The following is a 60,948-nucleotide window of genomic DNA, read 5'->3' on the forward strand; positions in this document are numbered from 1 at the left end:
ATCTTTTAAGCTTATAAATAAGGAGAAACCCATAAATTCTTATAAGTTCCCGAACACTAAAATGGAAAAAAAAGGACTTATTCAATTTCATAAGTTATAAGGAGAGAAAAATAAGGAATCCCAAACACCCCCTATGTGTTAAGTCTTTTGCCTACTCTAAAACAACCTATCCACTAGCAAGTGTTAAAATATGTAGATGATATGAACAGTTAAGAGACTTTGAGTTAACAAGTGTGGAGTGTACTGATGTGGTGATGGGGCTAGTATGTGATGCGTAATTATCTTTGGATGTCTGAGAGTCATGTAAACACCATCAGATCAAAATTATTTGTGGTTCCTAGATATTTTGATCGGATGAAACTCGGATTTGAGAGCAAGAATCAAGTGTGGATTTTGTGTGTGTTATGATGAACTAGCAATTGTATCGTATGCTCAAACTACGTTATATTAGGGTTTGAGACAGGGACAATGATAACTGCTTTGTAGTTATCACAACAGTTAAGATGTTTTAAATTCAAAACAACTGAAAATACGCTCCTGTTGGTTGCATTAAAATTTGTAACGAAAATTAATTAAATTAATTTTCTAATACAATTTTAATGAAGCAACATATGTCTTATAAATATAAGGTATTATAAATATAAGGTATAATAATCAAGGTAACTATGTTCGCACGACAATGTTTATGTATCGTAGATAAACACAAACGATAAGAATTTGGAGATATGTTTCTAGTGTAGGTAGGTTTTGCTGAACTTACCTAGCTGTGACATAGAGGTTCTCTGTGAAACTAAATGAATATTGATAAGCACTCTCACGGTGAGCTGGTTATGACTTATGAGTTACGTATTATGAAGTGCATGTTATTGTTAATGATAGTGTGTTCCTCATGTGATAAGTAAAAGCGACATAAAGTCTCAAAAGTAAGAGGTGTGTTTTACTTTTCAGTTGAGCAACCATTACATTTATTCATATGGAAATGTTTGACACGTTTAGGACTAAAGTATTTAGATGAAAGAAGTACACTCTTGTTTGATTTGACGACTTCTCAAGTTCACATGGCTGTGTTCTTGATAACAGTTAACAAATGGTGAACCATAAGATGAGAGATCATAAAGTCTATCGAGAATGATGAACTTTACCATGTAACAGGTTAAGCAACTAACAATTGATAACATAACAAAACAATTCAAGAAAAAAGATCGTACTATATATATACAATTTGTTAACTGTTATAAACCATGTGAACTTATGTTATCACTTCTACAGATAGACTATAGGTTTGTATAATGTCATCATGTAATTGAATTGTTATAAAACATTGTAGATTATTATGGAGTCACCAAGATGTCATTCTACTCTCAAGAATTTTCGTTGATTATGTCATATCACTGACTAGCTAGTTAACTCATCTTGTAGTGTGACAAGCTTGGTGCCACATACCTTGTAGCTAATCCACTTTTTCATAGGCACACCAAACATTTAAAGATTATTTACACTTTATTTGAGACATGATTGATGCTCTAACACATGTGTTCTAGCTACATTCCCACTAGTCTTCAGATTACTAGCATGATGACCAAAGATTATCCTTCACACGATGCTTCATTACTAGAAAACAAGTCATTTTCTCACAAAAATTTTCTACGACAAGTAGTTCCAACAGATTTCCAATAAAAACTTGCTACAATATTATCTAATAAACATTATGTTAACTCTAAATAGTTTTTGTAGGAAAGTTGTAGGAAGTTTACAACCACATGTTTTGTAGCAATTTTATAAGAAAATTTGTTGGAAAACGGTTGAAAACGATTTTCAAGCATGTGTTTTTCTAACGTAACTTTTTTTGTTGGAAATCTATTAGAAACTGGATTTTCCAACAAATTTCCTACAAATTCAATTGTAGAAAAACATGTCTTTTTCTAGTAGTGAGCTTCACGTTGAACACCACGTCCAACTTATGTGGACGTATTAACCGCTTAGTAGCATTGTCGATTATTATTGTTGCAATTCATCATATATCAGTCAATAAGTTGGTGGTTTAGTTGTATGATGATTGCCTCGCACACATAAAAATGATGTGGGTTTAAGTTCTTGCAAATGCAAGTTTAGATGGTATTTAAGTGTAAAAGATTGTTGTTTTAAAAAATACACATATACCAAATATTGTTAAGTTATTTGGTGTGTTGTTTACATGTCTATCTTGTATTCTTGTAACCCCTTGTCAAATACTGAGGCAAATTTCATTATTTAATCCAGTCCCTAAAACAAAATGGAAATGTGATTAAACAAGAATAACACATGATCTTTTAACATGAGCATCTCTATGGACAAGAACAAAATCATGATCCCTTAGGCTCCATAATGTTCATTACAAGATCAACACATTGAGTTTTTCACATTTTCAATAAAACTAAATGCACAAAAATTATCATGCATGTGAAATAAACAATCAAGATATATTTATATAGAATCAAACTAAGTTATTTGGTTTTCATTTAAAAACCCTTAACAATTTCTTTAAAAATAAGTTTTGTCTCGATATTAACAAAATATATTGAAATTTCATTAAAAAAATTTAAAAGGCCTCCGAAAGTTCATTTCGTTTTAGGCCTCCATAATGATTGCCCACCCATTTTTTACCCGCTTCATGTGTGCCTCTCGTAACAAAATTTTCTGGATCCGCATCTGACTGCAACAAAAAGTTGTGAAGAGTTGTTGCCCCTTGCAATGCTTCTTTCCTAGTGACCAGTTCCAAAGGTACCGAATCATCATCAACTTCATCATCAACCAGATTTTGAATGGTATCCGCCATTATTTCTTCAATGCTTTGAACCTCGTAGCATTCATTATTTTCACCCAGATAATCCAACAACTCATTCACATCCATTATGTGCCGATAATGCATTCCCGTAATCAAGTTCTTAAGCTCACGAATGTCTCCTCCAGAATTTACATCGTTTAAATCATTTGAGCCGGTTGGAATAGCCAAACAAATTTACAATGTCGAAAGCAATTTGCATGGACTCTTGTTTCACACTTCTCCAAGCCGAGACGGCCAAATTAAAGGTCGATGCATTAGTTTGAGAGTTGCTCACGAATATAATCCAACTCTTTAAATTAATAATTTATTATTTATCCATATAATACTATCTCGCTAAATTAATAAAATATAACAATTCCAACATTATTAATTTATAGAGGTTTATTATCTGCTTTATCGAGTTTGATTATACGGGTAGTACACAATCTAACAAAATTTGTAGAAAATATTCAACAATTGTTAAATCAAATTTCATAAAAGGATCGGAAGTATGCATCGATGATCTAAACCAAATCCAATATTTGAAAAATAGGATAATATGAAGTGATTTAGGTTTTGAAGGAATAACCTATCACTAACACAAATACATGCTTTATCATCCAAAATAAATTGTATCAGTCCACTTTAAGGCATAAAAAGTATATATAATTATGTTTCACCGGTATCACGTGACATCGATACCTACGACATATCTATGTCCCTCTATATGTTACCATATTACCGGCATCCAAAACACGCCTTAACTTCTTTAAATATAAATAATTCTATATAATTGAAATGCAACTTTAAAAGTTTGATTCTTTAGAATTTTCTATTGATTTGTTATCTTGTTCCTTTATCTAATGTTCTGTAGAAAAGTTAAGGATTTTATGATACAAACTAGGGATTTTATAAAGATTTATTTCTTTACATTTACTTTTGCCGTCAAATTCATTTGCTTGTTTTGTGTCACTATCATGTAGGGATATTGTACAGGTACTAGTACCGGAAATACTAATATTGAATTTCTGAAAAAGTTGGCACCGATACGTACACGATACCAAAATATCAATACTGGTTTCTGGAAAAAGTGGGCATCAAATACAATACACGGTACTGGTTCAGTAAGGCGATATAGGTACGTGTACTGGTAATCATAACAAAATGTTCGTCTTTATATGGTATCGGTACCGTACCAATACCGAAATTTTGAAAAATACATATTTGTTTCATTTATTGTTTATTTTTTTCATGTTCGAGCTACGTTTATTTTGTGACACTAATAACTGAAATGAATAAATATTGTCATTTTAATAGTGTTATCGTGCGATAAACAATTAACGTTACGTCCCGATGTATAATCCACAATCTGTTCAACATAATGCAGCTTTTAGGGTTAACTCAACTTTCACCTATTGAAGAAACGTGGATCTACTCGCTGGTAGCAGATCTATTTTCCTCGGGTGTGATTATACTATTTCACCGATGGTTCTTCTGGATCAGTGTTCTTCCACCTACAAAATGAACAGCGCCGTTACTTACCCCTCAGAAAGGGACAGAGGGGTCCTCTTTGGGGTAACCCTCCGGCGTGAGAATAAGTATGGTGTAGGAGAAGATAATAATGTGAGAGTAAGGGAATTTGGAGAGTATTGCCTAAAATGCTGAATACTTTCTGTTACTCTGTATGATTGTGTGATTGAATATGCTTCAATGTGAATCAATGTCTGGTCCGTAACTGTGTACGTTATGATGTATTTATAGTGCTAGGGTTTCCACTGATTGAGCTGAGACCAAATTAGGGTTTTGTTGGCCTCCTCCAATCGATTTGCGCCACGTGTCCCTGGAGACACCTGGTGCTTTTTCATTGGTTATGATCACGTGGTAACCCATGAGTCATGCTGAGCTGTCCACCTTTCATTTAGCAGCTGTCAACATCAGCATATCCTTATTCCTTAAAAAGATGCCTTCTGGAAGGTTGTCTGACGTGCACAATCAAGGTTGCCCTAATCCTGATTTGGATAAGGACGAGGTTGATTATGTGCACGTGTGATATGCGCCCCTCCTGAGGATGCGCGAGGTCTTCTCTTTATTCTCACGCGCAGATATTTCATGCGCAGATGTGATATGCACGAGCATGTGATATGCGCCGCGCGCTGGTGCGCCGCGCGCATATGTGATGCGCGAGCATATGTGTGCCTGGGCAGATGTGATATGCACGAGCATGTGATATGCGCCGCGCGCATATGTGTGCCTGGGCATATGATGCCTGAGCATGTTTTGTATGCGCCATGCGCATAGGTTTTGGCTTTGTGCCTTCATAATGTGTTTATCTTGTGGGTTGACCCGCCTTGCTCGGTGTTGAGGCGGGTACATACCTCTTCACCTATAAATACAAGAATTTGCATCCATCTTCACTAGGGTGGGTGCCACCCCCCCCCCCCCCCCTTCTCTAAACTTATATTATCTCTCTTGTGCTTTACACACTTGTTTGCACAGAGTAATTACCATGATGATAGTCGTTTATGTGCTAGAAACGCCTCTCCCCATAAACCACCACCACAATGTATATTTCTCTCATGTGTTTCTATATTTGACGATCTGAGTAATTACCATGATGATAGTCGTTTATGTGCTAGAAACGCCTCTCCCCATAAACCACCACCACAATGTATATTTCTCTCATGTGTTTCTATATTTGACGATCTGGAGAAGATGGGATGTGGTTGTATGCATCTTCATATCTAAAGAACATTGACCCAGATCCGACCCGGATAGATTGAAAGGATGTGTACTTGTTGTGCGCGAGCTTCCGCGCACTTGATAGCACAAAGTGCGCACTCATACACGAAGAGACTCCCAGCCTCGTCGAGCGTAAATCCTACACACCCGCCATGGCTGCGTTTGACGCACGTGGAACACACAATCAAAAACTCGCCCCCTGCCCTCCACATATTTAGCAACGGCTAGGCTCTGCCAAGTAAACAAAAAACAAGTCTCTCTGCTGCACATACAAGAACTAGTCAGACCGAACCCAAACCGAACGAACCAATAAAATAAAGATTCTTACGTTTTGAGCCCTCCTTTGTCGTGTCGTCTCCCTCACGGTCAGCACACCGTTAACCGCCCGAAACAACTCGCTCCTATATAAAACAAAAAAGAACACGCCTGTTATATATAATAAAATACAAAATTGTCTCAAAAGTTTCTCTAACTTTCCGACTGCATTAAGGACAACACCATGGTAAAACGCAAGAGCATATAGCCATGCGTCGGAGTGAGCCGAAATCTCACTATGCCAACCGAGTCTTTCCTTAGTTGCAAAGCACATCCCAGCAATCAGGTGGGGCAAAATCTTAGTGGGACGACAAACATTCCAAGTGCGATCCAGGAGTCCATAAAGACATAGATTATCTCTGACTTCCTTTGTAAATTAAAATGAATCTACAACTGCTAGTCTCTAACACAACGTTTAGCAAACAAATAACTAATACTATTTTAGATTCTAGTAACCAAGAACTTCTTCAAATTTGGGTAAATAATTATTAGGGTTAGTAATGTAATAATAATAATAATTAACAGGGTTATAGTGGAGAGATAAATGAACTACGTACCTGTCGTTAAAGCACGAATCAGTCCTTTCCGGCAGCCATCATAATCTGCGAAGATCTCAGCAGGTGTTGTGGGCTATTAGCGGCGTTTTCCATTAGCAATCCCCTCTTTCTTTCTTTCTTAATTTTCTTTCTTTTCTTGCAACTGGTTCCTCCGAAGAAAAAATATAAAGAGTTTGAAAAAATTGCAGGTTTGTGTGTGTGTTGTGGAGAAGATGATCGTTGAGCGGGAAAATAGGAGGGTGGGTCTTTAGTGGTTTGATTTGACTTTATTTAATGAGAATCCGTCCTTTGGTTTTCTTCTCACTCAATTGAAGTCATATTATTTTGAACCCAACGTCATATCAATGAAAACATTTTCTTATCCTCAAACATATAATATAAATAAAAACTAATAATAATTTGTGACTCGGTTAAACCGACCGAACATGTTTGTCGGTTCAATCACAAACCGACCCACCCCATTTTGACCTATCGAGGGTTTTTCGGTAGTATCATGTGATTTTATTATACCCACCCTTAAGAGCTCTCGGATCCCAACCAACGTTTTGACTAGTAAGCATTTCTATACATGCTTCTTCTGGAATGGACTTAGGCTAGCTCCCAACTACTTAGGAGCCCACGTAACGTTTATCCTCACAAAAAAATTTAAAAAAAATAGCGTGTTTGTATAGTTCTTGGTGGTATGTAACTTTATAACTACCTTCAAAAATAAACTAGCATGCATGACCATAAATTATCAATGTTATTTGCTTTCTAGAATCATTTAATTGTTTCATAATCGTTAGTTATTGTATGTAAGACTTGGTTTCTGTTTGTTTTAGCTTTAAATAATTGTGTTCATAATCTAGTAAATGTCTAAAAAGTTTACTTATGTTATCACTTCTATAGAGACTATAGATTTGTATAGTGTCATCATGTAACTGAATTGTTATAAAACATTGCAGATTATTACGGCATCATCAAGATTCATTCTACTCTGGAGAATCTTCGTTGATTATGTAATATCACTCTGACTAGTCAACCCATCTTGTAGTGTGACAAGCTTGGTGCCACGTACCTTGTAGCTAATCCACTTTTTCATAGGCACACCAAACATTTAGAGATTATTTACACTTTATTTGAGACATGATTGATGCTCAAATTATGTGTTCTAGCTACATTCCCACTAGTCTTCAAATTACTAGCATGATGACTAGAGATTATCCTTCACACGATGCTACGTTGAACACCACGTCCAACTTATGTGGACGTATTAACCACTTAGTAGCATTGTCGATTATTATTGTTGCAATTCATCATATATCAGTCAATAACTTGATGATTTAGTGGTATGATGATTGTCCCGTGCAAAATTAAGTGACGTGGGTTCAAATTCTTGCAAATGCAAGGTTAGATGGTATTTAAGTGTAAAGATTGTTGTTTTAAAAAAATTCCATATATCAAATATTGTTGTTATTTGGTGTGTTGTTTACCTATCTATATTGTATTCTTGTAACCCCTTTTTAAATATTGAGGCACATTTCATTAGTCAAAAACATGCAAGTTTAGTTTTTAAATTCAAATTTAGTTTTAAGTGTAATGTATTAACATATAAAATTTGATTTGTAGAAGTTTTTGGAGATTTATATCATAATGCTACACATTAGACCATGTTTAGTCAAAATGTCTACCCTTGGACATTTGCATCATGTGGCATCCCTGTTAGTAATGAAGAGTTTTATAAAAAGTGATGTAATAGCAAAATACCACAGCTCTCTTGCAATAATTACATATATTCTCCTTTCTCTCCTCTCCAAACTCACAATTTTATTAAAACTCGAGCAGAACTCGCGTTTTGTACAAAACGCGCTTCGAGAACGCCAAAGGAAAAAAGTCGGGGGAACAGTGTACGGATGGTCTTAAATAAACACAAATAAATGACACCAAATAGAACATTGATAATTGAACTTTGTTACCTTTTACTATTTTTGGATTATATTATCGGGTCATGTTTGTTTATCACTTAATTATTCATTTACATGTGTTAAGAGAAAAAAATAAAATATTGTTTTAGTTTTAGTATTATATTTTCAATTTTTTTATAGATGCATAAACACAAATAACCCAACTTGAACTTGAATTATCCGAATCCAAAAAATCGTTAGGGATTTGGGTTTGGTTTCGGGTTTAGATTTAAAACTTTGAAACCCGAATCACGAATAAACCTGAAACCCGAAAACCTCTATAGTATTTAAAATTTAATTTATTTCTATTAGTGTATTGTACGCTATTACCAAGATTTCAACCAGCTAATCTATTTGAATCAATTAATGGGACATCGATTATTTTCTAGATGCATCTTTTTTTTGAACGGCAAACGAAAATATTACTATATAACAACTAAATTACAACGCAACTAGCAAGTTGCTAGTATCACCAATTACAACAAAAATCCACCCAAGTACACTCCTCACGAACCAAAGCTACCCGCACCCCCCAACTATATTAAAAGTTAAAACTACACCAATTTTCCCATGTTAATGTCACATCTAGATACATCTTAATATGAAAAAATATGTTAGTAATAAGATATGCAAAGAATTTACTCCTTTTGCTCATGAAAATTGCGTGATTAACACTAGCTTCACACGTGGGTGATCTACGTGTCAGTGGACCTGGCAGAAAAATCACACGTAGATTGAAAGACATTGGGCCCATGCGGACACGTAGGAAATCTTTTTAAAAATGTTTGGTACGAGAGTGTGTAGACTTGTGATATTCACAACCCTTTGAAAGTAACTACACATTCCCATTTCCCACCCACATTAATATTTCTTTAGTTAAAAAATTAATTTCCTGTTGACTTTTATATCAACTAATTTTATAGTACAATTTTACTCCAGTATTTTCTCCATTAAACTTTTTTAAATAAGTAAAAAATTAATATAAAAACACCAAAACTTCGAATATTAATCATGCACACAAACTAAATATATATGACTAAAACATAACTTTAATTTCAAAAAAACAAAAAATTAACCATTTTAACCAGCAAACACGAGTCTGTTAACTCGTAATTGCATGTAGTTTTTGAATCGTACAAACAAAATATTTGATTTTCAATTCATTAATACAAAAGTCTTGATTCTATTTTTTTTATAAATGTAATTATGTCAAAAAAAAATATATCAAGAAAGTGGAATATTAATTTAATTAATTCCATAATTTAAAAACTAAAAGCTTTCCTTTATCCCTCCTATAAAAACACTAGTCCATCACACTCCATAACATAGTATTCAACAAAGTGAGTGAGTGTCAGTATACAATAATATAATAATAATATTATTATTAATGGCCACTAAGAACGACACCGGCGAGAAACAACCACCCACCGAGTGCACGGTGGAGGAGGTGGCATTGGTGGTGCCGGAAACCGACGACACGTCACTACCGGTGTTGACATTCCGAGCATGGACACTGGGTGTGGGCTCATGCATAATATTAATATTCCTCAACACTTTCTTCACATACCGAACCCAGCCCTTAACCATATCGGCTATTCTCATGCAAATTACTGTTTTGCCCATCGGGAAGTTTATGGCGTCCACGTTGCCGACCAAGGAGTATAAGTTGTTGGGTCGGAGTTTCAATTTGAACCCGGGTCCGTTTAATATGAAAGAGCATGTTATTATCACGGTTTTGCTAATTGTGGCGTGTCGTACGGTGGCGGTGACGCGTACTCGATTGGAGCCATTGTGGTTATGAAAACTTTTTATAGACAGAGTTTGAGCTTTCTTTGTGCTTTGATTATTGTGTTAACTACTCAGGTTAGTGTTAGTTAAATTAAATTGGGTGGTGTTTAACATATTAATATCATTACTATATATAATGCATCAAAGAGGGTCAAATTAAGACGTCATCTTTAAATAATTTACAAGAATTAACGCATTATGTACAAGACTAATTAAGGACAAAAATGTAATTGTAACATAAAAATCTCACGTGCATTTTCAATTCTTCAAAATACTTACAAGTTTCATCTTATAATTTTGTTCCTTTGTCTTTTATTTATATATTATTTTATTTTCACTTTTAACCCAATTACCCCCACGATTTTAAAACGATCATAACTTTTTCGTACGTTAATATTTTTTAAAATAAATGGCATCATAAAAACGAGCATTTTATTATCTTTAATTTGAGTATGATATTGCTATAGTTTTCGAAGTAAAAAAAAATATGCAAAAGTGTTTGCGGTTTGCTTTTGATGGTTTTAAATTAAACCATGAGCCAACTTTACCAATTTTTTGTTGTCGTCGAAAACCGAAACTAAACTGTTTCTAATTAAACCCAACTAAACAGAACCATTACCAACGATTAGGTTCCGATATAGTTTGTACTTCGAATAAAAAATTTGAGTTTAAAATTTAAAATAAGAATTATAAATCTGCATATACATTCACTTCAAACTAAACATCAACTAATACGTTATTAAGAGAATCATACTATGAACAAAGATAACTTTGGTGACATAAATAATAAACTTTATTAGAATAAATAGAATGCGAAATCATAACAAGAACAAAGATTATAAAAAAACCATACTGAAAATTTGGTTAAATTAAAGTTGTGATAGACGAGTTTGCTAATATTAAATAAAACTTCGGTTAACTATATTTTAACTATGTCTAATATATATTATATCTAATGCTAAATAAGTAAATAATTAACATTTTAATATGTATGGTCAGCTCCGGTTTCAACCGTGAACAGTTTTAAACAAAATAACGAACACCCAAAAATTTGTTATATGATTATAAAAGTATGTGTTTCCGGTTTCCCGCTGCATCGCGCTCTCACTCTTCTAGTTATTATTAATATAGTGTTAATTTGTTTGTGTATGGCAGGTATTGGGGTATGGATGGGCTGGGATGTTGAGAAGGTACTTGGTGGATCCGGTGGAGATGTGGTGGCCTTCAAACCTTGCTCAAGTTTCTCTCTTTAGGTTTGTCTGCATGGTCTCTCTTTTCGGTTTTGGGCGGGTATACGGGTCGGGTTGGTGGGTCGAACCCGGACATGGCACGAACCGAAAATCACGTCATACTCATACACGACGATGTGTTCACGGGTTGACACGGATTAAACCCGAAGAAATTTATTTCATTTTTGTTTGCATGTTGATGCTTTAAAGTTGCGCATGACGATGTATTCATGGTTGGCACGAACACAAACCATTTAGAAAAACGTGTCAAACATGTTTAGACAAAACCTAAACTCATAAATTTATTGTTAGATTTATATCATATAAGGCTGTGTGTAGTGGGCGACAATGGGCGATTTTGGCTTGGAAACCCCCCCCCCCCCCGACGACAAATGGGGCGGGGGGGGGGGTAAGTTTTTATCGTTGTTTGTGTGTTTGTTATTATTATTATTATATTGTGTGTGTGTACACCCTTAAAACAAAACCTATACTTTGCTGACTGGGCGCCACAAAACGTCTCATTTTGTAACCTCTTCAGCCCCTTCACTACACCCTAAGAAAGTCACTTTCGTGTTCTTCATATATTTATTACTTATTTCATGTGTCATATATTCGTTTTCGTCATCAAATAAAGGGAATTTTGAACTCATCAAAAAGTTATAAAGCAAAGTTTTATAATTTGTGTATGTTACTTATGAGATAATGCAATCTTCTTTTAAACGGAGGTTTTTAAAGGCTCGATGGCAAATGTTTTCACTTTAATTTTTTAAATTCTAAGTTGGTTGTTATCTTAGATAGTGGGTGTAATATTTAAACTAACATGGCTAACTTATTTTGATTTCAGAGCATTACATGAAAAGGAAACAAAAGCACAAGGCATGACAAGAATGCGGTTCTTCATAATATTCCTGCTTATAAGTTTCGCATATTATGCACTTCCGGGCTATCTTTTCCCAATCTTGACATTCTTCTCATGGGTTTGTTGGGCTTGGCCCAACAGCATAACCGCCCAGCAAATCGGGTCGGGCTACCAAGGTCTAGGCCTAGGTGCATTCACTCTCGATTGGGCCGGGATTTCAGCCTACCACGGTAGCCCATTAGTCACACCTTGGACTACTCTTGTCAATGTTGGAGTCGGCTTTATCATGTTCATTTACATAATTGTCCCCCTTTGTTACTGGAAATACAACACTTTCGACGCCCAAAAATTCCCGATTTTCTCAAAAAAACTGTTCACCCACTCCGGTCACGTGTATGACACCACCCGAATCTTGACCCCTCAGTTTGACTTGAATGAAGCCGCTTATGAAAGTTACAGCAAACTCTATTTAAGTCCCATATTTGCACTTTCCATTGGATCAGGGTTAGCAAGGTTCACCGCAACCCTAACCCATGTCGCCTTATTTCATGGCGGGTAATTATTCTACTTTCTTTTACCACTAAAGGTTATTTGTTTAAAAGTACCGTTTACAAAACTTACTGAAAAATAATATCTTATTTTCTTTACTGGATTTTATCATGTAGGGATATATGGAAGCAAAGTAAGTCTGCGGTGAAGAACATGAAAATCGACATTCATGCCAAACTCATGAAGAGTTATGAACAAGTGCCACAATGGTGGTATCTCTTGTTATTGATCGGGAGCATCGTGTTGTCTTTGATTATGTGTTTTGTATATAAGGAATTTGTGCAACTTCCATGGTGGGGTTTTCTCTTTGCTTTCGCACTCGCGTTTATTGTTACACTCCCCATTGGTGTCATTCAAGCTACTACCAACCAGGTACCATTAAACGTTTAAATAAGTAACGCGTTTAGCCTAAGTAGGCGAGCTTGGGGCTTTATCAAAGTTTTATAATGTTGGGGATTTTAATCAAGTTTTTTTAACAAGGGTGGAGGGTTTATACAAAAATTTGAAGGTTTAAAAATAATGGGTTGTTTTATAATGCAGCAACCGGGATATGACATCATAGCCCAGTTCATATTCGGTTACGTTTTACCCGGAAAGCCCATAGCTAGCTTGCTTTTCAAGATCTACGGGCGAATCAGCACCGTTCATGCTCTTGATTTCTTATCCGACCTGAAACTCAGGGCACTACATGAAGATCCCACCTCGGTGCATGTTCACAGCACAGGTTTGTTTGTTTTGTTAATGTTAAACCATTTATAACAAATTCATTTTGGTCAATACACTAATGTACATGTGTATACATTGTCAGCTTGTTGGAACTCTAGTTGCTGGGACGGTTAACCTCGCGGTGTCATGGTGGATGTTGGAGAATATTGAAAACATGTGTGACATCGACGGGCTTCACCCCGAGAGCCCGTGGACATGCCCCAAATACAAGGTCACATTTGGCCCGGGCGGTTTGTACCGAAACCTCGTATGGTTGTTTCTAATCGGTGCAATTTTACCGGTTCCAGTATGGATACTGAGCAAGAAGTTCCCAGAAAAGAAATGGATCCTGTTGATTAACATACCCGTTATATCGTACGGTTCCGCCGGAATGCCGCCTGCAACGCCGACTAATATTGCCAGCTGGCTTGTCACCGGGATGATATTTAACTACTTTGTGTTTAACTACAGGAAACAATGGTGGCAGAAGTATAATTATGTCTTGGTGGCTGCACTTGATGTAGGGACCGCGTTTATGGGGGTGCTACTGTTTTTAGCTCTGCAAAACGAGGGTGTCGACTTGAAGTGGTGGGGGGCAAAACCCGATCACTGTCCTTTGGCTACATGTCCCATGGCCCCCGGGATTAATGTCACAGGCTGCCCCATTTTCTAGACCCGCTATCGAGTATACTAAAAGAAGACAGAATTTGTTTAATTTGAGTTTATTTGTGTTTTTTTGATTTCTTAATGAATGCATATTATTATGTTTGAACAATTGAATCTTATTATTATTATTTTACAAATAAGCAACATGAATGATTACATTACCAAAAATCTTTGCAAGAACAGACACCATTTTTGAAGCAATGAAACCGGTTCCTATCTCTTACAACTATCTCTCTATCAACAATCTCCGAAATCATCTTCAAAGCAACATGACAATCTTCACAAACACGAAGATTCTTAACGATCCTAATCGGTGTCCCATCCCGAGTATTAATCAAACCGAACACAACCGCCAACTTCTCACTATGTCTTAACACAAACTTAATCTTTTCATTCTCTTCAATATCAAGAACAATAACAGAAGTATTAGGCACATAACCTCTTACCCTCATTTGTTCTAACAACTTTTCCCACCTTTCTTTTATCGCTTCGGTTTGCGGGTGCGACTCGTCTCCTGCCACAAACTCGTGGACCACATCGTCTATGGAAATCGAACTCGACCCAGGTGTCTTCTTCACCCCTTTCTCTCTCATCAACTTTCTCACTCTGGTAACGTCTTCCCACCGTTTAGCTTCCGCGTAAATGTTGGATAACACGATATAATATCCATCGTTAAGCGGATCCAATTCAAGAAGGTGTTTAATCGCTTCTTCTGCTAGTTCTACATTCTTGTAAACCCCACACCCGCCAAGAAGCGCTCCCCACACGACGCCGTTTGGTCTAATATGCATCGTATTTATAAACTCACGGGCTTTGTTTAGTAGCCCGGCCCGACTTAAAAGATCAACCATACAACCGTAATGCTCGATTTGTGGAACAATGTTGTAATCTTTACTCATGCTAGTGAAATATTGGTAACCGGTGCGCACCATACCCATGTGGCTACACGCGTGTAAGAGCCCAATAAACGTTACCGCGTTCGGTTTAATCCGTGAATCAATCATTTTGGAATATAATGCCAATGCTTCTTCTCCTTTTCCATTAACGGCTAACCCTTGGATCATAACCGACCACGATACAACCGTTCGATGCTCCATGTTTTCGAAAACATTACACGCGGATTCCACACATCCGCATTTGATGTACATGTGCAACAGCGTGTTACACACATGAACGTTTCGTTTAAACCCGCTTCGGTCTGAAAACTCATGAATCCTTTTCCCTAAATCAAGCGCACAAAGATCCGCACACGCTGCAAGAACCGCCACCACGGTAACCTCGTTTGGACACACGTTTTCCTCCTCCATTTTATTAAAAACATCAATCGCCTCTTTCGGTTTTCCATTCTGAACAAAGCCCATGATCATAGCGGTCCACGACCTCACATTTCGTCCCGGCATTTTACCAAACAGCCCGTACGCCTCGTCCACATTCCCCCTTTTGATCAAATCCTTAATCATTATGTTCCACGTGACAACGTCTCGGTCAGGCATTTTATCAAACAGTTGGCGTGCATCGTCAAACTCACCCGAAACAACATATAAATGCACCAATCCGTTTTGCAAAAACAAATTGGATTGAAACCCAAGTTTCTCAACAACCCCATGAATCATCCGCCCACCTAAACAAAGCTTTGTACACGCTTTAATTATAAAAGTAATGGTGAACTCGTCTAAACAAACATTATCTTCGTGTAAACGAGTAAATAAACGAACAGCGTTGTAAGGTGAATCACTCTCGGCGAATTGTTTTAAACATGAATTCCATATAACGGTTTCGTGGGTGTGGGAGAGGTTAATGATTGTTCTAGCGTAGTGGAAGCTTGGAGTGAGTGCACAAACAGATGCGACTTGTGGGAGACTGAGGATAGAGATGGGTGTGTTGGTTTTGATGATTTGGGCGTGAACTTGTTTCAGCTCCAATGGTGATTTGAATGTGTACGCGAGGTGGGTGTCGGGTACGGGTACGGGTAATGAAGTGGTGGAAAGTGGGTATAGAGACATTTGACAAAATTGGAGATTGTCCAAGTGAGTTGTTTTGAGTATATCATGCCTTCAAAATCTATATTATATGTAGAGATGGGATTTCTTTATTTATGAATAGGTCAATATGGGTTATGTTTTTATGCATCCATGTGAACTCGCTTATATTCATGTTATAAAAACTAGGATTATATGAACTCATTGATATCCAATAGGTTTTTAGTTTTTACTCATTGTAACATTAAATTAAAACTTTATTTTACAAAATATTTTATAACAAAAAATAAATAAACGGGTCATGGGTTTGATAAAACCCAGATAACTTTAAACTTGAGTTATAACATCTTATATATATGTGAAACTCTTTCATCATCAAACAAAAAATATATTATTAACTTATTTATAATAAATGAAATTAAAATCCAAAAAAATATATAAACATTAGAAAAGAATTATGTTAAACAACCCCGTAATACGGAGGGGATAAAAACTAGTAAATAATATGAAAGGACAAAGATATCTACTATACTGTTGAAGTAATAACCCTTACCGTAAATAATATACGTTCTCATAATTTCTTACTACTAAAATAATTTAAAATTATATTAAATTACATTAAGTTTAATGAGTTTGGTTTCTTTCTTTTTTCAAAGTTTCATGGTAGTTATTATTATTTTTGTGTTTCATTTCAGCTTTAGTTTTCATAAATATGTTTCGTTTTGGCTCAAATTTGTTTTTTTGTTTCGTTTCAACTGGGTTTAACTTTATTCAGTTTTTCTTTTGGTTTTTACAGTTTTTGGTATCGGTTCGGTTTCAGATGTATCGGTTTTAGTTTTTCAGTTTCATTTCGGTTTTTGTTCTAGTTTTATTGGTATTTGGTTTTATTTAGGTTTTGGTTTTGTTTTAGTTTCGTTTCAATTTGTATGTAGTTTGTTTGGTTTTAGTGCCTATTGAAAAATGAAAGAATATGAAGGGTTCAGAAATTAAGTGAAAGGTTCACATGTGTTTCAACTTTCAAGTGGGTTGAAGTCGTTGAAGCTTTATATTTTTTTGGATCTTCATAACTAGTAATAATGAATTCACATTTGGTATAAAGGATTTCAAAAGCTAAGAACGATGTATGTGTTACCCTTCATTTTTCTTCATAGTCTTCAAGTGTGATATTTCAATTTCATTTATAAAAATGATCATTTTAGAAATGTTTTTATTTGATTTGGCTCAAGTCAAAATTGGTCATTTTAAAAGGGTATCGGTTTGGTTCTGGTCAACGAGTCAATATAAAAAGGTAGTGATTTTGTTCGGGTTTCAACGGGTCTTTTTTAAAATTGTATTTATTTGGTTCGGGTCATACGGGTTAATTTTAGAACATATTAATTTGGTTCGGGTTAAAATGAGTCATTCTAAAAAATAATGATTTGATTCAAGTCAAAAAATGTCATTAAAAAAAGGTTTCGATTTGGTTAGGGTTCTTAATGCGCTTTGGACGTGCTTCAGTTTAATAGGGTGCAAAACTTTTCACATTAAATGTAAACACAATTTTCGTAGTCAGTTAGTCACTATGTCTGTTAGATTGGTGTATGAATGTTTATGTAATCAACTTTGTTCTCGGTCCATGAAGAGAAGAAACCCGACTAATTCTTGGATACTTATCGGGAATCTTTCCTGGATGCTTATTTTCTGATTTACTTGCTTTCCAGACCAATGTTAAAAATCACGTTGCGGTCTCAAAAACGTATTAAAAAATAACTTGTCGTTTGAAATCGTATATGTGTTTACCTGATGATTTCTATATTTCGGGTATAATAACCTAGTGGGTCATGAAAGTAACATGTGTGTAACAAAAATAGAAAAAAAGGACCTATATTGTGACACTTGAAGTTGAACACCAACTTTTACATAGTATTGCAAACTAGATGGATTAATAATAACCTTTTACATAAACTCACAACAATAATATTATCATTCATTCATCATATTCATATTCATTCATTCGGCTTCAACTTCACAACCTTTTATTATTATCGATCCAAATTACCTCATTCTCTCCAGATTCAATTTCTGTGTAAGTCTTCCTACATTCAGTCTGTTTCCATGTTATTTATTATTTAATCGCGTGTAATAATTTGAAACCCTGACCCCCAAATTGCATCAACATTTATACGATTTTCTAGGGCTTGATAATTAGGCTAATTATTTTGTATTTGCTACCGGTTTGTGATCGTTTACACCTGTTAAGACTAGATCATTGTGTATGGTAGTTGATTTTGTGTTTGTAATTATGGACCTTGTTGTGTTTTAATGGTAGTAGGTGTTAGGGATTTGGATAATTGTTGTGGATATATGTTAAAATTTTGGTAATTGGATACTCGATTGATTGAAGTTTTTGTGGCAAAAGTCACAGTGATGGAATCAGAGTCTATACAAGGTGTTAGGGTTTGTATGCAAGTTTTATTTGCGTATAGTGTAAAAAGCTCATGTGTTCATAGTAGCAAATGTTGGAATTGAAGTTTCTTATATGCAGTGTGAAATTTCATGTGTTTTTTAATATAAAAAACATGTTTTTTTTTAAAATGTCGCATTTTGATCCGAGCTGACGACAATCCAGTGTTCCAACTCACGTTTTCTTAAAATAAACGCGATTTTTACGCAGTAAGTTCCGGCAAATCTCCATTGGTGGTTACTGATCTGCCTTTTTAGGGGAGGAATATACACAAATGGGAAATGCATTATATCATCTAGGATATGATTTCGGTTTTGGAAATATTTGCTTCATTAGCTAGCTCATTATGTAGCTTCATTTGGTTTGTGATTGATTGTATGATTTGTTCGTTTTTTCTATCATTAACTCATCTTTTTAGTGTTCATTTTACAGGATCAATATGAGTGGTACACCTAATAAGCGTGCATCTTTTTAGTGTTCATTTTACAGGATCAATATGAGTGGTACACCTAATAAGCGTGCACACGAGGAAACAGGAGGTCATTCCTCCATTTCAAGGTATTCCCATCCTCCGGATGATTCTGGATCATACTCTGGAATCGGTGGTTCAAGCTCCAAACTACCAAATCCATCAGGTCCAAGTGATTACCACACGTCCTTTGATATCGGGCAGGATTCGCGTATGCCTAAAGTCCCCCGAACCGAACCGGATACTAGAAGACCACCATTACTTCCAACATCAATGTCCCGAAGGCTACCGTCAGCCGTAAATGATTCTCAAACCGATCATGCTGTTGAAGAAAGGGATAATAGCATCAGAGATATGAAAGCTGAAACCCGTGATGTGAATGCAGAATCAAAAGATTTGTATCAAGGTGCTAAGGTTGAGAAAGATGTTAGGTATACAACTCGAGTTGATGATCATAAAGACACAAAGTATGATAGAAACGTTTATTCTGGGTATAGAAGTGAAGTGAAGACAGATAATGTAATCAAGGAATCAAAAGAGCATCACAGAGCATGGAAGTATCCTGATACAACTACTGGAAACATGGATTCGTGGCATGGGTCCCGCAGTAATGTTCATGAAGGTTCGAATGCAGAAGTTAAGGATTATAATGCTGAGGTTCACGAGACGGTTTCTGAGAACAAGGTTGACTTGAAAGGCGATGACTTTGCCAAAGATCGGGATAGGAAACGAAAAGATGTGAAACATCGGGAATGGGGCGATGATAATAATAATAAAGATAGAACCGAAGGTATGAAAGATCCAACAAAGGAAGAAAGAAAAGATGTACAAGTAAAAGACAAAGATAAAGTGAAAGATCATGTTAAGAGGGATTCATGGGTTGTAAACGAGAAAGAGGGCCCACAACATGTGAAGGATGATGCTGACGTGTCATCATCGAGAGGTGTGGATCTTGGAAAACAGAAGAGTATGGAAAACTGGAAGGATCCAGATAAGGAATCTAAAGAAAGGGGGATTGAGAAAGATGCTGATGTAGAAGGTGGTGCTGACGTGGAAGGTGGCGCTGATGTGGAAGGGAGTGCTGACAGGGAGAGAGAAGGTTTCAGTTATGGTGTTCAACAGAGGAAACGGATGCTTCGGCCTCGAGGTAGTCCACAGGTTGCAAACCGTGATCCTCGGTTTAGATCTCGGCCTCAAGACAACGACGGGTATGCTTGTTTATATAACTTGGTTGATTAATTATTTTTCAAGTAGCACAATAATTGATTTGATATATGTTTTTGCAGGTCTGCAGGTATGTTTTGTGCTGATTGGTAGTAGCTTCGAGTTATTCATGGTGCACGTATTTCTTTTTTTCTTTTTAACTTGTGCTTCATATTATTTCTTTTTTTCTTTTTAACTTGTGCTTCATATTATTATGTTTGCTCTCACTTTTTTGTCATGGTTTTGGTTTATTTTACTCTTTATATTTCTGGTAAAAATAGTCATGAAACGTACTCCTTATATAAAAAAGATTGCAAAAACTAACCTGAATTAAGACAACACAGAAAGTTTTATCTAAGTTTATATCTTTGGGAAATATGTAGGTTATGTTTCTACTTTGCATATTCATTTTATATCTTGTTTTAGGTGGTAAAAATTAATAACTGTAGAAAATATAACTTAAACTAGCTTGTATTTTATGAGTATAGGGTGTCTCCCTTGTGCGAGGCTAACACATTTGCTTGATTCATTTTAGACGTGTAACAGTAATGATTGATTAATTTAGCGATTTTTAAGGCTTTTAAGTTTTGAGAGAAAAGGTTGACCGCACTAGAAATTAATATTAAGCATTTAGTGTAATGTTCGTTGGCACATTGTAACATAACATCTGGCAAAAACGATATATTTGCTAGCTAGAAATAAGACGATCACCGAGTATAGAAATTAATGGCGGATGATTGTCTCATTGATTTCTAAGGTAGGTTTTTGTCTTATTTCTAGCTAGCAAAATTATTTCTTTTCTTGGGTGATGTTTTCGAGTACCAATGATCGTTACACTAAATATTTTACATTAACTTCTATATTGGTCAGTCTTTTCTCTTATAAGATTTGAAAATCGACAAAACAGTATCAATCATTATCGTTACATGTCTAATAAATTGAATGACGTGACGCGCTTTAAAGGGCATTGCCTTGAAGAAAATAAATTTAAGAATAATTCATTGATTGAAAATAAATCTCTAGTTAGGCGCTCAATTGGTGCTCTTTGAACCACCACATTCTTTGAAATAAAAGTGGAAGTTTTTTAGCAATATTAAGTGGTCTAATATCTATGCATCTCCCATGTTATTTCTTGTTTATATTAGACAATCATTTATTATTATTTCTTCCAAAAGTGGATACTGCTTTTTCACTACTAATCTAGAATCCGACATAAATATTTTAAACCTAGTTTTCTTTGCCTTCTTTTGCAACTCATTTATCGCTTATTATTTGACACACTAAACACAGGGAAAAGTGAAGTGTCAACCATTATATACCGAGTTGGTGAATGCGTGCAAGAATTATTAAATCTATGGAATGAACATAAATCATCGTCATCCAACGTACCTGATAAAACATCTGAAACCTCCAAAAGTTATCCCACTCTTGAAATTCGCATACCCGCTGAACACGTAACCGCTACAAATCGCCAAGTAAGATATTTCATTAAATTATTTAATCTTAAACTTTTTATCCTGATGTTTTGTTGTATGCTGAATTGGCAGGTTAAAGGTGGGCAGTTATGGGGCACAGATGTATACACTCATGACTCTGATCTTGTTGCAGGTATGTTTTTTTTGTATGTGTAGTTTTGTATTTGTGGCTTTTAGGCCTGTAATTGAACCGGGCAAATGATTGAACAAGGGAAATTAAATGAACGTGGTTTTTCTTGTTCACGTTTATTCGCTAAGAAAATCAACTTGTTTGTGTTTGTGTTCGTTTATGTTTGTTTGTTTTAACAGTATAAACGAACGATTCATGAACATAAACAAACATAACTGATTTACTGAGCATAGATGAACAAACATAACTTAGCAAACCAATAAAGGTCAATGCAAACAACGTTTGGGCCTAAAAAGGTATAAAAACTAGACTAAATTGTAATGGGCGTAAAAAATTTAAATACATATCAACAAACGTTAACGGACAAACTTAAACAAACACAAATGAACTTAAATGGTTCTGATTTTGTTGCATGACTTTTTTCTATTTAGTCTTGTATTTGTCGGTTTTATGATACCTGTCACTTATGGCATTTTTTGTTTTCGTTATCTAGTTTTAATGCACACGGGCTACTGCCGCCCAACTGCATCACCGCCGCCACCTGCTATTCAGGAGTTGAGGGCCACTGTCAGAGTCCTCCCACCACAAGACTGTATGTTTATATGCAGCCGACATTTGTTATGTTTTGTTAGAAAATCTTAATTTATATAAACTTAAGTTATATTATTGGTAAATATGTAGGTTATGTTTCTACTTTGAGGAATAATGTTCGTTCTCGTGCATGGGGAGCGGCTATCGATTACGGTTGCAGTTTTCGTGTAGAGCGATGCCACATTGTCAAGGTGAATTTTTTTTAATAAAATGTTGTTACTTATTTTTAGGCTTATAAATGAACCTAAAGAACACGAATGGTTCACAAACGTAAAGGACAAACATTACTGAACGTAGATGACTGAACACCAATGAACATGTTCGCGTTTGCTTATGAACGAACGCGGCATGTGTTCATGTTCGTTCGTTTAACTAAATGAACAGTGAATGTTCATGTTTGTTCGTTTTCCCGTCGACCGGTTCATTGAACATGCGGCTCGTTTACGTGCCTACTTTTTTTGAACAGCAAAATTCAACCTTTACGTTGCACTTGCAAGAATTTGAACCCACAGCCTCACATTTGTTAGAAGGGACGCCATACCCCTAGACGAATAGGGATTACAGCTTATTTATTTTATTCATTTTTATATAGCTTTCTTGGACACTATGGGTTGAGCGGTTGAATTGTTGAACCCGAACACAACCCATATGTTTCATTTATCTTATTTCATTTTCAGAAAGCTGGTGGGACAATTGATCTTGAGCCGTGTCTTACACACACATCAACTGTGGAGCCCACTCTCGCTCCCGTGGTTGTGGAACGCACAATGACCACTAGAGCTGCAGCTTCGGTATCATATCTGTCATTACTTTGACTTGTTTATGTACCTTAATCATATGCTTATAAAAAAGTATACTAATTACATTAATATTATTATAATTTTCTTTCATAGAATGCGCTTCGTCAACAAAGATTCGTGCGTGAAGTTACTTTACAGTACAACCTTTGCAACGAACCTTGGTATGCCCTTTTCTTTCCTTTCTTTCTTTCATTTATTTTCCGTTTACATATTTTATTTATTTATTTTTTTGTGTGTTTGAAGGATTAAATATAGTATAAGTGCGATAGCTGACAAAGGTTTGAAGAAGCCTCTATTTACCTCTGCTAGGTTAAAAAAGGGTGAAGTTTTGTACTTAGAAAGCCCTTCACAAAGGTACCATGTTTGTAACATGTTTTGTTGTAACGTCTTATTAAACCGAATCAATAACATGTTTTGTTGTGTGTGTGTTAAGGTTTGAGCTTTGTTTTAATGGAGAGAAGTTGGTGAAAGCAGGAAATGAAATAGATACAAATGGTGTCGAGAGTGACAACACCACCACCAACATTAATAATAATAACATTAATAATGGTAGTAATAATCATAATAATATGATGGATGTATTCAGATGGTCTTTGTGTAAGAAGCCGCTTCCTCAAATGGTTATGCGGTCCATTGGTATCCCATTGCCACCTGAACATCTAAAGGTGATTAATCTTATGCTGGTCAAAGTTGTTAAATGTTTTGTATGAATGATAAACTAATGGAGTGTTTGGGCAGGTGTTGGAGGAGAATCTTGATTGGGAGGATATCCAATGGTCACAAACTGGTGTTTGGATATCCGGAAAGGAGTATCCGCTTTCTAGGGTCCATTTTCTATCCCCAGTTTAGAATAATTGTTATACTTTTCCTTAAGTTATGTTTACAAATTAGACTTCATATTTTGGAAGATTTTATGTTGTGAAAAGACTTGTTTGTTGTTGGATGGATTTGTAATTTATAACTATCACTTTTTATGGGCATGTTGCGAGATATATCTATTTGTTTTATGTTCGCGTATCATTAGAAAATGTTTTACAGAAGATGTTTTGAAAGTTTTTTATTTGTGTGAAACTTTTGGCTTTTGTAGATACCCAACTTTTTTAGGTGTACCTTATTTTCACCTATGAACTTAACTTTATATATACTATATATAAAATTTGGAAAACAAAGCCTTCTCTGAAAAAGCTACAACTATGTGTTTCAACTTTAAGAAGTCATACACTCATACCTTCTTATGGTATATCAAATGCTCAACTATGTGAAACATATGCAAAATTCATATCGATAGCAGGCATTCCAAGGCTGTGTAAAATTTATATATTGTGTGACACATAGGGGCAAGTATCCCTGATAGCCAAGTCTAGAAGTATGAAAAACATGTGACCAATCATGTTCAAAAATATAAACTCAATTATTAATATTTTACAACAAATCTAATTAACATTGTTTTAAAGAAACAAGTTCATAACCTAAGACTACAAATCAAGTCCAAAACATTAAAATAAGCAAATTCGGCTTATCGAACCTTTGTGCTTATACTCACTCCTCTATTGTGCTTATATATACGACTCCAATGACTTCAGCCAAATCTTTATAATCTGTATTGTATAATAATAATAATAATAATAATAATAATAATAATAATAATAATAATAATAATAATAATAATAAACTCTTATTACATTACACATTAGAAGTTATAAAGCATTTTTTTTAGATTTATAAAACTTAATCAGCAAAAACATATTTATAAAAAGTAAGTATAAATCATGAACTTCAATGAAAACATAAATAAGGGGATGAGGAATTTGGGTTGGTCTACTATATATAAATGACTAAGTAACTACCGGAAGAAGGTTAATAAGTGTTAAGTTTTAATAACGTTTTTTTATAGGTGTCATGTTTGAAAATATACGATGTCACTCGAATTTCGAATACAATATATACATTTAACTTTGTTCCAGCTGGTATCACATGACATAGAAGAATATGACTTAAAAAGTTGATAAAGGGTTGTTAGGTCGTATAATCGCATTAAGCATCGAATATAAAGTAATATGTACAACTAGTTCTTTAATTCTCTACTTAAAATTGATTATGTACTTAATTTTTTTTTAAGAAATTATAATTTACTATAAAACGATTACAATAGAGTGGCAGGCAAACACATATTTTACTTAAATGAACGCTACAAAATCAATATCAAGGAAGGAAACACATATTTTAAGCATTTCTCAACTTAAAAGTCTCTCTCACTGCATGTAATTATCTTCAATGCATTACTTATAACTTTACAAGTGTTTATCTGGTTTTTGCAACTCACTGCATACTACTTTTTACATTTTACTACCTTTGACTTCGTGATCACCTTTGATTTATGTTACCCGGAACGAAACCAGACTACCGGAGCAAGTGAACACAAGGAGAAGAAAGGTTTGGAAAGATGATAGGAGTTTTGGTATATTTCAAATATTTTGATATAATGTTACACATTCCATGAATATTAAGAAGGAAAGTTGATTTCCAATGAGTTAGGGAATTCATTGGTATGAATTACCATTCACTTATTAGCTAACCTAACACGTTTTTAGCATAATTAATTTCATTCCATTTTTTAATCAAATGTGAACCAAAGGGCATGAAGTGTACCACTCTTGGTTATGAAACTAATAAGAGTGAGTTTGACTTATATGAACAACTACTATTTTATGATGTGATGTAGACACTAATGATAAATAATTTATATATTTAATCGAACTGATATGACTTAGTAACCCTTAGGCTGAGGGGTGTGGGGCTTCAACGGGGGCGCTAGAGCAACTGGATAAGGGGGTTGTTGGAGTCCCTGTTGGAGCCCTGGCCCCTGGTGTGGAGGGGCTCCAGCAGGGGCTCCAGCGAAATTTTTATTTTTATTTTTTTATAAATATATTCAAACAACGTATTATTAAAAAAATTCATAAATTATTAAAAAAACACACATTAATTAAAAAAAACACATTAATATCTAAAATTCAAATTACAAAAAAAAACATACTAAAAATTAAACAAACAATAATACTTAATAATAACACTAATCTAATACAAGATCATCGGGTCGCCTCGCCCACAAATGTTCAACCAACTCATGTCGAAGATTCCCGTGTATCTCACGGCTCTTGATATTTGCTATGTTATGAAATCTTTGTTGATCACTGATTGTGGACGGTTGTGGCGGAATGTCACCTTGGTAGTTTTGGCAGATAGCTTTGCCCTCGTCTTCTAACGTCATGTTGTGTAGGATCAGACACGTGTAGACGACGTCCATTATCCTCTCCCGAGTCCAATAACGTATCGGGTTCGCCAGCACATAATATTGTTTTTTCAGAACTCCAAAAGCTCTTTCAATATCTTTTCTAGCAGACTCTTGCTTCTTCGTAAAATACTTCCGTTTATCGGCGATTGGATCTGTAAAAGCTTGAACTAACAAAGCCCATTCGTTGTAAATAACATCGACCAGATAGTACCCGTACTTGAAGAGTTCTCCATTTGCAACAAAAGATTAAGGTGGTTCAACCCCGTCGATAAAGTCGTTGATCAAATGTGACTGATCGATAACATTAAGGTCGTTATTTGACCCAACAACACCAAAAAAAGCATGCCAAAACCAAAGATCATGTGACACCGCCGCCTCAAGTATAAGGGTCGGCTCTTCATGATCACCACGGTGGAACTGACCTCGCCAGGCCGCTGGACACATAGTCCATCCAACATGCGTACAATCGATGCTACCTAGCATCCCAGGAAAACCATGTTTTTCTGTGTGAACCTCATATATGCGTTGGATGTCATACATTGTAAGTTTACGCAGATATCTCCGAGAGTAAATCGATATGACTCCTACGTATATAAAATAATCTATAAACATATAATATATATTAAAAAATGTAATAAATATTTAATAAAAACTAAATTTAATGTTTTTTACCTTGGCAGAAAAAATGAAGGGATTCACGTGCAACCCTATTCGACATCTGTAAATACTCATCCAAAGCGTCCGACGAAATGCCGTACGCTAATTGACAGATAGCAGCCGTGCATTTTTGAAGAGAGGTAAAACCAGGGAGACTCCTAGCATCCTCCCTTTGTTGAAAAAAGGGATACCGTGCCTCTAAATCACTTGCTATACGCATGAACAATTGTCTGCTCATTCGGAAACGAGTTCGAAAATCTGACTCCTCGTATATCGGTTGAGGGCTAAAATAATGCCTAATCAAAGTATCGTTAGCACCCGATCGATCACGATCACGAGGTGGTGCTCTAACTCTCGGGACTCGAGGTTGATGGGCTTGATTTTGCAAGAGATCCACCACGGTTGCGGTCAAAACTCCCCCTACATGAAGAAGCAAATCATCCTCTTCGGAGGAGTTGGAATCAGATGAGTAACACGACATTTTTTTTGTGTTAATTTTGAGAGGATTTTAGGAGGAAAGGTGTATAATTGTGAAATGAAGTATATTTTAAGAAAATATTTTTTTTTAATATTTAAGAGCCCAACGGCTCTTTTTCTAAACCCAATGCAAGTTTCTCTCTCTCTTCAGCCGCTAACCAGTTCACGTCTCTCTTTTTTTTTCCGTTAGCGCCCCCGCTAGCGCCCTGATGGTGTGGTGTTAGCGCCTGGAGGCGCGAGCGAAGGGGCTCTAGCGCCCCCGTTGAAGCCCCACACCCCTCAGCCTAAGGGTTACTAAGTCATATCAAAAACACCCTTCATTAAAATAATATGTAACAAGAATCAATTAAAGAAGGCATGCGTGACCCCTAAAATGAATCCATAACCAAAACAAATTCTCATGGTCTTAAACTGGTTACAATAAATTGTTTGACACCCTTTATGGACCCGACCCGATTTTGGCAATCTTTCAGAATAAAAAAAAAGGTTTGGCAACCTTTAGAAACCGTTGTTGATCAGAATGATTTCTTGGTTTTGGCATAGTTTACCTAGAAAAATAAACACGAAAGGGTTTAACACCGTTTAGAAACCCTTGTCAATAAGGACGATTTTGGAGTGACACAATTAAAACTCGTATCTAACATCGAATACAACTTTAATCACTTTGACATATGGTTAAACCTAGGGGTACACATGAATCGAAAGAACCAATCTAAAACCAAAAACCGATCTAAAATCGAGAAAACCAATAGTTTTTTTTTAAAAAAAGTCTGATTTCTAACTTCTGATTTTCTAGGGGATAGAATAATGTGTGTACACCACACGCACCATCTCTTAGGTACATGAACTAGCTAGCCGTGTATCCCTCTGTTTCTGGCTCTCGGTGTTTCTGTGTTATACGACCTATTTTATCATTATTATGACATCACCGTCGTGTAGTTTAGTATCTGTATATGTTTCCGTTATAGTTCTGATATGTTTTAATATGCTTATATATATACAACTAATTACGTTCCGATCGTGTGTCGGATCATGGTTCTGACTTTGTTAAGCATATGTTTATGTTCCGGCGTGGATTTCAAATTTGTATTCATAAGTTTTAGTCATTTAGACTGTCAAGTTAGTTTCTGCTTCAATTCAATATATGCTTTGTTTTCGTATGTTCGCCTTCACATTACTATTGTTCTTTCTGTTACTTGATAATTTTTGGCTCAGCCGTATTTTCTTGTTCGTATTTGTCTAATTTGTTAATGGGTAATCCGAGAAATCAGGGAATCAGTCATTGTAAATTGAAGCTCAAGAATAAAAGACTTTTATTTATTTTGTTTATTTCAACATTTAATAAAATTGACTAAAGATTTTTTTTTTATTAAATTTTTCTGGTAGCCTTGATTGTGGGTCAATATTAAACATGACTGTCTACGAGATGTTAATTGTGGGTCAAAATTGCACTAATTTTGACGTTATTTTACTAATCTCGTGAAAATAACGTTAAAAGTGGCGGAAGGTTAATCAGGCATCATGTGGTGGCGTTGATAGCCGAAAGACAAGGGCACATGCACCAATCAGCCGGTGTCCCGATGATTGAGTGCTATGTGCCTTATGTCCAAGGCTTGATGCAAAACTACTATCGAGCCGGGGGTCTCACCGGAAGCAGCCTCTCTATCCCTATGGGATAGAGGTAAGGCTGTCTACATCTTACCCTCCTCAGACCCTACCATAGCATTGCTATTGGTGGGATATACTGAGTACGATGATGATGATGCCGTCTACGAGATGTGTCACTACAGGAAAGTTCCTCATAGTCTCATACCATCCATCATCACCATAACAGCCGGCTCGTCAACATTGACCATCACAAACCTTCAATCTTTTAACCAAAGTTTGAATCTTTCGTCGCTAAATCATCATCTTTTTTGTGTTGTAAATTGTAATCAATAAAACTCAGCTGAATCCAAATGGGTCTTGTTTTTCATGAAGCAATTAATCAGTTCAAGGCATTAATGGACCAAGGTTTGTTCATACACTTATTCTAATATGTTCTGATCTTGTTCTTAACCATTACCCACTTACTGATTTTAACATTTTGGGCAGTTGAAGAGCCTCTTAAAAGAACATTCAAGGTGTTTCAAACTTTCTCCTTAATACCCTTTTTAGATCTGTCTATCTGTTAATCAAATCTTTGCTTTTTTATTCATTTTGTTCAAGATTTTATCTTGTATGTGCAAATGGTGCTCATTAAAGAAGTTATTTAAAAGTTTAGATCTTTAATTTCAGAGTTACTCAATTGGATTGATGATTCAATTCAAAAGTCAACATCTTTAGATTGTTTGACTTATTTTAGAGCACAATCTTTTTTTTTTTTTTTTTTTTTTTGTAAAAGATTTTATCTTATATGTGCAAATGCTACTCATTGAAGAAACTTGTTTTAGAGTTATTACCCAATTGGATTGTTGATCAAATTCAAAAGTCAACATTTTTAGATTGTTTGACTTGTTTTGGAACAGAATCTTTGTTTGTTTTGTTTCATTCTTTCTGCAAGGTTTTATCTTATATATGCAAATGGTGCTCATTAAATAAATTATTTTAAAAGTTAAGATCTTAAATTTTAGATTTACCCAATTGGATTGATGACCCAATTCAAAAGTCAACATTGTTAGATTGTTTGACTTGTTTCAAAACAGAATCTTTGTTTTTTGTGTTTTTCATTCTTTGTTCAAGATTTCATCTTATATGTGCTAATGCTACCCATTGAAGAATCATTGTTTTAGAGTTACCCAATTGGAATGATGATCTAATTCAAAAGTCAACATTTTTAGATTGTTTGACTTGTTGTATAATAGAATCTTTGTCTGTTTTATCTCATTATCTCTGCAAGATTTCATCTTGTATGTGCTACTCTTTAAAGAATCTATTCCAAAGCCAAGATCTTTAGTTACAGAGTTACTCAATTGGATTGATGACTCATTTTAAAAGTCAACATCCTTAGATTGTTTGACTTGTTGTTAGAACAAATCTTTGTTTTTTTCTTTCTTTCTTTGTGCAAGATTTCATTTCACATGTGAAGAACTTATTCAAAAGTCAAGATCTTTCATTTCAGGGTAACCCAATTGGATTGATCATTTTCAAAAGTCAACATCTTTAGCTTTGACTTGATGACCCAATTGGATGCTTTAATCTTGTTTATCTTGATGATGAATCTCCTGTTTATGGTGTAATTTGATTTGGGTTTTAAGTAACTGATCAAACATTTGGATTTTATGTTCAGAATGTTCATCAAGATTTTATAATCGAAACTTTGGAGAGATTTTTAAAAGCAAGAGAGGGAAATGTTTCCAAAGCCCATAAGATGGTCACTTCATCACCCTTAACAATTATTATTATTTAAAAAAAATATTTTTTTTTGCTATTTTATGTGATATTTTGTATAAATTACAGTTGGTAGATAGCTTACAATGGAGGCTGCAAAATGGGATATATGACATACTAGCCGTAAGTGTGTTTATCCAATTATCCGGATCGATTTGTGCAACTTTTTCTAATATATAATAACCAGTGAGTGTTCTTATGCAGAAACCAATAATTCCCACTAATTTCTATAGAGGAGTTCGTGACTCACAGCTGATAGGATTATCCGGTTACACAAGAGAGGTTACATTTATTATTTATTTTCGGTTTCTGGTTTGAAACTTTTTCATTATTCTCATTTATATTAATTTGTGACAGGGCCTTCCGGTTTTTGCTATCGGTGCGGGCGTCAGCACATATGATAAAGCATCGGTAAGACTTTGTCAAACTGAGCTGTGTTAAGTGACTCGATTGTTTTATTTTGAAAATTAATGATTTTGTAAATTATTTGGCAATTTGTAGGTCCATTATTATGTGCAATCACACATTCAAATTAATGAATATCGTGATCGTGTGATCCTGGTGAGAAGATATCAAATTATTTGGAGGTTTTAATTTTATTATTCTAATATCGTGTAATCTAGACACAGCCTGTCTAAACCCCATTTACCTAAATGAGTCCAACGGATTGACGGGTTGTAATTAAGTTGTAAACATGTTAAACGGGTTGGTGGGTTGGGATAAATGGGTTAAACGGGCTGGCGGGCTGGCCTGTTTAATTAAACGGGTTAAGCAGTTCTACCGTAGTACCGGAACACGATTCATATCTTAAACGGGTTATGAAAGCCCTGAACCTGATTATCTTCGTGTTGTGTTCGCGTCATATTTGGGTTGTAATCAAGTTGTAAACATAACGGGTTGGTGGGTTGTGATTAACGGGTTATCAGGTTGGTCAGCCTGTTTAATTAAATCGGGTTGGCACGTCGTTATGTTTACTTAAATGGGTTAAACTGGTCAACCCAAACATGACCCATTTATTAAACAGGGTAGATATGAAAACCCATAATCCCTGACAATTTTCGTGTCGTGTTTTGGATCATGTAAAAAATTGTAACCACTACTGGAATTGATTGTAGCCGGAAGCAACTAAACGGACTGGAAGATATATTGGCAAGTGTGTGAAGGTTTTAGATATGAGCGGTCTAAAGCTTTCTGCATTGAACCAACTAAAGGTACACATTAACATATATATTCACAAATATTCACGATTAATTCCAAATTAAACGTTTTAGCTTTTGAGTCCCGTTTAACGAGCTCTGGTGTTTTGGCATCCGCATTGCAGCTTCTAACAACTATCTCTACTGTTGATGATCTCAACTACCCAGAAAAAACGATCACATACTATATCGTAAATGTCCCATACATATTCTCTGCTTGTTGGAAGGTCAGCTTTTATATCTTCATTTGAATTTTTTTAAATAATAGTTAAGAAAGGTTATATGAAGATTTATTCGCGCTTGCAGGTTGTGAAACCACTATTGCAGGAGCGAACAAAGTTAAAAGTACGCGTGTTGCAAGGTTGCGGTCATGACGAGCTTTTGAAGGTAAGTTGGTTGATTATAACTAATCACAAGTTTTTAGCAACCGAGCTCGGCTCGCTTAACTTACTAGAAATAAATGAGCCGAGTACCCTTCATAAGTAGTTTTTTAAGCTCGAGTTCCGTTCGAGCTCAGCTCATTTATTATTTATTTATTAGTTTATATCATATATAGTTAATTTTATATATATTTCAGTTATGATTATTATATATAGCATAATATTTGTTATATAGATATTTTAATTGTAAGCTTATACATAATAATAATTATTACGTAAATGTATATTTAATAAATAAAAATGATATAAATAATAAGTTCATTTAGGCTAGCAAGCCAGCTCGAGATCGGGCTCGTTTATTAAACAAACTTATTTTTATGCTCAAATTCAGGCTTGAGCTAGTTTAAGCTCGGTTTGATTCGAGCTTTTAGCGAGCCAATCTCGAGTAACTTATTTTTAGGGACCTCAAAAGTTTAAAACCACAAATTAAACATTAAATGGTGGTTACAAAATCATATCCCTTGACGGCTAATGTTTGGTGCTATACAGATAATGGACGAGTCTTCCCTCCCTCATTTTTGCCGAAGAGAGGTGTCGGTGTCCCGGTCATGGTCAGGATCATTGTCCGGTGCATGGTCTGGTTCATGGTCCGGGTCCGGGTCAGGATCAGGGTCATCCAGATCTTCAGATGATGACTGCTACTCGTTGGACCATCCGTTTCATCAAGAACTTTACAATTACATGAAGCAACAATCCGGGATTCATGAACCATTAGAACCCACAAAGCACGGATCGGTCCATGTGCATGTCCCGTGTGACACTGAAGATGTGGAATTCCACAAATCACTAGAATCGGAGTTGGAAAAGCTTCGAATCCAAAGTACCCGCTCCGTGTCTTTAGATAAAGTCTAACATCGGTTATAAAAAAGCGTCTTTAGATAAAATGATGAAGACCTATTATTACTGATTAGTCATTTGTATTTGTAGTATTGTTGTAACAATCTTCAACTTGTGTGCTGAAGTCTTGTTGTATAAACTTATACCAAAATCAAAATAATAATAAACTAAAGTCCAAATACAAACACAGATACAAACCAATATGTTAGCTCGTGGATATTCCCTCTTATTCTATCGTTTTTAACTACCCCGATAACCGACTCTAGAAAATCGGGCATCCCGTGACATTAATCCCGGGTGCCGTGGGACATTTGGCCAGAGGACAATGGTCTGGTTTCGCCCCCCACCACTTCAAGTCGACACCCTCGTTTTGCAGGGCGAAAAACAGAAGCACCCCCATAAACGCGGTCCCTGCATCAAGCGCAGCCGACAATACATAATTATACTTCTGCCACCATTGTTTCCGGTACTTAAACACGAAGTAGTTAAATATTATCCCGGTGACAAGCCAGCTGGCAATATTAGTCGGCGTTGCGGGCGGCATTCCGGCGAAACCGTACGATATAACGGGTATGTTAATCAACGGGATCCATTTCTTCTCTGGGAACATCTTGCTCAGTATCCATACCGGGACCGGTAAAAATGCGCCGATTAGAAACAACCATACGAGGTTTCTGTACAAACCGCCCGGGCCAAAGAGTCTTTGCGGGCCGATGAGTCCCCATATAACCGAAGCATCAAATGTGACCTTGAACTTGGGGCATGTCCACGGGCTCTCGTGGATGAAGCCCGTCGATGTCACATAAGTTATCGATATTCTCCAACATCCACCATGATACTGCAAGGTTTACCGTCCCGGCAACTAGAGTTCCGACAAGCTGATAATGTATACGCGTGTGCATTAGTTTACTGACTGAAAGAAATTCGTTGTAATTGACTAGTATTAATAAAACAAACAAACCTGTGCTGTGAACATGCACCGAGGTGGGATCTTCATGTAGTGCCCGAGTTTAAGGTCAGATAAGAAAGAAAGAGCGTGAACGGTGCTGATTCGCCCGTAGATCTTGAAGAGCAAGTTAGCAATGGGCTTTCCGGGTAAAATGTATCCGAATATGAATTGGGCTATGATGTCGTATCCCGGTTGCTACATTACAATATTAGTTAAACTTAGTTAAAAAAGTTATTTGACGGGTTGTAATCAAGTTTTTAAATAGAAAACGGTAATGAAGGGGTTAAACGAGCCGTAAATAGGTTGAAGGGTTGACCTGTTTAACTAAATGTGCTAAACATGTCAAACTGACCCAACCCACCCGTTTTAGCCAAAGGTCACCTTGTTTAAACAAAAGGTCAATCCGGCCCAACCCGTTTAAACAAAGGTCAATCCAACACAGCACGTTTAAACAAAAGGTCAACGCGTCCCAACTTGTTGTAACAAAAAGATCAACACGATCACGACCTGATTGTTAATTGGGTTGGATATGACAACCCAACGCCTAGCTGTTTACCATGTTCTGGGTCGTGTTAAGGAAAAACCATTACATTTTCAAATTCTTATATAAACCCCTCTTAAGTGACGAGGAAAAAACTTTTAGCGCGAAAAGAAAATTGTTTATTTGAAATAGAAACCAAAATAAAGTGCATTAGGTATTAAACCTGTAACGGTACCTGGTTGGTAGTAGCTTGAATGACCCCGATAGGGAGCGTAACAACAAAAGCGAGTACAAAAGCAAAAAGAAAACCCCACCACGGAAGTTGCACGTCTTCCTTATATACAAAACACATCATCAGTGACAACACGATGCTCCCGAACAATAACACTAGGTACCACCATTGTGGCACTTGTTTATAACTCTTCATCAGTTTCGCATGAATGTCGATTTTCATGTTCTGCACTGCAGATATACTCTGCTTCCATATATCCCTACATGATATAAATCCAGTAAAGAAAATAAGTTACAATTTTTTTGTATCGTTTACAAATTTTTCGAAAATTTGATTACCCGCCATGAAATAGGGCGACATGGGTCAGTGTTGCGGTGAACCTGGCGAACCCCGAACCAATGGAGAGTGCAAACAAAGGACTCAAATAGAGTTTGCTATAACTTTCGTACGCGGCTATGTTTAAGTCAAACTGTGGGGTCAAGACTCTGGTGGTGTCATATTCGTGACCGGTTCGCGTGAATAGTTTGTTGGAGAAAATTGGGAATTTTCGGGCGTCAAAAGTGTCGTATTTCCAGTAACAAAGTGGGACAATTATGTAAATGAACATGATAAAGCCTACGCCAACATTTACAATGGAAGTCCAAGGTGTGACTAATGGGCTACCGTGGTAGGCTGAAATCCCGGCCCAATCAAGGGTAAATGCACCCACACCGAGACCGTGGTAGCCCGATCCAATTTGTTGCGCGGTTATGCTGTTGGGCCAGGCCCAGCAGACCCATGAGAAGAAAGTCAAGATTGGGAAAAGATAGCCTGGAAGTGCATAGTAGGCGAAACTTAGAACCAGGAAGATCATGAAAAACCGCATTCTTGTCATGCCTTGTGCTTTTGTTTCCTTTTCGTGTAATGCTCTGAAATCAAAACAAGTTAGCCATGTTAATTTGGAAATTACATCCATGTATCTTTTGATTAACGAATAACGACTCAGTGAGTCGATGGCCTAGATTATTATTCGACTTCATTTTCATGGGCGTTATTTTCTTGACTTTCGATTACTATTCTCTTATCTTTCGACAACGACCCGTCGTCGTTACTATTGAAAACGAAAAAAATATACCCCATTTGTAATCGGTCTTTTTGAAAATAACCCATTCGTTGAAAAAATTCTATTCTCAACAAGTGACATACGGAACTAGAAATCTTTGCTTTATAACTTTTTAATAAAGAGTTTGAAATTCCATTGATTTGATGATGACAACGAATATGTGACACAGAAATGTACTCAACTTTCCCCTTATTCCATAGGGTCACCCCACAAATGCACAAATGAAGGAATATCTATCAACCATTCAAGTTTAAACCCACATATTACAATTAAAATCATATAAATAAATAATTGAAGAGTAATAACTGAAATCATGAAATCAAATAAACAAATTAACTCAACACGAAATTTGCGGGTTTGGAGGTAGTCTAAACGGTTCCGGTCAACTTAGCTCAAACCTGCTAACATCTGTTTACGGGTATGTTTGGCAAAACCAGCTGGTGGCTGAAAGCTATCACCTTTTAGAAATATTTAGGTGTTTGGCGTAATTTTATTAAAAGCTCCAGCTACTATGCCGAACATCTTAATATTTTTAAAAAACTACAGCTAACAGCTTCCAACTACAGCTACCAGATAGTTTTGTCAAACATAACCCAAAACTTAAAACGTATAAATAATATTTACACAGTCTAAACATGACCGTATCAAAATTTTAAAAACATATATGTATTTTCCATTTCTGTAGTTTTAACTTGTATTGAGTATTGACATGTAAAAAAAATCAAATACTTCCTCTTCATATTAAACTTTCTATGTTCATGTCTACCCGTGACTAAGTACTAGTCTAGTTCAGGTTCATACATGTGACATGATTACTGAGTCCCAGTACAAATTCGTGGCCAACCCGCAAACACGACCCTAATTCGAGGAGAAATACAAACCTAAAAAGAGAAACCTGAGCAAGGTTTGACGGCCACCACATCTCCACCGGATCCACCAAGTACCTCCTCAACATCCCAGCCCATCCATACCCCAATATCTACCATACACAAACAAACAAACACTATATTAATATTAATATTAATATTAATCCCAATACCCAAACACCACCCAATTGAATTTAAACACTAACCTGAGTAGTCAACACAATAATCAACGCACAAAGAAAACTCAAACTCTGTCTATAATAAGCTTTCATAACCGTAATGGCTCCAATCGAGTACGCATCACCACCACCGGTGGACACACCACAATTAGCAAACACCGTGATGATCACGTGCTCTTTCATATTAAACGGACCCGGGTTCAAACTGAAGCTCCGACCCAACAACTTATACTCCTTGGTCGGCAACGTGGCCGCCATAAACTTTCCGATGGGCAAAACGGTAATTTGCATGAGAATTGCTGATATGGCCAACGGTTGGGTTCGGTATATGAAAAAGGTGTTGAGGAATATTAATATTATGCATGAACCTACACCCAGTGTCCATGCTCGGAATGTCATTACCGGTAGTGACGTGTCGTCGGTCTCCGGTACCACCAACGCCACCTCCTCCACCGTGCACTCGGCGGCGGGTTGTTTCTCGCCGGTGTCCATTTTCATATATTATTATTATTATTATTATTTACTAGCATACTCACAGTTTGAGATATGGTTTGAGGTACAAAGTACTGGACTTGTGTTTTTATAGGAGAGAGAGAGAGAAAGGATGGAAATTACGGAAATGCCCTCACTGGGAGATTTTTTAACCGGAAACGAATCCTCCAAATGAGGCTATTGGCTAAATTTACCATATCGGGATACACTCGTCTTTTAATCTGGGAAAAACGTTCACCTAAGGCCAACGCACGTGAACACTCGCCCGAAGGCGCACGACAATGCGGTGACATAAAACTCGTTCAATTCAATGATTCAACTAATGAAATCCACTTGTTTGCCTGGTCTCAAATCGTCACCATGGTGCCTTTGAAATTAAATGTTATGGGCAGGATTCGAACTTGAGTAACATGGAACACCAAGTCTTTCTCTTACCACTTCACCGGTAGTTACGATTTCTTTTACTTGTGTTTAATTTTTTGGACATGATTATTAAATAAAAACTGAATTTCTATTGGCTAATTGGTATTAAGAATTTTATGTTAATGTTTTGAAAACCAGACTGGTTGGATCGATAACTGTTAAAACCGGCTGTTTTATCGGTATAATTCAAAAGCCAAGCACAATTAAGAGTGCCGGTACAACTTGTTACGCGTTTACCAGTCATTCTATTATAACTAGATCATTTTATTCCTGTTAAAAATAGTTTAAGATGCTTGTTTTTTATGGTTGAACCGGTCAACTTGTTTGATTTTTCTGAAATTAACATCATATTTTAGTTATATTTTTAACTTGCTCATTTAAGAACTCAAAAGTATGGTTAGTAATACGCAAAAAAAAAAAAATCAACTAAGAACAAAAAAGTAAACTATATAAAACATGGAAGTAAATAAAAAATTTATACAAAAAAAGAAAAAAAAAATCTCAAACATGCCCGTGATCATGAATTCATGATAGTCTTTATTGCATAGATCATCTGAGTAAACTGGGTAAATAATTTTAATTCATAAATAAATATTAAAGTGGGTGGGAATGAGTTGTTACTTTTCAAGGGGTTGTGAAAATCACATATCGACACACTCTCGGACCAATTTTTCAAAAAAAGGTTTCCTACGTGTCTGCATGGGACCAACTCACTTTATGTCCACGTGTGATTCTTATGCAAGGTAGACTGACACGTAGGTCAGAACGTGTGAAGCCCAGTGTCGCTTGTGTGAGTTGCTAATTCATTCACGCAATTTTTCAGTAGGAAAAAAGTTACGAGTAATGCTATAATTAGGATATTTCGTATTAAATAAGTTTATCTACAAAATAATCAATCTCGGTATTAATTGCATTCAACTGAATAATTTTTTTAATCTCTTATAAATAAAACGTAAAAATTCAATTAATATTTATTTTTTTAACGGTTAACGAATTATATATTCAAATGACTTGCTGGCTAAATTTTATGACATCAGGATATGCTTGCATTTCGATCCAGGAAAAACTCTAACCTAAGGCCAACGCCCGGGAACACTCATCTGAATGCACGACAATGTGGTGAGATAAAACTCATTTAGTTTAAGGATCCAGCTAGTAAACGCTACTTATGTGTCTATTGATAAAACACCATCTCTTTTTATTACTCCATCACTCATTCGCAATTAATATTTTATCGCCACACTTAATATTTGTCCCTTTTAATATATTTCATTTTTATTTATGTTCACTTTATAAGTGAGAGGTAGGGGGTTCAAACCTCACTACCACCAACTTATATGGGAGATATGATGGATGACCCTGGCTTGCTAGGGTTCGAGTCCTGATCTCACCCGGTTTTACCGGCTCCTCGCTGTCGTGCTGTTTGGCGGGCGTGGGGGTCGGGTTTTATCCGGTGAATCCCTCAATAGGTGGACCACTAGGGGCTCCGTCCGTCCAGACTAGTGGCCGGCTCAAGCTACCTTTAGCCAATGGGGGTCGCGTACAGAGTACCCGGCCTTACTTAATTGGCCGTTCAAAAAAAAATGAAAACAACACATTTGCATTAAAGAAAAATAAAAACTATTCATTATTATCATATTACAATCATCTATACTCTCTAATAAAAATCTATTTTGTAATTTGTCATTTTCATATTAATCTCCACAATTAAAAACCAATTAAATCCCTAAAATTATTCATTACCAACCTTTTATTAATTAATAACTACTAATTTGAATGACGAGAATAACTAACTAAATACTTAAATCGTTATAAATACCATTGTACAATAGTTGTCTCTTAACAACATGTGATAAGTTTATTGTTTTTGTATTTTGTTTGCTTTATGTAAAATTTTTATATTAATTTCCCATACGAGTCTCAAGCTAGTATAAATATATAACAAACTAACATGGTACCCAATAACATCCAAAGCATGAATTAAAACATAACTTGCTAATCCAATATATTCAGATTTTTAAAATAGTTAAGTATTATTTGGATTAGCCATACTCAAATCACAATCGTTAAAAACAACTTTCATTAAGTTATCCAAATTTGTCACGTAATTAGTTGCTTCCGAATTTGTGATCACCATTGATCACAACACACTTGTATGCATCCGCATTAAGATCGACTATACGCTTAAAACGTCTGTTGTAAAATTTGGAATTACATACCATATTGGCATATGCATATTTCTAGGCACACATTTATCGTGTTCATTAATTTTGTAACTTGTTCAATTGAGAAGGGTAACGCACTAGAAGAAGCACCTCCACTAACAATTTTCTTTCTGAAAAAGAACTATAACTAGACACGAGTTGGTATAGAAATGTTAAAATAATTGCCACACTGTTGATGTAGAATCTGACAAAAGTCGTTTAGAAACCATAATATATAGTATGATGGTGACACATGTTGTGATATAGAAAGCGGTAAGTCCCTATACAAGCTTGTATACTTAAGTATGTGTAATGGAAGGACTATAAATTGGGGTGTTTTGCGTTATGTGACACCCAGTCAGTAAAAGATGGGTTTTGTTTTTAGGGTGTAATGGTGTATGAGCTACAAATAGTAATATAACAATAATATATATACATATATATATATATATATATATCACACACATGTATATATATGGGTAGGGTTAACATACAAATAGAAAATTTGTACGAAACGTGTGAACTAAAACAAAATTGAAGGCAGTGGCATTTTTGTAAATAATTGGAAATCATGTATGTAATGTAATTTTATTGCGCTATATATTTTACAAATAGAGTAATTATAATTTACTAATGGAGTAATTTTATTACTCTACAACTAGATAGTTTACAAGTAGAGTAATTAATAAATAGAGTAATTTTATTACTCTATTTGTATATAGAGTAGTTGTTTCAATTAGAGTAATTTTATTACTCTATTTGTGAGTAGTGTAATTATTGAATCATCATCATAATCTTCTTCTTCTTCAAATAGCGTCCTTTAAAAACACCTCTGTTGTAAGGCCCCGTTACCGGTAGCCCTACTTTAGTGTTGGATTTACTCATAAACGCAGTTCTAAATATCAGAGTTAATTAAAACATTCGCGGAACATAAAAGCTTTCATAAAACATTTCATAACAAAACACCTCTTGTCTTAAAACAACATCTTGTCTTTCAAAATAAACAAAACATTAAACTTAAACGTCTTGCGTCTTCCGATTCCAGCCCTTTATTCAGTGCCACGTGTCTCCTCACGCGAGTTGTCTCATCCTACTCACCTGCGTGCATACTAAAAGTCAGCTACGCTGAGTGAGTTCTAGTTAATCACATAATCATACAATACCTTCTTACATTTCATACTTAACCTCTTAACTTTCTTACATACACACGTAAGTGCATATACTTTCATTCTTACCTTCATACTTCCTTTACATACATAATCATACGTTTTAAAGAGCCTTTCGTCCTATAACCTCACAGATATTATAAGGGTCTGGTCCCTAACATCACAGATATTATAAGGGTCTGGTCCCTAACATCACAGATATTATAAGGGTCTGGTCCCTAACATCACATATATTATTAGGGTTTGGTCCCTTTGTTTCGTGTAACTGTACCATACCTGTTCATACATACTTTCCTTGACAATACGTGCAATCTCCGAAGAGCATCCACGTACCATTGTCATAACATACATACATTATGCATACATCATATATTCATACATACATCATATCTCTCATCATACTTATCAATCATATCTTAACTACCACCTGACGGTTCATGCAATATCCGAAGATCGTTCTCGCACCGTCAAGCAATCATCATACATAAATCATACAAGGCATACACTTATCACTTAAGATAAGTGTATTAACTATCACATCGAGTATGCACACAGTCCCGAAAACATAACAAGGAAGTGGGGCTAGAAACTCACCTCAAGGCGGTTGCGTTCACCGTTTACGGTTATCCCCTTCTTTAGCTGTGCGCGACTAACTGTATAATAATTATACGTATCAATAACTATCACTACACATATCGTCTTTCTAGTTTAATTATTACCCACAACGAACGGGGGTCCGGGGGCAGCGCCCCTGGCAACGGGGTTCTAGGGGCGGCAGCCCCTAGCGGGGTCCAAGGGGCAGAGCCCCTGGCTGGGGTTAAGTTGCCAGGTCAGCTTGAAAAATTCTATTTTCATTAACTGTCTTATCACATTTTCCATTAGCATTTTGAATCATTGAATAATATGCTACTTAAAAGTTCAAGGGTTTATTTGTAATTAAATCATTCTTTTCTAAATCCAGGGACCATTCTGTCATTCTGTTAAACTTCTAATTCGCTACTTATACTTAACGAACTGACTTACCATGACGAACTGGTTCTTGTAACGAATTGGAACCTTTAACGAATAGGACTCTTAACGAATCAGTCCATGTAGCGAACCAGTCCAAGTAGCGAATTGGACCTTCTAATTCGTTATCTACTTTAACGAGCTGGTCATAACGAATCAACGGTGATTCGTCAGTTCGCTATGAACACGAACTGTAATCAGTTCGCTATGTTCCCATGGACGAACTAGCTAGCGAATCACCTTTAATTCGCTATATTCCTGTAGCGAACTAGGGTTAGGTCAGGAATGTCAGAACATTCCCTGACATTCCCCCTTAACCTCGTACCACTTTCCGGCGCCGTCATTGCCGGAAAGCCGCCGGAAAAACATGATTTCGCCGGAAAAACGGGTTTTAGCTCGTTTTTCACCGTTTTTCGTCCCGTTCAATCCAGATCTGAGCTAGGGTGACTCTTAAGATCATCATAGGTTCGGTTTATACCCTAATCCACCCGGATCTCGTGACTTAAACGGTTTAACGGTGTCGGCTCGTCGTTTCATGATTATATCTAACGGATTTAAGCTCAAACAATAAAATACTATCATTACCTCGGGTCGGTTCTCGGTTTCCTTCTTGATATCGGTTTAGAGAGAGAGAACTAGAGAGAGAATTTTAAGTGTGTGTTTTGGATGGTATAAGGGATATGTGTAAATGAATTAAATGGAGGATTAAGGGTATATATATTTTTGATCATGGGCTTAAGCCCATGGTCTTTCCTTCATTCCTCCATAACCCAAGTCCATAACCCATATCCATTTACCTAACACAAGTCCATCTCGTATTCTATTCAACTAAACCGATAACGACCCGCTATAAAATAAACGAACTTTATTTTATTAATATAACCGAAAGTAGGATGTTACATCTGTAATTACAAATTGATTGGCAAATCGCACACTTTCTTGTTTCAATATGTCGTAACAAGCTTCAAATCGGCTAAATTGTAAACATATACTTATCTAATATAATCACAATAATCCGGTCTCGCCGGAGACGCACAGATCTAACTTCCGACCGGAACGATACATAAGCTCTAATGGTCGTCCGCCGCTGCCGCCAACTAGAGCGAGTGTGTTGCAGTGGAAGACGACGACGATGCCGCTACCGGAGTTAAAGTGTCGCCGGAATATTTGTCGTCGTTGTAGATACGGAACAACGCTTTGTGCCAGTGGCGAAGCAGTGGAGATAACGGATTTTTAAGTGTGCGGTGGTTGAAGAAGTGGGGGCGGAGGTTGGCGGTGGAGTGATCGGAGTTCGGTGGTTTGGTGGTGGATGATGAAGAAGATGGAGATGGGGTCTGGGGTTGGTGATTAGTTTTATTGGAGAAGAAGAGGAAATTGTTCAAGATTTGTGATTAGTTTTATTAGAGAAGAAGGGGAAATTGTTCAGTTCGTATGTTTGGTACAGATTTTTTATTTGTATTTGATCTTTATCCTATATAATAATAATAATAATATAAACACACAAAACATACAGACATGTTGGGCGACAACTTTCTTCCGCCCCCGCCCTTTTTCGCCCAAATTCGTCGGGGGGGGGGATCGGTGTTCCACCTCCTTCTGGCCCATTTTCGCCCCAACCATCGCCCCACTACGTTCGACCTTATATATTAGGTTTTGATATGCGATGCAATTTTTTAAACAATAGAGAAAATAAAAGGCTTTATGCTGAACGATTTTATGAAAATCCAACATGCTAATATGCCATTTCTAAAAATTGAACTGTTAGCCGTAATTTTTGTACAACACATTCACTTTATTCCTATATATTTTTTATCTAGATAAACTAGTGTTTGTGATGTATGTTCTTGATTTTTATTTGTCCAAAGAGATTGTTTCGTGTTAAGAAGAGAATCTTTCTTTTTTTCTTTTAGGATTGATTGTAATTTCATATAGAATTAATAACTTATTTGTTTGTGACTTCATATGTTCATTTATAGTGACGAATTACTGATGAAGTGCCCGTTGTAAATGAGCCATCACCAACAAATTATTATTGAAGAACCTGAGCAAATTAGCAACGAGATACCGAAGATCTTCCGCCATCGAAGAGTTTCCAAAAAAAAACTAACAGATTTAGACTTATACACCCTCACCAAGTGTCTATTGGTAATCCGTCGAAGATAGTTGTTTTTTCCTAGGTTGTGGTAACGCTCATATACTCACACCCGGTATCTATTGGTAATTAATCATGCATTAATCTGTCGTCAACCAACGACAAATAGTTAATTAGCTATGGATTTTTAACTATCATACACACACTCACACCCGCTTGATCTTTCTTCCATTAAGTCTAGTCATAGGTTCAATCTTATATAGAAAAGAATATCAATCGAAGGATAAGTTGGGTCTTATAGTCAAATAGTTGGTACGACTTGGTGAGTGTTTGGACAACTTTCTTTTGGCCTATGTAAATTATTAAAGTTGATTTAACTCTTCATCTACCGTAAGTCTATACCCACTCATCAAGGGCCAAAAATAAGAAAAGGGTTATAGCTATATCTGTTTTATTAAAGTAGTACGGTCGTGAGCCAATGACTAGTGTAAGGTGCACGCGATGCTTTGAAAATTGGATATGTTATCAAACAAGTTTTAGATAATTTTATTTCAAATAAAATGATCCAATTACAATAAAGATTAAAGAGGTAGGTAAGCGGGCAAAAAGCTGCGTCGCCACCCCTTTTTGAATGACAAAACCGGTCCTACTGAAAACAAGTTTTATAAAGTAATCCAAATTTTTGAGAAATCACTTGATCTTCAACAATAGTCCATGGATGCAAGACTATTGGGGACATAAAGACGAGCTCCTTTTTAAAGTGAAGTAACGAACAAACATTTCGTTTTTAGAATAGAAGAAACGGTGTAATTTTGTGGTAATCTTATTATTTCATGTTAATGACTTGTATATTTCATGTTAATTTCTGGTGCATAATCTAAAAAGTCTAAAATGCCCTTTGAGTTAACAGGATTACCAAACGAATTTAGTCTATCTAAACGATACGAACCACAAGGTGTGTTAGACGAAAATAAATTAAACTCTGGACTTAAGTGATAGCTTTGATCAAACCTTAGAAAAAATAAAAAAGAACGTCACTTAATTATTAAATAAACTTAGGCCTAGAGTTTCAACTAGTCAACTTTGAATATATACTTTTCATATTTGCACCTTATGGTCTTTCATATATGTCCTATGTAGATTATTTGTTCTTCAACCAAAGCATATTTGCACCTTGAAGTTTTTAACACATTGGATATTTCATTGTTCATTTCTTTAGCTATGTGTTCTTTTAACACATAGTCTTTAAGGAAACTATAATCAGTGTTGCTAAAGGGTGTAGTTAAGGATAGAATACAAAACATGATAAAATTATTCTCAAAAGAGAATTTTTGAGAACTAAAATACAAAACAAGGAGGTTTTTGGTTGGGATAGCTTTTCACTAATCCATTCTGTGTTTTTTTAATTGAATTTTGCCATTCTAAAAAGATATTCTTTTAGTTAGTATTTTTTATAAACAAAATAAAGTTTAAAAGTTATATAATTTGTTCTTGTTTTAAAAAAATCACGGCTTTGATCATCACATTGAAATGCATTCTTATGGGTGACAATCGTGTTGGATTAGACATGCCTAGTCAAGATCAACGTGCTGACATGTATATTTGTTCTTATAAAAAATATCAAACCTAATTTAGACACACTCATATGCGACCTAAACATGACTCGTAGATGTTTTAATTATTTTTATTAACCTATAATGTAAACATTCTCTATTTTATGAAATGGAAACTGAAATGCCAATGATGTTAGTGGTCCATCAACAAAACAAAACAATTAAAAATTACTAAATTCGAAGTTCTTGAGTTCAAGTCTCCTTACGAGAGAAATTTGTCGTTGAAAAAATGGAGACTAAAATAAAGGGAACCATTCAATTAATTGAAACTTGTTGGCTGTAGATTTGTCGTTATACTTTTGCCATGTGTAATGAAACCCCACGTCATGTGAACATCTGATCATATATGAAAATGGATTTAAGGGTTAGACATTAAAAGTTGTAGTATGTTTACATCCATCCATCTACCCCATTTTCATTACAAAAATATTCTTAAATTTCATTCATTTATCAACATAACCCACAAACAAGAATTTTTAATAGTAAACAAATCTAGATTCCTGTGATAACTAGTGACGGGTTTAAAGTTTGTGTGAGTGGGCCAAGGATTCCTATAATAGTTACTAACAAGTTTTTTCTTTTTTTAAAAAAAACACGACTATTCAATATATATTTATATAGTGATAGGTTAGAAAGTTAAAACAAGATGATAATACTTTCACTTACACGAATTTTGTACTAATATTCACTTGAAACGATACTAATTATCAGCTAAATACAAATTCTAATATACACGATCGTACCTCATCCACACCAATTCATTCACAAATACAAAAACACTTATAAATCAAATCTAAATTCCAAATCCAAACCACAAAAAATACTTTGCTGTATCCTGAATGAACTTTTATAATGTTCCACTATTGTGCTTGCCTAGTCGTTCACGAGTTACACCTAGGACTATCGACTACTAAGGACGCAAGTACTAGTGATATTCTATCTCGTTCCGAAGATGCAATTTGTACCACTTAGGGTTGGAGGATTTTCCAATTTATATAATAACTGTCAATTAGGGATTTGACAAGTGCACAATTTAATATTTTCGTCCATCCATAGCGACTACACTAGTCTGGTCCAGTCCCACTATGAGTAGTGGGCTTCACTTCTAACATTCATGGGCGTGATAAAAAATTCCAAGTGTCCTAATATAATTTGTTAAAAATATTATTATTGTTATTATATATATATATATATATATATTTTAATTTTATTAGTGTTAGTGAGCTCCGTGAGTGGGGACCTTTGCACCCTTGAGATACACATGTATGCCACTCAACATATGACTGTTTACTTTTGGTGTTTAGTTGTGAAATATCCAATCACTTCATCGAGTAGTGAAACAGATGTTACTTTTTTTTATTTATCAATGTCTTCATGACCGGGTGGTCGAAGCAGCCTCGTTACTGGTTCATTTGTCTGATTAGCCGGACTCTACTAGGAAATCGGACAAACTATTGTATTATATATAGTTACTAGCTTTTGAACCCGTGTATTACACGGGATTTGTCAAATGACAAAAATAAATAAATTCTGTTATTTAAAAAATATAAACAAAATGAAAAGTAAAAATAAATTAAATAAATCAGATATGATATTTTAATTGTGATTCTTAAAATACTTCTCAATATTACGTGTAGCTTAACATACCATATAATAAATCTAAAAAATTCGTTGATGATGATAAACCGAGTTGTTTTAAATGCAAGGTCCTCCACAAGCCTTTGAAGCTATATTAGTTTTTATTGAAGTTATTTTGAAATGAACCAAAGTCACCAATTTTAAAATGACCCATACGTATTCGATGATTGCCTCATGTCAAATCAGAACGAAACATGTGATACAATTGTAGTTCGAAATGCGGCAAACACAATTTGGTAATAGGATTGCATATCCGAAAGGTGTCTTCATATTAAACGCAACATATGATACAAATTATGTATACAAAGAAGTATTTTCGAATTTGTAATCATCACTTTAAGGTCTCATTTACCATGTAAATTAATGTATTAGACAAAGTATACGATTTATGAATTATAAAATTTTCACGTTTCATGAAAATTAATAATTGATTATATTTAGCATCAATTCTTCTTGAATGGTGATTATAAACGTGACATTTATACACCTTTAAATAGTTAATAAAATCCATCAAACTATGCTATAACCCAATTGATAAAATGGTTTTGACTATGGATAATTAGGATAAAGGAGATGAGATATTAGGAATTATGATGAAAAATTAAGCTATGAGTGAATGTAGGCTTGACACCTAAGCATCAACATTTTTTTTATTAGTAGAGTAACATAATATTTGTTTTGTTGAAATTGATTATGTAATAAATGTTTATGAAATAAAAAGATGAAATTTTACAGTTTCCAAAAAACAAAGAATTCGGTTTTATAACTTTTTAGAAAAAAAATCTGAATTACAATTACAGGACTCCAAAATTCTTAGGTATAACTGATCATTGTTTTAATGCTTAAATTTTTTTTAGTATGACTATGTTTAGAATATTAAATTAAAGATACAAAATTAATAATCACATTAATTAGAAATTTAAATTAAACAGAATAATTAAAAATTTATACATATGAAGTGAGAAGTCTCGCATAATTCAAACTGAATTCACGAGTCCTTATTGTTAAAACATGTGTTGACATTTTTAATAAAAAGTAATGTATACATTGAGCAAAATTATGTTTTAGGTTTTATATTATTATAAATAGTCATTAATGTATGCATTATATTTTGATATGTAACTCATGGGTCAAACCATTTTCATCAATAACCCATGGATAGCATGGATTAAGGAGAAGAGAGATTAGAAGATTAGTATGGAATTTTAATCTAGAAATGAATGTGGTTAGGACACCTAGGCATCATCATTTTTGTTTATTAGTATTGTAAGATTATGAGACATGGTAATTAATATTGTGATATTTTATAGAAATAGTGAAGTGTTTTACGTTAGCTGTTGAATGCAAGGATATAGAATATTTAAAGTTACCAAATTGTCACAAAGTTTTGCTACAGCAGCTAGAAATTTGTTTTTTTTTTTTGGTCTTAAAGGTCTTTAGTTCAATTCCTTCCCACTAATTTTTCAAACTCCCATCTTGCCCAAGGATAGAGGTGTAACAGTTGCCATTCAAAAAAATCTATAATATATATAATTGAAAACCCAAAAATCCTATGTGTCGTGATGTGGTCGGTTCCTTCTTTCTTGGAGTCACCAGATTTGCTTGATTTTTAAATGGAGGCTTCTCATACATTTAACCCAAATTCACAGGTATAGATCTTATCAAACCTAAATATATCTTAAACGGGTTATAACATCTCATTAAATTAAAAACTAATCTCACCAAATATTTGATTTAAAAATCCTATAAAGTAGGGATATATCCAAAATTAATATATGATTTATTTAATAAAAAGTTATCTATTATTTATAATTAAAAAATCAATTTTATTGTAAAAAATAAATGGGTTTTAGGTCTCATCAAACCCATATAGTTTTTAAACCAGGTTATAACATCTCATTTATTTATGAAAAATTTATCATCAAACCATAAGTATATTATTAACTTTCATACAATAAAAAAAATAAATAAATATTATAAACAAATAAGATAAAACAGTCACCGTAATACAGGGAACAAAAACTAGTTAATTAATAAATAAAAGGCACCTTCACATGAAATATCAACAATAATATAGACAAGTATAATTTAAAAAAGGTTCAACTGGTCTTCTAATGAAACCAAAATCACGTGGAAATTACACCTAACTAAACAATGATATTATAGCAGGGAAATGAATATTCGGCTCATTTTACTTAATGATACCAATCAAGATTATGTTGTTTTGATTAAAAACCTTCAAAATCAATTAAAATCATTTCTATCTTGATAAAGAGATTCATATAAATTCATATGTAAATAAGTGAATAACGCATAATATTCAATATGCAATTACGTTTTAAAGACTTGTAATGCTAAAACAAAATCAGTTTATTAAGATAAACACAATTTGGAATTCCATTTTAAAAGACTTTTTAATGGATTTCCTTTGGTTACCCCTTCATCAATGGATTTCTGAAAGATTAGATCGTCAGGGATACTTAATTATTTTGTATTCCAACAATCTATTGCGAAAAGACTAAACTATGTGCATTCTTGAGTTCAATTATAACACTGGCTAATACTTGATACATTGTTTTGATTAACTTTCACAACATTAGTTAAATACCATATAGCGATGGCGTGTATTAAAGAATAGGTTTGGTTTTTTTTAAAGAAATCAATTGTTGGTGATCCATATTAGTGTTTAAAAACATAACTAATTGAAGTTAGAGATTTAAGGGCGGATAATTCCCAGTCACTTCAGACTTTTTTTTCTATATAGCGGAATTCTTTTAGCTCTAATGTTCATCGCTAAATAATAAAAAATCTCGGTCCAGTTTGAGTCGGATTACAAAATAACAAACAAGTTTCAATAATTTAATAACTAATCTATCAAGAAGTTTCTATTTTAGTATTAATACACATTATTAATGGAATTGGTACCAGGTTTTAAACAGAAACACAAAACCCAGACACGTTAATTTGGCTAAGCACCCAATCACGTATGTTATTATTGAGAAACTTCACAAAACTCAATTACCCAATTACTGTTACAATCTCTAAACCCCAAAGCACGGGTATTTATAATCTAACCTATCACAATTAGACTACAACTAGGATTGCTAAATAATAGGACATAATAATTATACTAACAATTAAATCTAAGCACATTTAATTGTTTATAATTATCCACTCCTTAAATCTCGTTACTTAACCTTGCACGCCAAGTAACGGCCTTGAACCGAAATTCCCAACAATCACCACCGGAATTTCGAACTTGAAACCGACAAGTCTTCAACTCCAAGTAATTCTCGCATCTCCTTGAATTTGATTCTCCCAAGAGCCTTCGTCAAGATATCGGCACATTGCTTAACACCACTAACATGCTCGACACTTACCTCTTTACGATCAACACATTCTCGAATGTAGTGAAACCGAGATTTAACGTGTTTGGTCCTTCCATGGAAAACCGGATTCTTCACGAGTGCTATTGCTGATGTATTATCGATACGTAACACCACTGCTTGAATTTCCTTGTCGAATAACTCATTTATCAAGTCTCTTAGCCAAACCGCCTGACACGCGGCTGCGCTTGCCGCAACGTACTCTGCTTCACATGATGAGAGTGCAACCGTACACTGTTTCTGAGAACACCAAGTAATTGGTGAAGTCCCAAGATAAAACACGTGCCCCGTAGTGCTTCTGCCATCGTCTTGGTCAATGTTATGGCTTCTATCAGTATAACCAACTAACACGTTTTTCCCACGAGTGTAAGAAATACCAAAACCGATAGTACCTTTAATATAACGAAGAATTTGCTTTATAAGAGTTGCATGAGATTGCTTCGGGTTTTGCATGTACCGACTTACGACTCCGACCGAATACGCCAAGTCGGGACGAGTTTGTAACAGGTACCGGAGACACCCGACAATCTTTCGATATCTCGTAGCATCATGATGCTCTTCGTCTTCAAATTTAGAAACTTTTATACTCGGATCCAATCTTGCTTTTAATATGCTCCGAGTTGTATCTAATATTGTGCGGTTCCGCCTCTCCACAATACCGTTTTGTTGTGATGTATATGGAGCGGTTAAATGTCGAATAAACCCCTCGTGCTTAGAGAACCGATTGAATTCACGAGAAATAAATTCTCCCCCTCAATCGGTTCGAAACGTCTTAATTTTCTCACTATTTTCCGCTTCCACCATGACTTTAAATCGCTTGAAGGTATCAAACGCTTCACTTTTTTCCTTCAACAGAAAAGTCCACATGAAACGAGAAAAATCATCTATCAAGACGAACACGTACCTATTTCCGACTAAGGTACTAGGAGTAATGGGCCACATAAATCTCCATGGATTAGTTCTAACGCTCGGGTTGCTCTAAAAGTCGCCGACTTCGGAAACGGTTTCCTCGTTTGCTTCCCGACTAAGCACGAGTCACAAATTTGATTTTCTTGATCAACTTTTGGCATTCCAACGACCATATTATTTTTCACCATTTGTTTCATAGACTCGAAATTTAGGTGTCCTGGTCTCGCGTGCCAAACCCAATTCTCATTATCAATCCGGGCTTGTAAACACACGGGTTTCCCCGTCTTTAATTTTATCGTATAAAGACGATTCTTGGATCGAGTAACCCGCATCAATAATTTTCCTTGATCATCATACATCAACAAGTAATCATCTTTCATACGAATATCACAATCACTTTCCGTTGCTTGCCCAATATTAATAATATTACTTTGTAAACTAGGAATATAATAAATGTCGGTCAATAATTGTTGCTCCCCCGTTTTACCGACTAGCAATATCGAGCCTTTCCCGCAAATATCAACATAAGACCCATCTCCGAATTTAACTTTGCCTCCAACACGCTTATTTAATTCAGAGAAAAAAGATAAATTACCCGTCATATGGTTGCTCGCACCGTTATCCAAATACCACAAGTCTTGTTCGTTCGAACCACTCTCGTAATCTTTTGGTATAACCTTCTGTTTATTCAAGTATACTTTTTCTTGAACGCACTGCACCATATACAGGGACGGGTCTTTTTCGTTTGTTTCGGCCAAATGTGCTTGTCTTTCTTTCCTTCGTAACGGACACCTCGAAACGAAGTGACCAAATTCATCACAACGAAAGCATTGAACTTCCGAGTAATCCTTTTTACCCTTTCGTTTATCCCCTTCGTTGGACCCTCCTTGTGAACCACGGTTCTGACTCCCACGTCCACCACCACGTCCACTACCACGTCCTCGATTCGAACATTTCCCGCGCCCCCTACTCGATTCGCGTGAAAACTACTTCGAACTCGAAGAGGATTCAGAATTATTAAGCAAAAGTTTACCTTCTTCAGAACGCAACACGTGTCCTTTGATACGCTCCTCATAGGTCTTTAACCTCCCGACAACATCCTTAAAACCGACTGTTTTAAGGTCTAACACTTGCTCGAGGGATGCTACAACTTGGATAAACCGGCTCGGCAGGCTTGTGAAGAATTTCTGGACTAGCTTCCTTTCTTCATACGGTTGTCCAAGTGTGGCTGCTTTAGAAGAGATCGCGGTTATTCTCGAGGCATACTCGTCAATGGTTTCGGTTTCTTTCATCATCAAACCGTTAAATTCACGTATTAACGTATGAAGTCTAGCATCCTTCACACGTTCCGCGCCCATATTTCTTGACTTTATGGCATCCCACATCTCTTTTGCCAATTTAAAATTACCGATTTGAAGTATCTGTTCCTCGGGAATCGACTAAACAGAAGCGTCTTTGCGATGTTATTTTGCTTCGCGTCATTAGAGCCCGGGTCAATCACATCCCAAACTCCATGAATCCCAAAAATAACCTCCATATGCATACTCCAAATCGTGTAGTTTGTTTTCGTCAAACGCGGACACTGAAACGATCCGGAGATTTTTTTTTTTTTCGCTTGGTTCGCGTCACCCATCTTGTTTCTTCAGCTATAAGTGTTTGAAAAATCTTTTGATGTAACTGGTTCAATTTTTCCAGCCTACACAATTAAACCGGTTTCTGAATTTGATCCGAACACGCCTTTCGGTTTCAAACTCTCACAACAACCGATTCTTTTTCAATTGGGATAACTTTTTGCTTTTTGAGTCTTCCAGCTTACGAACTCAATTCTTAATAAAGTAATCCAGTCCAATATTAATTCAAACTCCCTGGATACTACTTTTTCAATTAATAATTATTTCAATATATCACTTTAAGAAATAATTGATCCAACCACACGTTGTAAATCGCCGAACACCAGTTTCTTTTGATATTCAGATTTGCTGACCAGCTTCAATCAACTCACACCGATCGCCCTTGCTTCTCGACCCAGAATCACTTCCCCTCCGTTCTCGTGAAGTCGGGTTTTGAAATCCCGAACGTAACTCTAATCGCTTGCTTCGATCAGAACTCCACTCGAATTGCTGCAACTGTTCCGGCAGAATCCTCCACGACGATCAATCACAGGTACCGTATGTGTTAATCGATTGCTGCTGCTTCCCCCTCACGTCACAGGTTTTGATGCTGCTACTGCCGAATCGATTGAACGCCGGTTGCAGGTTTGATTCCGCCGATTAGGATGTTCTGAACAAAGGTCCGATTCTGATACCAATCAATGGAATTGGTACCAGGTTTTAAACAGAAACACAAAACCCAGACACGTTAATTTGGCTAAGCACCCAATCACGTATGTTATTATTGAGAAACTTCACAAAGCTCAATTACCCAATTACTGTTACAATCTCTAAACCCCAAAGCACGGGTATTTATAATCTAACCTATCACAATTAGACTACAACTAGGATTGCTAAATAATAGGACATAATAATTATACTAACAATTAAATCTAAGCACATTTAATTGTTTATAATTATTCACTCCTTAAATCTCGTTACTTAACCTTGCACGCCAAGTAACGGCCTTGAACCGAAATTCCCAACAATTATAACATTCAAATAATCATCTAATAACTTAAGTGATTTAATCCACTTAGCCCTGCTTGCGGTGCGCACATATGATGTATATATGTGTGAACCTTCGGGTGGGCAAAAGTGAAATTGCACTAATTTTGACGTTATTTTACTAATCTCGTGAAAATAACGTTAAAAGTGACAGACGGTTAATCTGGCATCATGTAGTGGCGTTGATAGCTGAAAGATAAGGGTACATGCACCGATCAGCCGGTGTCCCGATGATTGAGTGCTATGTGCCTTATGTCCAAGGCTTGATGCAAAACTATTATCGAGCCGGGGGTCTCACCGGAAGCAGCCTCTCTATCCCTATGGGGTAGAGGTAAGACTGCCTACATCTTACCCTCCTCAGACCCTACCATAGCTTTGCTATTGGTGGGATATACTGAGTACGATGATGATGATGATGATGATTTAATCCACTAATTAATAATATAATAACTAATCTAAAAATGTTAAAAAGATACCGGAATGGGTGATCAAATTAACAATTTGAAAGTTGTTTAGAGTTGGTCGTAAAAGTGGAACGCTGACCGGGGGACCAGGTGTGTTTAATTGGGTTTAGGTAAAGATAATATATATATATATATATATATATAAGAGTTCAAATAAGAATAAGGAGATTCTTAGGAATGGTAAGAACCAATCAATTTTTGACATTTGGCATTACAAATGATGATGAAAGGATAATTCTATGAAACTATGTCGGTTATAATGATTAAAGAGTAATTCTAGGAAACTATGTCGGTTATTGGTGATTTTAAATCTTAACCATTGATTAACATGATCCAATGGCTATAATTTATTCTTAGTCTTTCTAAGAAACTATCTCTTTTTATTTTAACCTATATATATATATATCCATTATTTTATCGTAGACATGTATAAAATATTCAATGATTAGTTAATAGTTTTGCCAAATATTCATGAAAAGAATAGAGCGATTCTAATTATCTATATAGATTAATAGTGAAATGTCGATGCCACAAGGTTTTTTTAGAATATTATATTAGTTTAGTTATGATATTTTTTTAAATAATTTTGTTTGTTAACAAACTAGGATTGGTGCCTGATGGCTTTTGCTTTCCATAGTTGGTCTTTGGCTAAGAGTACGCTGCAGGTTTGAGACCTATAGTACGTAGCAACTAGCAACTTTTTTTTCTCATTTACTTTTGTCATTTGGTTTTTTGTGTATTTGTTTGTTTATGTATTTATTTATTATTCTATTTGTTTTAAATATTTTAATTTAGAAAAACTTATTATTTGGATTTATTTTCGGAACCATAATAAATAAATCCGATGTCGGCCGAATTCACATTGACTCACCATCTCAATGCCCAGATTTTAACGATCAAGTAAACATCATTTTAAATATGTTAATTGTATCATAAGCTACATCGTAACCAAGTTCGTGTCATTTGATTATAAGTTGTACGTGTGCCGATACAATTTTAACGATTTTTTTCTAGATTTACTGTCGGTGTGGTAACAAACTTAACTGATACAATTTTGAACGATTTTAAATGATTTGTTTTAAATATTTTAACTTGGAAGAACTTATTATTTGGATTTATTTCCAAAACCATAATAAATAAATCTGATATCGGCCGAATTCACATCGACTCACCATCTCAGTGCCCGTTTTTAACGATCAAGTAAACATCATTTTAAATCATCTCAGTGCCCGTTTTTAACGATCAAGTAAACATCATTTTAAATATGTTAATTGTATCATAAGCTACATCGTAACCAAGTTCATGTCATTTGATCGTAAGTTTTACGTGTGCCAATACAATTTTAAAAGTTTTTTTTTCTGATTTATTTTCGGTGTCGTAACAAACTTAACTGATACCAACCGAATTCGAGTTTTTGCGCCGCCGCAACGCGACGCGTTGTTTACCTAGTTCTATTATTAAAATACAATGATCCAATTTAACACGTCTGTGATCCAATTGTTATATTATTTAATATTCAGATATCTTTGAACATGAAGCAACATCATTGAAATTGGTATTCGTCATTTTCTACATTGACCAAATAGTGGTCCTTTAATTCAACACGGCACAAATTACAAGTGACATGTACAAAAGTTTGAACCCCAAGTTTATTGTATTATGTTACTATCCAAAAGTTTGATGTTTAATACGCCTGATCGTTTTACACTGACCAACATATGATCACCAAATAATCAAACATAAACATCAATATAAAAGATAATTGAAACCTTTAAGTCGAAATAGGAAAGCGTAGAGTAGGAACGAGCCGTAAACTATTAGTCTTGTAACATGTCATTCCAAACGTGTCGCTCATGTCTAAATCTTGTGGTTTCTCTCCATTAGCTAGCTCCCAGTCGAAATGGTAAAGCAAAGAAGCTAGAGAAAGCTTGGTATTCGCCATTCCTAGCGAAATCCCTGGGCAAACTTGACGACCAGCGCCAAAAGTCATGACCTCTATAGTCTTTGGCTTCATCCTGAAACCTCTCAGGATTAAACACGTCTGGATCCTTCCAGCTAGAAGGATCCCGAGCTATGGCCTAGTAGTTGATAAGAACACGGGTTTGTGAAGGGATTTCATACCCGTTGAGCGTGCATTTTTCCATGGACTCGCATGGGAGCAAAAGTGGAACCGGAGGTGAAATCTTAATGTCTCCTTGACTACCATTTTCATATAATTTAGTTTTGGAAGATCGGTCTCTTCTACAATAGGGTTGACTTTTTCATCGATGACCCGTCTGATCTCGGTTTGTGCCTTTCTCATCATGCTAGGGTTTCTTAACATCTCGGCCATTGCCCACTCGACTATGTTCGACGAGTTCTCACTTGCACCCGTGAACACGTCCTATAGATATGATTGGTTAAAGACTGAAAACCAGAAGAACATTAATAAAAAATAATATACTTACTAGGAGGACGGACTTGATGTTGTCAGTAGTCAACGGGCGGTCAAAGTCTCCGGCTTCTCTAAGCCGAAGGAGGATGTCGACAAGACACTCGCGTTGTGGTTTCTCGAGTTTAATTTGTTCAACACGGAGTTGTATTTTCTTGTCCATGATGCTACTAAGCTCCACAAACACTCTTCCAACCTTTTATTCATTCCGGTTAGTTTCGCAACGAATCCAAGAGAAGGAAAGAATTAAATCCCCAATCTGAAACCCGGCCGATGGCGGCCCTAAACCTCAATTCATCATCAAACTTATCACCAAAAGTTATCCTAGCGATAATATTGTGATTCAAAGCAAACAACCTTTCAACCAAGTTTATAGGTTTAGAACTTTTACTAATCGATTCAACAAGCAGTTCACTTCCTCTTCACGTATAAACCTCGTCGAATCCATGCTTTTCGTGGTCGATAGTTCAAGAACACATATCTTCTTAACTTGTCTCCAATAAGCCCCGTAAGGTGCAAAGGCTATGTCACTATAGTTAAAGCCCAAGATCTTTGGAGCCACGAGCTTCGGGCGGTTTGAGAAGATATTATCATGAGTCTTCATGATCTGTTTGGCTGCTTCAGCTGAGGAGATGACAATGGTGGATATGAAGCCGAGTTTGAGGTGCATGATGGGACCGTACTCTGCGGCTAAGTCGCTGAGGGCTCGGTGCGGTGCGGTGCGGGATGAACTAGACGGTTCATGTTACCGATCAAAGGGAGCTTTGGAGGACCAGGAGGGAGTAAGAGGTTTCGTTGACTACGTTTTTTTATGAGAAAGGTGATGAAAACTAGTAATGATAGAAGAACAATGAGAGAACCTTGATCAGCCATGCTTGTGTTAGTGTTTGATATTTTTGGGTGTGGTTACATGTATCATACTTTATAACTGTTACGTGATCTAGTTTATTAGTTTTATAAAAACGTGTACACAAATAGTTAATTATCAATGCTATTTTAATTATAAGTTGCTATCACATGCTCACTTAAGAAACAAAAAAAAGTTAATTAATAAAGATTTTGCACAATCATCAAAAACGGTTCAAGATTTGTTTGTAGTATATTATTCAAAATAAATAATAATTCTCTAGTAAATGATAAAGAATCAACATTAAATATTACAAACATTTGGAACGCAATCGCTTATACTATAAGAAATATCTTGCATATATATATTTTAATGGTTACTTATTCAAATGAGCTACTGATTAAATTCATTAAATTGAGATACACTCGATTTTCGATCCTGGAAAAACCTTCACCAAATGCCAAATGCCGTGAACACTTGTCCGATGACACAACAGTGCGGTGAGGTAAAACTCATTCAGTTCAACTATCCAACTAGTGAACGCAACTTACTCGCATAATCTCTCATTATCACCCAGTGCCGCATAAACTAAATGATCGCAGCAGGAATCGAGCCTTGGTCACATGAAACACCAATGTAGCGTTTGACATGCATGAATGAAATGTGAAATAGAATGGTTCATTACAAAGGAATGAAAAAAAAGTGTTTTGTTGGTTAATGGAATAGAATGATATATCACCGAGTCCATTTTATTCCATCTAAAATATCACAAATTCATTTCATCCATCTCCTTGTTTTTTTAATTACATCATCTCTTTCACCCTACATCACTTCAACCGCCCTCCCACCGATGCCTTCACCGAAAACCACTACCGCCACCACCACTATCGCTGTCACCGCCTCCAACCACCGATGTCGTCGCCACCACCGCCTTTGACATCGCCGATCACAGAAATTTCAAAGATCCAGACATGCAGAATCCTTAGAAGAATCCTCGCAGTGCATCAGGATCACAGAAAGACAGGATCGTCAGTAAGTAACATTATTTATTATCATTAAGGGTCAATTCCTGACACGACCCGAAACCCGACATGAAAAAAATATAGGTTTTGGGTCAGCTGACACAACCCTTTTTCTTAAACAGGTCAACCGAAACCCGACCCGTTAAAAAGTAGGTTGACATGTTAACCCGTTTAACAATTTTAGAGAAGTTAATATTTTTATTTTAAAGATATGATGTTTTAAATTTTAAAGTTAAGTACTTAGTTTGTAAATTTTTCATATATCGGTTAACTTTTAAAAGTAAAACTAATTTCTATTTACACTACTTTAATCTACTTTTTACTTCTAATAATTTTATTTATTAGTTATAATTGTATATTCTCTGGTTATTTTATTCGTTTGTTCTTATCTTGAGCTAAATATGTGAGCCTAAGTTTGTTTATTGAGAATAAGAGATAAATCACTACAAAAAAATGTCATTTAGTGGCACACATCTTTAATGACATTTAGTTTTTATACCACTAATTTAGGTTTTTAATGGCACTTTGTGTATGTCATATTTGCTTATAACACATTTTTAGTGGCACTTTGTTTTAATGCCACTAATTTATGATCTTAGTGGCACTTTGCGTGTGCCACTAAAAATCTAGTGTCACGCTTTTAATGGTATTTAGCTTTTGTGCTACTAATTTAGGTTTTTAGTGGCATTTTACGTATGCCACTAAATGTAACAACCCAAAATTTCAATAAATAATATTTTATATGTTCTCTCTTATGGAGGACAAGTTTACTTAAGATGGTAAATAAAATAATAATAATAATAATAATAATAATAATAATAATAATAATAGGGGGAAAGATAAGTAGGCTAGATTAGAGAGATTAATCATGGACTAAAAAGGAAAGATGGGCTTAGGTTCATGGGCTTAAGGGAATATAAATACCCCTTAAACCCAAAATCTTTCAATTTCCATCTATCTTATCCACCTTATTCTCCCTACACCTCCATAACACACACTCAACCTTTCCATTTACGGCCGCAAGCTAGAACAAGAAACCGAGATAAAAAATCAAACCTTTATTGATAGATCTTTGGGATACAAGCTAAATACAAGGTCAAGGTTCATAACTAAAGCTAGCCGTAACCTAGAAACGTCAAAAGGTATGTTCTCTATGATTAAAGGTTACATTTTTATGAACGATTTTCCATGAAACTTGACCCTAGAGTAGATTGGATCTAGATGTCTCATAAAAATGCAAACTTGGAGATTAAAATGAACCTAATGGTCTTATGAT

At 35.4% G+C, this 60,948-nt stretch overlaps 2 protein-coding genes and 4 pseudogenes across 5 annotated transcripts; 3 read left to right on the forward strand and 3 right to left on the reverse strand.

The window, feature by feature from the left end:
* The first annotated feature begins 9,668 nt into the window (after positions 1 to 9,668).
* On the forward strand, positions 9,669 to 14,170 carry LOC143574526 (oligopeptide transporter 3-like; annotated as a pseudogene). The gene is made up of 6 exons (XR_013142612.1): positions 9,669 to 10,220; positions 11,301 to 11,398; positions 12,219 to 12,788; positions 12,899 to 13,154; positions 13,323 to 13,506; positions 13,591 to 14,170. The product of XR_013142612.1 is annotated as an oligopeptide transporter 3-like (transcript).
* A 6-nt stretch (positions 14,171 to 14,176) lies between these two features.
* Positions 14,177 to 16,194, reverse strand: LOC143574528 (pentatricopeptide repeat-containing protein At5g66520 pseudogene; annotated as a pseudogene).
* Positions 16,195 to 18,064: 1,870 nt separating this feature from the next.
* On the forward strand, positions 18,065 to 24,244 carry LOC143574524 (uncharacterized). The gene is made up of 11 exons (XM_077059122.1): positions 18,065 to 18,197; positions 19,065 to 20,260; positions 21,538 to 21,722; positions 21,795 to 21,855; positions 22,346 to 22,444; positions 22,534 to 22,634; positions 23,121 to 23,234; positions 23,337 to 23,404; positions 23,487 to 23,597; positions 23,677 to 23,908; positions 23,982 to 24,244. Exons 2-11 carry the CDS (start codon positions 19,072 to 19,074, stop codon positions 24,090 to 24,092), a joined length of 2,271 nt encoding a protein of 756 aa, XP_076915237.1. The 5' UTR covers positions 18,065 to 18,197; positions 19,065 to 19,071; the 3' UTR covers positions 24,093 to 24,244.
* A 5,278-nt stretch (positions 24,245 to 29,522) lies between these two features.
* Positions 29,523 to 33,677, forward strand: LOC143574531 (SEC14 cytosolic factor-like). The gene is made up of 11 exons (XM_077059126.1): positions 29,523 to 29,682; positions 29,764 to 29,792; positions 30,938 to 31,021; positions 31,108 to 31,161; positions 31,243 to 31,320; positions 31,396 to 31,449; positions 31,540 to 31,599; positions 32,154 to 32,249; positions 32,360 to 32,461; positions 32,541 to 32,621; positions 33,164 to 33,677. Exons 1-11 carry the CDS (start codon positions 29,628 to 29,630, stop codon positions 33,524 to 33,526), a joined length of 1,056 nt encoding a protein of 351 aa, XP_076915241.1. The 5' UTR covers positions 29,523 to 29,627; the 3' UTR covers positions 33,527 to 33,677.
* Positions 33,610 to 37,837, reverse strand: LOC143574525 (oligopeptide transporter 3-like; annotated as a pseudogene). Its single transcript, XR_013142611.1, has 6 exons — positions 37,348 to 37,837; positions 37,157 to 37,254; positions 35,512 to 36,081; positions 35,177 to 35,432; positions 34,473 to 34,655; positions 33,610 to 34,389 (listed from the first exon to the last, which is right to left on the reverse strand). The product of XR_013142611.1 is annotated as an oligopeptide transporter 3-like (transcript).
* Positions 37,838 to 56,968: 19,131 nt separating this feature from the next.
* Positions 56,969 to 58,712, reverse strand: LOC143574529 (desmethyl-deoxy-podophyllotoxin synthase-like; annotated as a pseudogene). The gene is made up of 2 exons (XR_013142613.1): positions 57,820 to 58,712; positions 56,969 to 57,755 (listed from the first exon to the last, which is right to left on the reverse strand). The product of XR_013142613.1 is annotated as a desmethyl-deoxy-podophyllotoxin synthase-like (transcript).
* Between the last annotated feature and the right edge of the window lie 2,236 nt (positions 58,713 to 60,948).

Source organism: Bidens hawaiensis, unplaced genomic scaffold (genome assembly GCF_021521415.1).
Source record: "Bidens hawaiensis isolate Kalapana, Puna unplaced genomic scaffold, B.hawaiensis_p1.1 tig00027056_1, whole genome shotgun sequence".
Taxonomy (NCBI): domain Eukaryota; kingdom Viridiplantae; phylum Streptophyta; class Magnoliopsida; order Asterales; family Asteraceae; genus Bidens; species Bidens hawaiensis.

Bases quoted from the DNA above. Each gene is read 5' to 3' on its own strand.
- LOC143574524 (XM_077059122.1), top strand. From the start codon at position 19,072: ATGAGTGGTACACCTAATAAGCGTGCACACGAGGAAACAGGAGGTCAT. The intron at 21,723-21,794 runs GTAAGATATTTC...CTGAATTGGCAG, and splicing joins TAACCGCTACAAATCGCCAA to GTTAAAGGTGGGCAGTTATG. The intron at 23,909-23,981 runs GTGATTAATCTT...GTGTTTGGGCAG, and splicing joins TGCCACCTGAACATCTAAAG to GTGTTGGAGGAGAATCTTGA.
- LOC143574531 (XM_077059126.1), top strand. From the start codon at position 29,628: ATGGGTCTTGTTTTTCATGAAGCAATTAATCAGTTCAAGGCATTAATG. The intron at 31,162-31,242 runs GTAAGTGTGTTT...GTTCTTATGCAG, and splicing joins GGATATATGACATACTAGCC to AAACCAATAATTCCCACTAA. The intron at 32,250-32,359 runs GTACACATTAAC...TCCGCATTGCAG, and splicing joins CTGCATTGAACCAACTAAAG to CTTCTAACAACTATCTCTAC.